Source organism: Megascapheus bottae, chromosome 20 (genome assembly GCF_031878675.1).
Source record: "Megascapheus bottae isolate mThoBot1 chromosome 20, mThoBot2.hap1, whole genome shotgun sequence".
NCBI classification, from domain to species: Eukaryota; Metazoa; Chordata; class Mammalia; order Rodentia; family Geomyidae; genus Megascapheus; species Megascapheus bottae.
The window spans coordinates 14,605,159-14,677,247 of record NC_143528.1 but is presented as its reverse complement, the minus strand read 5'-3'; the positions used below and the strand labels follow the sequence as shown (position 1 = coordinate 14,677,247).

Below are 72,089 nucleotides of genomic sequence, written 5' to 3'. Positions count from 1 at the left end.
ACATGTGAAAGGGTATCAATGTATGGGAATTAATGCACCATCTATCTGGCAAATATCATGTAACCCTTCTATTAATTACAATAAAAAATATATGAAAAAAAGAATTACTCTTTTCAAACAGCCTTTTTCTCAAAAGTGCATGTTGCAAAATGCCCTACTAGTCCATTACAATAGCCTCTACATTGCTTAACTTGCAGGATTTGTTCTCATACACAAAAAAATTAATGGCATCCAGTAAATTTCTACTCATTTGCAAGCCTTTCTAATAATAATAATGTGTTTTCTCTGATTGTAATTTCAAATTGTACCCTTAGAACTCCATAGTAAATACTGTTTTTAGAAGTAATATATTGCAAGCACATATTATGCTAGCCAGGAAAATATTTGCCTTTAAGTAACATAATATACGTTTAAAAACAAAAGTTTGTATTGAAATTTTTGCCTGGTGTCCTTATGTTTCTAGGAAAATGAGTTTTGCTAGAAATCTTTATAATTTACCTCAGAGATACTCTTCTTGATAGAGAAAGGTGCTGCTCCATGTATAATAAATGACTACACAGTCTGTTTTAATTAGGACAGGCCTGATTTTTGCTAGTTGTTTTTGCATAGTTACAATAAGGATCTCAGAAAATTACATTTAGTTCTATATATAACTCTAAGACTGGATCAAGATATGCCACAGACCATGTAAAAAGCCATAGACTCATAAGTGAAGAGATCTTGGGCTTAAAACATATATTTGTCTAGAGTTAGGCATTTCTACTCTTTCCAGAGGGAAAACATCCTTCACAATGATTGTTTTCATATCCATTGTTAAACTGCACATCATTGTAATATTTTGTGAAATAGCATTAAGGTACGATACTCCAGGATGTGGTCATAAAACATTATGTTGAAATATGGATACTGGGTTTAACTGACATCATCCTGGCATCTTGGTGGATGTAGGTGAAACTCTACCCCCTCTGCACCCACATGATGGGAATGCTTGAATTCCAAAGAGGCAGGGGTGGGGACTCAGATAATAGGTTATTGAACCTATGGTACCTGTACCAACAACTCAGGAGATACTTTGAACTCTCTAGCTCCCTGACTGATTCAGGTACCATTTTGCCTCAGCTTGTGCCTCCTGACTCTCCTCAGGTTACCATAGCATCCCTTTTCAACTTTCTGTTAGAGTTGATGTGGTTCGTTGAGATTGTTTTTCTGCTCTTTTTTTCCCTTTATTTCCTTATTGAGACCCATATTGCCTGGACCCCAAATATAGTCCCTTGCACAACAACCTTCAAACCTGACAGAAGGTCTGGCCTCTCACTGGCAAAAACAGTCCTAGACTGTTGATGATGGAGACCAGTTCTGTTCTCCTCCATTCTCTTAACAAAAGCCAAGTCTTTATTCATTTGCTCATTGACTTCACATATTTCACAGGATCATTTTTTCAATGGCCCTAAATGATGCTATGACTTGATATTACTTAAATGTGACCACAAATATTCAGACATTGTAAGCTTGATGCCCCAGTGCTGCTATGTTAAGAGTTACTCTGACTTTTTAGAGAGAGGACTTAGTTCAAGGTCAATAGTTACTTTTGAGATGCCCTGGAAGGGGATTAATGTGGTTAATTAATAAGAAATGAATTTCTTCAAGTCACTTGCTCAATAGAATTTTTGTTATATCAGCCAGAACAGACTAAGATTGAAAGGAAGCAAATAAAATTTTGTTCTTTAAAAATAATTATTTTGTCCAAAGAAGATAGATACTACAGAGAGTAACCCTTCTTAATATTTTATCTTCAATGAAAAAGAAAGCCTTTGAAGAAGTCACTCTAATTCCATTACTACTGATTTATAGAAGTCCAGTTAACTTGTTTTCAGTTCACTATGTGCAAGGAAGAGATGAAAGGATTAAACATACTTTATGAATTAAAAAACATAAGCTCAAGCTAAGAACATCTAGTTTTGAATGTTTGAATGCTGAAGGAAGGATTTATTATTGTGTGGAAGGTTATGCTAGATGACCTTTCTCAACCTTTCCAACTCTAAATTTTGCAATTTAAGAACTTGTCACTGTGTTTAACTGTTTGGTAGGATCCAATTAGCCATCCTGTCAGGACCTTTGTGAACCCAGCAAAAATTATGCAGAATTGTAAGGAGAGTTAAGGAGGAGATGGGTGACTCCCTTTACTGCCATGAGAAAACTCATTTTAATAACACTACAGCAATCCACTTGCCTTAATTGCCTGAGCAGTGTCAGTTAAAGTTATCCGAGTTCATATGAACATACAAGGAATTGGCCAGAAAATAAAGAGGAAGTAAATCCTAGCCTTATCTTATTCACAGTAGACTAAATTTAGATCTTTCATTTCACAAATTTATTGCTAAATTTCTAGTATAACTGTCAAGAAATAAAATGAATGTAAGTATGACCTTAGTCAAGCATGAATCTATAATCTCTATTTCATGCAATCCATATATTTTTTCAGCTATATGTAATTATGTATATAAATATGGAAAAGTCTTATACATGTTGTGCTTGCATGGACATAAAATGTCTTTGACTTGTGGTATACACTTCTACTTATATAGAACATCTGAATAAAGGTTATTACTAATGTCTTAAAAAAAATAGCATCAGCTGGGCGCTGTAATCCTATCTACCAGGAGGCTGAGATCTGAGGATCATGGTTCAAACCAGCCTGGGCACAAAAATCCTCAAGACTCATATCTTCAATTAACCACCAGAAAACCAGAGTGTCATTGTAGCCCAAGTTGTAGGGTTCTAGCTTCGAGCTAAAGAACTTAGGTGCAAAGTGTAGGCCCAGAATTCAAGCCCTACAACTGACAGAAAAAAAGAAAAAGAAAAAGAAAAATAGTATCTAAATTTAGTATTTAGTATCTTAACTGGCTAGTTACCTTGCTGGATTTGGAATAGTGAATTAATATCTTGTCAGCAAGGCTCACACCTATAATCCTATAATCCAGGAAGCTGAGACCTAGAGGACTATGCTTCTCTCAATGGGGGTAGAATAGTCTGAGAGACTCTATCTCCAGTTATCCAGAAAAATGCAGGGTGGGAGAAATGATTCAGATAGTCCCTTTATCAGTCTGAGCAAGAAATTTTCATTTTGCTGAAAGATCTGAGTTCAAACCCCCAGAGTAGCATTGGCACAAAAAAATAAAAATAAAAACCTTGCAAAAGTGTATTAATTGAAAATAAATGTAGAATAAAATATTTCTGATATAGAAGTTTAAATTTCATTTGGAATCAAAAGTAAATATAGAAAGATGAGAGAAAAAATGTTTACTATAGAACTTTATTACCATCATTATCATCATCATTGTTACTTAAAAGAATCAGTAGAAAAGAGGTTTAGTGTACCTTTATGCAGGCAAATTTTGATTATATGATGAAGAAAGCTTTGATGATGATGCTAGTGATATAGGAAATTAAAGACTCAAGGAATGACTACAGATAAAGCTATTGAGGCAAGGTGTATTGGGTGAGTTTATCTTTTGATTGGAACCTCAAATGATAGGTAAAATTTGGATGATCAGACCAACTCTTAGAAATCCCACAAGTGGGCCGGGAGTTTGGCCTAGTGGTTAAAGTGCTTGCCTAGCATGCATGAAGACCCGGGTTCGATTCCTTGGTACCACATACATAGAAAAAAGCCGGAAGTGGTGCTGAGGCTCAAGTTGTAGAGCTCTAGCCTTGAGAAAGTCCAAGGACAGTGCTCAGGCCCTGAGCTCAAGCCCAGGACTGGCAAAAAAAAAAAAAAAAAAAAAAAGAAATCCCACAAGTGTAAATGATTTAAAAGCAACAACAATTTCCTTAGTTTTACTTTATATTAATCCCAAGATGGCGGCTTCCAATATAGGCATTTTCAATATAGGATATTTTCATCCCTCTATTTGTTAAGGTAGGTAAAATTTATCCACCTAATTTTAACCAACTATTTGTCTTACATGGATTTGAACTTTTATTTTGTATCTCATGTCTTTTTGGACCACAATATTGTTATAAAATTTACATTATTTAGAGAATGAGATTATCATTGTGCTTGTGATCACAACTTCTAAAGTTTTGCCAAAACACCTTGGCCAATTAATTAGGCAATTTTATAAATTAAGAGAGGTACAGTTTTGAAAATGAGAGAAGTGAGTCTTGCTCACTCAAGTTGAGCTCAGCAGTTTGGAATGTTGTTTTCATTTCTGTGTGTCAACCTTTGGGTGAACTTTGATAACTCCACAATTGTAGAGGAGATGAGAATGAAGTGGAGAATGCTTTGATTTATAGAAAATGTTCTTTGAAAGCTATACTATAAAGTGGGCAACTTAAAGCCAAAATGAGAGCTGTCTTTGAATATTCCAAGAATGATTTCTTTATAAGAGGCAGAAGAGCTTTTTCTCTATAGTGCCTCAAGGGCAGAACTGGGGCCCACATGAGAGGTCTCCAAAGCTGCTGACAGATTGTGAAACGTGTGAAAAAGTTGCATCATCCAAAAATAGAATAGGCTGCTTCCAGAGATAGTGAAGTGAAGGGATTTAAGTATCAGACTGGGAATTGGATTAGATGTTCTCTAACATTTATTCAAACTCTGAGAATCTGGGTTTCTGTGAAGTGTAAGCCTTGTAGATTATCTCGTACATATGCTATTAATGAAAGGGAATATTGAGGCCAATGGAAGACACAATTTGCTTTATCCGTATCCTCATTAATAAGCTAATAAGGTTATCACATTGTAGTCATGCTACTGTAATTCAGTATGGCTCTACCACTGATAATTAGAATAAAATTTCAAGGCCTAAGTCATAAAAGAAGAGGGCAAGGAGGAAAGGCATGCATAAAAGTTGTTTTGAAGGACAAGGGTGAGACTGTGTGGAAAGGCAGTTGTAATTAAGCCACTTTACAAAGAATGCAAATCTCCTTCATTCTTAGCCTCTTCTTTCTTTCCCTTACTAAAATCTAGTTATATGCCTATTTATTTGGCAATACTGGCATGTGAACTCAGGGCATTATGCTACCATTTGAGCTACACATTCAGCTCTGCATTTTTCCTCGGTTATTTAGGAGATAGAATGTTGAAAACTATTTTGGATCTTCCCCCATCCCACCCCCCGAAGGCTGGCTTTGAACCATGATGTCTGCAATTTAACCAAATGAGTAGCTGAGATGTGTGAGCCACTAGCAGTTGCTTATAGATTTGTCTTTTGCTGTTTTGGAGATGGAATCTAGTAAACGTTTCTTCTTGGAATGGTCTTGAACTCTCAGTCTGTATCGAAGCCTTCTGAGTAGTTAGAATCCCCTATCTTAATATAACCCACTTCAGTTTTCTACCCTCTTCTTTGTTTTTTTTTTTTCTTTTTTTTTTTTTCTCTTTCTTGCTTCTTTTTTCTTTTATGTTGGTTATGGGGCTTGGACTTGGCGTGGGCGCTGTTCCTGAGCTCTTCAGCTCAAGGCTACCACCCTACCCTTGAGCCAAGCCCCACTTCCCATTTTCTAGAGATTAATTGGAGATAAGAGTCTCTGATCCTTTGTGCCCAGGCTGGCTTTGAACCTTGATCCTCAGATCACAGCCTCCTGAGTAGCTAGGATTATAGGCATGAGCCACCACACCCGGCTCCAGGTTTTATTTTTTATTTGACCACTGAGAAGAGAATTTGTTTTTTGTTTGTTTGTTTGTTTGTTTGTTTTTTGCCAGTCCTGGGCTTGAGCTCAGGGACTGAGCATGTCCTTGGTCTTCCTCAAAGCTAGAACTCTACCACTTGACCCAAAGCACCACTTCTGGCTTTTTTCTTTGTATGTGGTACCCAGGAATTGAACCTGGGTCTTCATGCATGCTAGGCAAGCTCTCTACCACTAGGCCAAACTCCTGGTCCTGAGAATTTGTATTTTTAATTAGTGTTTTAAAATATCATACTTCTTTTCTAAGAAATTAAGCTTGGTACTCTCTTGTTGAGTCGTCCCTTTTATTTGTTTTTAGTTTTTTTTAAATATGTATTTATTGTAATTAATAGAAGGGTTACATTATATTCGCCAGATAGAATTACTTAACAAACATTGCTATCCTTCTCATGTTTTTGTCCCCATTTCCCTCCCCTTAGCCCCTCCCATCATCCTGTTTTCCCCTTTACCTATCCTATTTCAAATAAATAAATAACTATATATACAATATATCACATAACAAGGTAAGATATTGTAACAATATGAGATAATCAAGGGACAACAAAAGAGATGAGCAATAACATAGTACATTAAGAACAACAATCCTTAAACTGAATTCATGCATCCTTCTTTATCCCTATCCTGGGAAACCTTCATCTGCACATATCTGTTCCTTAGTTCAGTCACTAACACATCCCAACTTTGCTAAGTTGTTCCTGTCACTATGGTAGCCCCTGGAGGACAAAGAAGACAAAGGCAGATCCATTGTGTATTTCACGGTGGCAAATGACAAGATGCCCGGAGAGCCCCACAAGTTTTCTGTGACTTTCTTAGCAAGTGTGAGGCCTTGAGTTCAATTTCTAGTACCTCAGATTAAAACAAGTCTCATGTGACATAACACATTTCTTATTTACTCAAATTTTTTATTTATTTTATTTTACGTTTTGCCAGTCCTGGGGTTTGAACTCTGGGCCTGAGCTTCTTTTGTTCAAGCCTGGAGCTCTACCACTTGTGTCACAGCGCCACTTCTGGCTTTTTTCTGTGTATGTGGTGCCAAGGAATTGAACCTGGGTCTTTGTGCAGGTTAGGCGAGCACTCTACCACAAAGCCATGCTCCCAGCCCCTCTCATTGAATTCGAATGAAATCAATATCGGATACTGTCAGTACAGAAAAACAAGGCAGCAGGGGTTCCTTTCCTGTAAGATTTGACAACGGGGAAGTTGGCTTTACACTGATTCGCAGATTTGTCAGCTCTTTCTAAAGTGGGCTGTTTATCCTCACTTGTTCTGGCAGATGGCTCAGTCTCTCATCTATTAGCTTATGTGGGTGTTTAAATTCGGTCAGTTGGTATAGATGAGTTAACAGATCGCTAGAATTTGAGGAATTTACCCATGGACAGAATAAGACTGTACAAACAAAGTTAAAGACCTTATCAAACTTAATTAATCATGGAGAATGTGCTAATTTTTCAGATGAGGAATTTGAATAAATGTGGAACTATTCTATTTAGGAAGAAAAGACACCAAACAAGCACAATTCTAGGCATTCCTAACAATTTGCAAATTTGTAACTCAAACACCTAGCAATCATAAAACTGGGAGCACAACTTCAGTGACTAATCACAATTTAAAAAAGACATATAAGAGTTGGGTACAGTGCAATGATGCTGCTGAATTTATATGTAATGTGGTTAGTGACCTTTTTCTATTACATCTTGGGTGTTGCAATGAATAAGGATCATGAAAACCTTGCAATGGTTTGGATTGCATCCACATACAGTTTAGATGAAGTTCTTATCTTTTCATTCTAATTTTCTCAGAGGCTATATTGTATAGCCTTGCAGTTGAGTTCCAAAAGGGTAATTAAAATTCAACTATTGAAAAGAGTAGAAGGAAATTGGGGTGATTTTTTTGAAGAAGGGAAGGCTGAGGAATGGTTAGATTGCTCTTAAGTAGATAATGGCAACAAGGCTGTTTCTATTTCCTCATATTCAGAATAATAAGTGAAAGTCTAATTTGCTTCATAACATTTTTAAAAAGAGTGGTTTGCCTCATGTATTTTCAGAGTTTGATAGGCTGAAGTATATTCAGAATCAAGGGCCATTTGGTAAATTGTCTCTCAATATAGACTCTTTTGATATGAGACCTGGTTATCTTTTTAAAGGTTGCTTTATTTACTATGATATCAAATTTATTTAGTTTTTAAAACCATATTACTTTATAATTAGATCTATCAACACTGACGTTAAATTCTATCACTTTGAAAATATTGGTATGCTAGTTTTCAGAATTTTTCCTGATATCAAATTTCATGTATGACAAGATTATTTAACTGTTTTTTGGTAACTGTTTTTTGGTAACTGTTTTTTGGTAAGACAGAACTTTTCTTATGTTTACAAGTAACTTAAAGACCCCTCCCCCACCTCTCTTCACTGGCTCCAAGCCCAGAAAAGCAGCTGCTGGCGGAGGACAGCCCCACTGCTGCAAAAACCAGCATAGAACTGAAACCCAGCATAGAACTGGAAACCAGCATAGAACGGAACCCAGACACGGAACCAGAACAGCAAGCAGCGGAACCCAGACGCGGAACACGGGCTGCGGCAGAGACCCAAGGGGAGTAGAAGACTCCCCACCACCATGGAGCACCCACAGACAGAACGCAGAGGCCAGAGTAATACAACGCGTCCCAAAACCCATCGGGAAAGCAGAACGGGTGCCAAGCAATAGAACTTAACTCAGACTCCTTCACCCCACCCAAGAAAGACTGGCAGGAGCAGGGGGGCAAGGAATTAAGAATCCTGTCCCTTCCCTCAACAGCCCCCTCCCTCAGGCCATTGACTGGAGATTGACAGGCTGGCTACCTAAGACCCAGCACCCCACCAAGGGAGGCAGAGCTGTCCCAACTCCCACCCTCCCAGCGGGCTTAACTCCCAGCCCTCTGACTGGAGACTGACAAGCACTCTCTCCACTACTCTTTAACATAGTACTAGAATTCCTAGCCAGTGCAATAAGGCAAGAAGCAAGCATAAAGGGGATCCAAGTAGGGAAAGAGGAAATAAAACTATCCCTCTTTGCAGATGACATGATTCTGTATTTAAAGAATCCTATAGACTCTACCCCCAAGATCCTTGAGCTGATTCAAAACTTTGGAAGAGTAGCAGGCTATAAAATTAACCCTCAAAAATCAACTGCCTTCCTTTATGCCAACAGTGAGAGGAACAAGGCAATAATCAGGAAAGCAACTCCTTTCACAATAGCCTCAAAGAAAATAAAGTACCTAGGAATTACCTTAACTAAGAATGTAAAGGACCTTTTTGATGAAAACTTTAAAACCTTAAAAAAGGAAATTAAAGCAGATCTAAGGAAATGGAAAAAACTCCCATGCTCCTGGATTGGAAGAATCAACATTGTGAAAATGACAATCTTACCAAGGGCTATCTACAAATTCAACACAATACCCATCAATATCCCAATGTCATTCTTTAAAGAAATAGAAGAGGCAATCCAAAATTTCATATGGAATAATAAAAGACTCCGTATAGCAAAAACACTTCTTAGCAGAAAGAACAGCGCTGGAGGAATTTCAATTCCAAAGTTTAGACTCTATTACAGCACTATAATTTTCAAAACAGCTTGGTACTGGCACAAGAACAGGCCTGAAGACCAATGGAATAGAAATGAGGACCCAGATATTAAACCACAGACCTATGGCCACCTAATCTTTGACAAGGGAGTCAAAAAAATAAAATGAAAGAAAGATAGCCTCTTCAACAAGTGGTGCTGGCAGAACTGGTTAAGCATCTGCAGAAAACTAAAGTTGGATCCTTCTTTGTCACCCTGCACTAGAATTAACTCCAAATGGATCAAAGACCTGGAGGTAAAAGCTGACACACTGAAAACTTTACAAGAAGGAATAGGAGATACACTAGGCCTCCTTGGCACAGGTCCAAACTTTCTTAATAAGGACCAAGAATCACAACAAATCAGAGAAAGGCTGGATAAGTGGGACTGCATTAAATTGCAGAGCTTTTGTATGGCAAAGGACATAGCTAGTAAATTAATTAGGAAGCCTACAGAGTGGGAGAAGATGTTCACCAATCAAACAACGGACAAAGGCCTCATATCTAAAATATATCAACAACTCAAAAAATTGAATCACTCCAAAACTAAAAGTAACAACCATCCCATTAAAAGATGGGCCAAAGACTTAAAGAGAGTCTTCTCTGAAGAAGAAAGAAAAATGGCCTATAGACACATGAAGAAATGCTCAACATCTCTGGTCATAAAAGAAATGCAAATCAAAAGAACTCTAAGATTCCACCTCACTCCAGTTAGAATGGCCAGGATCAGGAAAATGAATAATAACAGATGCTGGAAGGGATGTGGCCAGGAGGGATCACTACTACACTGTTGGTGGGAGTGCAAACTCGTTCAACCACTGTGTAAAGCTGTATGGCAGTGCCTCAAAAGGCTAAACATAGAACTCCCCTATGACCCAGCAATTCCACTACTTGGCATTTACCCAACCATCCAGAAACAAGGATATACTAAATCCACTAGCACAACAATGTTCATTGCAGTATTATTCACCACAGCAAAGATATGGAACCAACCTAGATGTCCCTCAGTTGATGAGTGGATCAACAAGTTGTGGTATTTGTACACAATGGAATTCTATGCTGCTGTCAGAAAAAATGACATCGACCCATTTGTTAGGAAATGGAAAGACTTAGAAAAAATCATATTAAGTGAAGTAAGCCAGACTCAAGGGAACTTAGGCTCAATGGTTTCCCTCATTCGTCATAATCAGTAGAAACCTTGGGCTCTATTAGCAGAGATCTGCAATAGAGCAAAACCTTGATATATAAGGCCATATAGTATGAAGCTAATTGAAAGGACCTCCAGGATACTGAAACAAAAGCCATATAATGAATGATTGTTGTCCTTAATGTACTATGTTATCTTTCATCTCCTTTACTGTCTCTTGGGTATCTCATATTGGTATAGTATCTCACTTTGTTATCTGATATATTGAATTTATTTGTATTTGGTTATTTGAAATTTGATAGGGAAGGGGGGAAAACCAAGACGGGGGGTGGGTGGTGGGTGGGGGGGAGAGTGATGGGTACCAAGACATGTGAAAGGGTATCAATGTGTGTGAATTAATGCACCTTCTATCTGGCAAATATCATGTAACCCTTTTATTAATTACAATAAAAAATTATTAAAAAATAAATAAAGGAAAAAGAAATTTAAAGAAAGCAAATGTGTTTACATTAATGAAAATTGGAATCCAAAAAAAGTGTGAAATGTAGATTGCAAGTTAATAACGTTTATAAACATAAGATAATAGATTTAAAACAGTGAGTCTCCTTAACAAAAATAATTGTATATGAGAACACTGGGACCTCTTAACTTTTAAGAGTTATTCATTTTATTTGTTAAGCCATAATGAGAAAGCCTAGCCATATGTCACATCATTTTCTTGTTTGCTTTTGAGACAGGGATTTGCTATGCAGCAACTGTAGAGCATAAGGTTGAACTCTAGATTCTTCCTTACTGCCTCCTAAAGGCTGGGATTGAAGGTATACACAATCACACCTGATGTGCTACTTTATTTAAAAGAAGACCACACTACAGTCACCCAACCAGCCATATTTCTTTTCCATAGAAGAAATACTTAAATCCATAATTTTAGAGTTCAATTTTACTGCACCTGTTACAAATTAAAATTCATACATTTTTTGCTGTTTTATTTTTCTTAATAATAGAAAACAGATCATTCAAAAAATGAATGAATGTGCTAAAAGTGGAAACTGTAAGAGAATTTAAAAAGTAGTATCAAATGGATGCTTTTATCTTTTTAGAGGCACCAGCTCTATTATTTACATTTTGTAATAGTTATTTGTTGACATTTTAAATCTTTCTTTTCTTAACTCCTTCCTATACTTGATCTTTCCTTCTTTCTTTCCATATTGAATGATTCTATTTACTATAATTCATAAGTAAAGCTAATCCATAGTGTTAGAATTCAAGATTGCATGAAAGTTGGAGAATTTATAAATTATGTCTATGCTATGACATATTTCTCTGTAATTCTTATTAAGTAAACCTTATTCAATTCTTGAGATAGGTGGAATTTGCAGTAACGGATTTAATTAGTATTTTTTTTTGACAGTCATGGGCCTTGAACTCAGAGTACTCTACTATTTGAGCCACAGTGAGTGCCATTTTCAGTTTTCTGATTGTAAACTGGAGAAGAAAGTCACACAAACTTTCCTGTCTGGGTTGGCTTTGAACCTAGATCCTCATATCTCAGGATCCTGAGTAGTTAGGTTTATAGGCCACTTATACCCATTTAATATTCTTACGTGTATGATGTGACTGTAACTCAATGCATTTTACTTGAGCATTTACCACACATTAAACCAGCCTCTAGATATACAGTATCTCACATGACAGAGTTCTGGTTATTACTATTTAGTGGTCAGTACAGATAACTTATCAAGGAATCACAGGCAATTGAATTTATATGTGTGACAATAAACAAAGCAAAATTTCCACATACAGAAACCAGACAGAATTCAATGAAAACTTTCTGTAGGATGTTAGAGCTTGGAAGACTGGCAAGGGATTTATAGAAATAAAAAAAATGTGATCAGTAGGGAAAATTTCATATACATGATCCCAAATCTGAGAGAGTACATTTGGTCTTTGATCTAACTGAAATTTGTATAGGCATACTGAGAGTTTAACTATTCAAGATATAGAAATACTTTTCCTGGTTCTTTGAAACTGGATTTACCATTCCTTTACTATGAGCTGCACATTGGATAAATAAGCTTTTCTTTTTTAGCTATGTTATTTCTTACCATGCTTAGGACTCAAGGTGTGGCTAGAGAATCTTACTAGAAAGAGTGAGATCCTGGGTCCAAACCGAAGTACCCAAAACAAAAGCTCACACTGATACAGTTATAAAAATACTCCAAAAACCCAGAGTCAAATGTATTTACCTGACATCTAACCTGGAATTTAGTGATCATTTCAGGCAAGGAGGCACATGGTCCTAGAAAATTATGCCATGATTCATATTCTTTTCTTGTTCAAGTTTTTCTCAGTGGTGTGTTTAACACTGAGACAGATTTTATCTCTCTTCTAGTCTACAGTAGAAAGATAGATGAAGATTATAGCAATTTCCTTTTGAGAGAATGATGCAGATGTTTTGAACATATTTTCTAGCTTAGAATGTGCAATTTCTTGTAGAGTGATCCTGTGTCTAGCTAAACTTTTATTATTCCAGAAGTAGAGCACTGGAGATTTGGGGGAAATGTAGTGATCAAACCATTTGTTTTTACAACATTTTTATGATTATGAGTAAATATCTTGAAGCAAAAGTAGAACAGGTTACAGAACAAGAGGGACTTTTCATATCAAGTTTAAATGGGTTTAGTGTTGTTTATGGGGATGGGAAGGGGAATTGCAGAAATGGTTAGACAAAGGCAAAGGGTAAGCCAATGTAACAGGGATACTGATAAAGACATATTGTTGGAAATGAACTTTACCACTTGTTGGGGGAGAGGAGTTGGGAGTAGGGAGGAAAGCTGGAAAATGCAAGGGAGGGGGTCACAGTTTGAAAAGAAATGTACTCATTACCCTACTTTCATAACTGTGACCCCTCTGTACATCACTTTTGCAGTAAAACAAAAACAATAAAATAAAAATGTTTAAACGTGTACAGCTATTTCTGAGTTTTGGCCAGAGGCATGACACAAACACATGTCTCTTGTTACTCTTCCATTATAAGCTAAGTAGGTTTCACTGACTACAATGGAAGCCAAAGCATGAAGAAGAAACAATCACTTAAAAAATATCAAAGACCTTTACATAGCAAAAATAAAGAAAGAAATTTTAAAGGCCTGTTGGATATTGCCCAAAAGGGAAAATAAGCTTCCTTTGCTTTGATACAAGAATTCTCAGATAAGGCTCTCCTATCACCCACAGCCCATGGTTCTCTAATTCTTGCATTCCCAAAGGAAAGACAGGGCTCACTGACTGTGAAGACTCTTCCTGGGGTACAAGTTCTGATATTCCAATTGAAAATAAAACTGTAGTGAAACAGACAGGGACATAATATTAACAGTGATCCTGAAATTGTTCTTCCCAGTCAGTACTCTCTGTCATCATTCTTACTTGAAAGCTGGTCAGGGATGTTTTCTTAACCACTAAGAAGTAATTCTAACTACTTATGCTGAGATGTGAGGATCAACATTCAAATAGAAAAGTCTGTTAGACCCTTACCTCCAATTAACCACCAGAAAACTGCAAGTGGTTCTGTGACTCAAAGTGGTAGAGCACTATCGTTGAACAAAAAGAGCATAGGAGAGGCACTCATGCCCTGAGTTCAAGCTCTGAAACTGATTTAAAAAAAAAAAATCTGTAATCCAGAAGCAGGAGAATAATAATATTCTTCTAACCTCTTTAATACTTTTTTTTTTTTTTTGCCAGTCCTGGGGTTTGAATTCAGAGCCTGAGCACTGTCCTAGGGCTTTCTCAAGGCTAGAGATCTACCACATGAGCCACAGCACCACTTCCAGTTTTTTCTATGTAGGTGGTGCTGAGGAATCAAATTTGTGCATGCTAGGCAAGCACTTTACCACAAGGCCAAATCTGGGCCCCTTCTCTAATACTTTTAAGCTTAAAAAACCTCCACCTTAAATTTTTTTCAGGATTGTGCTAATGCTGTTGTTTCCTTTTTCTATATTCAGATTTATCTAGTATCCTTCAGCCAGTGCCTGAAGGACTTACTTGAACATTTCTTTCAGGGCTGTTTGCAGGTGATGAATCTTTACAGCTCCTGTGTGTCTGAAAATATCTCTCTTACAACTTTATTTTAGGAATATATTTTCACTGGGCTGAGAATTCTGGGCTAACCATCTTCTTTTTCTTTTCAGTATTCTAAAGATGTTGCTGTGACTCTTTTCTTGCTGGTATTGTTTCCAATTAAAAATCCTCTTAGCCTTACTTCTCTGCACATCCTTTGTATTCTTCTTTTGAATACTTTGAAATTTTCCTATGTTCAGAATCTTGATTATGAAGTGGTTGGTATAGTCTTTCTTAGGTTTCTTTTAGGAGGTTTTGTTGATAGTCTCAGATCTGTCGATGTAGGTTAATTTTTACTTTGACTGAGATGTGTGTGTGAAATAAATATCACTTACTATAAATAACGTCATAGTATCTTTGAAGAAATGAAAGTTATTGTGAGGAATGTGAGGATCTCATTGATATTAAGGAATATTAATGTGCAGTTCCACTACTCTTAAGGTTTTGTTATGCTGGCATGAATTTCGTTTTCCTTCCTTCCTTCCTTCCTTCCTTCCTTCCTTCCTTCCTTCCTTTCTCCTTCCTTCTTTTTCTTCCAGAAAAATAAAAGGTGTAAATTTTCCTGGTTGAAAATGAATAAGTAAATCTGTTTTACGTGGAGTTAAGCATACAGACAAGTTTGTAATTGAAAAGGATAAAATTTAAAGAATAAAGAAATATTTCAAATGGCTGTGGTATTAGTATAGATGTATTAGAGCATCTGTTTGGATTGGAATTCAAAACTAGTTTGTTGAGGACACCATTGGTGTCTTACTTAAATGTTCTACTGGAATATGAAAGTGCTATTGAATGAAGGTCTTCTCTATGAGCTAAATGCTGGGCATTCTTAGAGGTGAAATATATGTGTGGGTTAACATAAGCCATGTCTGAGGAGTTGAGTATTTTGACAAGGCATCTATTGTGGATTCAGTCTGTGTAAGAGATACGCTCTGGACATCTGTGAGGTGGGACAGTCCTAGAACTTGCATTTATGTGTGATGCATGTTGTTTTCCCACAAGAGGATCAACTCCTGGACAGTTGCTCAAAAACTGAAATGAATGTAAAGAGGGGCATTCTTTGCTAAGACATTGCATGAAGGGTGGTCACCAGTGTTTTCTTTGAGCTCTGTTACTCATCAGAAACATTTCCAGGGAGGAAGGGAAGTCCTAACCATACTGCCAGGCTCAGTCATTTCCGAAAGTGAGCAGCTCTATCCAAACTCCCTTAATGTACATTGTGGTTTACTCCATTTACCCCAAGAAGATTTTTATGTAGTCAAGGTATCTGAAGGAAAAGGGATGCCTTTAAGTATCTTGGCACTTGGAGAGAAACTAAGAGTAAGGGAAGTTACCTCCTGCAGCTTGGACAACCAACCAGTTTGGTTCCATGCTATCTGAAGAAGGCAATTCTTATGGCTATAGCCAAATGTTTTACTTTATAATTAATAAATAACAAATTTATTTGTCATAAGTCTGGATGTTAGAAAGTTTGTGGACAGATGTGATATTTGGTCTGAGCACTTATCATCCAAGACAGGACCTTGTGCTGGGCTCCACATCTAACTTGGTTCTTGCCTTTAAATTGAGTCTGGCCATTAGGCTGGGATTGATACTTGTTCATTACATAAGGTTTAATGCCCCTTTATGCAATTATTTTACATTAGCTTTTTTGTTTACAGTCACCTACATTAGGAGTCTCTCCCATTTTTGTTTTGTTTTGACTTCTGTTTAGGTGTGTAGCTACCTAAATCCTGATATCTACGAGGAAAGAGGAAGAACTTTGATGCTTCTTGGCAATTGTTCCCAGGATGGCCTCTGCTTGGGAACCTCTTTAAGGATGGTTATTGAGTAACTAAGAGCTCCTGATAAGTGAGTGGTCCATGCTGGGAGGTTGTAATGCCCAGAAACTTGAAGCCCCCCAGAAGGATCACAAGAGACCGAAGATCAATGCAAATTGCAATTAAGTCGTTTATTGACGAGCTCGAGCACGGGTCTCTGAGCACTGATAGTCGAGTGCAGACCAGAGGCCTGCACTCTTTGGTAGGGGGAAGGTCCTGCATTCTTTGGTAGGGGGAAGGTTCCAGCAAGCATTGGCAACAAATCAATTGGCACAATATAAACTGGGAAGAGGGTTGTGACTAATCATTGGTCGGTTTGGTGAGCTGTCCTGCTTTGAACTGATTGGCTAATGGGTGAAGGGAAAGACCCAATATGGGGTCAGTGGAGAAAAACCTGACAAGGGGACAGACACGGACAGGCTAACAGGCTTGTGCCTAGTTCGCTGGTCCTCACAAGTCCGGCCTTGTAACTCATGCTCCAGATCCGGGAGTGTCTGGGGCCCGGGGAGAGTGTGTGGTTGTAGATTAGCCATGAGAACAGCAGTTACATTCCTCAGGGTTTTAGCAAGCAGGTATACAGAAGCAGAAAGGCAAGTTAAGAAAATACAAGTATAAAAATACAAATGGCTAACATAGGTTTATAGAAAATATATAGATATTTTCTACACTCCTCAAGGTCTCCTTATCTGAGAAGTCTTAATCAATCTGGGGGAGTATGGTGTTTATATATGGTAGAGCAATTAGTGGGCTCAAATTTGCTTTCTTTCTTTCTTATTTTCTTATTGGTAATTCAAAAAAGGAAGCATTAGCCTATCAATAGGCAGGATTCCATTGATAAAGCACTTATGTAGCATGTGTAAGAAAAATCTTCAGCATTGAAAAAAGAATTACCTTAGGATTCAGCAATTCTACTTCTAGAATCACAGAATGGAAAGGGTCTGGAAGAGAGATTTGTTCAGTGTTCAGAGACATATTAATCATGGTAGCTAAAATAAGGCAACAATTCAGGTATTCATAGACAGATGAATGGGCTCATGAAATGTGAAATACATATACAACAGAACAGGGATTAGTCTTGTGAAAGAGAGAAATTCTGACATCTGTGACAAGATGGATGAAATTTGAAGAGATTAAGGAAAATAAGCCATTACAATAAATACAACACGGAATGGATTTATTTAGGTACTTAGAATACTGAAAATTCATAGAGACAGAAAGTAGGCTGGTTGTGGGCAGTGGTAAAAGGGTAGTAAAATAAAGAATACTGTCCAATGGCTATAGATTCTCAGTTTTTGAAGATAAAAGAATTTTAGAGATGGATGATAGTGATGGTTACCTTGTGTGAGTACATTTTGTATTACTCAACTGTATTCTTAAATGTTCAGGTGCTAAATTTCATGTGGATTTCACAATTAAAAAGCAATAAGTGAAAATTATAAGCAAACTTTGAATATACTAAACACAATTGTTGGGAACATTCTCCCCCTCCCTGAATTCTTAGCATAAGAATGTGCCTGCATAGTTCCTTGCCCTAAGGGCAACATTTTGTAATTAGGTTACTAAGCAATGCATGCCTGCTTGTGTTGATATGCAAACATCTTATCACCTGACCTCCTACCCTGAGCAGTTTCTTTACCCCAACCCCCTCTTGCCTCCTGAAAAGGTATATAAACCCCTGTGTGAAAAATAAAATTCACAGCTTGATCAGAACGCTTGTCTTGCTGCTTTCTTCATGTCTCCTGTCCCTCTCATTCCTCCCTCTAGGTTCTTGGCCTAGTTGACGTCCCGCTGGACGGGACACACAATCTCTAGAAAGCTGTGATTTTTATTTTAGGGTTTACTCAGTAAAAAATATTTGCAAGCTGTTGTTTCTTGGCGTGCGTATTCCTCCTCTTTTGAAATAGAATCAGTGTGACACAAGTTATTAAGAGGTGAAGTGGGTATCATCAAACAGTCTATGGAAAGAGCTCTTTGAGTTCTGGGAAAGTATCTTCACTTAATAGAAGTGTTAGCACTTTCTGAGCTCATTTGTTGTTTGGGAATGCACTAAAGTTTGTTTCATTCCTATCAGATATCGAGGTCAACTCCATTATTTTCAGTTAAGTCAAATAGAGTTTCATTGCACATTAAATAAAAATCACATTTAGTTAGCTACTGTGCTGATATCAAGGAGCTGGAAAAAGACTCCGCCTTTGCAGAGGTTTATTTTATTGTCTTGATTCTCAAGCTAAGATTTAAAAACTGGAAACCAACTCACACATAAGGTGTGTTCTCTCTTCAATGAATCAGACTCAAGGTCTCCTCCAAAAGAAGTTCTTAAAGGGGGGTTTGAAAGAATCAACTGAAGAAATGCTTACAATATTTAAAATATACCAATGGATAGATAGATAGATAGATAGATAGATAGATAGATTGATTGATTGATGTTTATTTGGATCATCTGGAAAATACTTCCAAAATACTCAAATATTTGGAATAAAACATCAGAAAATAGAATATACTTATAGTATGAGACGTTCATGCTCTTAGTGGATAAACTGCATGACTTGACAACTTTGCCAATGTCTAGCTGTCACTCCTTATATGATTTCTAAATTTACAACAGTGAAAAGTACAATTTCCTGTGATAGTTTTCAAGTATTTTACTCAGTTATAGAGAAATGACTGTGGAAAACCACAATTTTGTAGCAAGAATTTAGAAGGATTTCTAGGTTGTCTAAAACTATCAAAACATATAATCTTCCTTCTCCACAGAATGTGGCAAAACAGAACTATCATTTATTGGAATGGCAGATTTATTGTCTATTGACTAGATTTTTTTCCTTTTTAAACTGAGATTTTTCAGCTGCTTTTTAAAAACAGTTATGTAATCTCATTAATTTTTCTAAAAAAATCCCTGTGAGCTGTGAAACTGATATTATGCTCTTTTAATGTGTTTGAGGCAGAGCCACAGAATGACTAATGATGAAGCAAACAAGAAAATTTGCTTATGCATCTCCAGACAACTGGGGTAGAGACTCTCAATTAACACAACTCAACTTGCTTTTCTTATTCAGAGAGTCCCCTGGTGCCAGGCACTGGTCTGCTTTGAAGGTCTTTGAGACTTTAGAGAAATAAGCAATAACCAGAGATGTAGGTCAACCCAGCAAAATAAAATGTTACAACATTTTTTTCCTATAATTTCAAAGAAGTCTTGTCTTCTAATTTTTAACAACCGAGAATTCACAGCTGAATGTTACAGATCCAGTGGGTGTTTATGGATGGACAGATGAAGATGGATACCAGAAATTGCTATCTAGTTGCAGAAAAGATTACCTTTTTAATATATTTTAGAGATAAGCAACCAAAGCTTAGAGGCTCTGTCACTGAACCCATAGTCCTAAGGCAAGGTGAAGGAAAGAAACTCCACAGTGTCTCCATAGACTAGTAAAAGCAGGAGATACCATATTTAATCTATGTCTCAAAACATAATGGGTGAAATGAAAAGGGTTCATTTAGTTTTTCATTTACTTTTTTTTAAACTGGTATTCACTTTAGCAAACACAGCTTCTTTTCATTAACTACGGTCAGGGACAATTTTAGAAACTTTACTCATATTAATCATACCATCTCATAAATACTACAAGGAGAGTGTTATTATTTCATCCATTTTAAAGAGGAGAAAACATAGGAGAAGTTGCATGGTTTGCCCTGAGGCATCATGGGAAAATAGCTACCCCAGGAGCTGTTTTCTCAAGCTGTGCTTCTTTCTATGTCATATTTCTCTGTAGCAGTCACAATGTCCTCTTTATATCACCATTAATACTGCTCCTAAGGCTTGAGAAGAGACACTAGCAGACAATGATGCTTTCACCCACAACTCACGAGAGAAAATATAGCTTGGCAAAAATCAAAAGTGTGTTTCTGTCTGCTGTTACTGTGGTTAGACTTGACTTCTTCAGATGAGACAAGAAACGAGATCCCAAAGTATTTTTGTCTAAAGATAAATGAGCAGCTGTGGTGAGTGTGTGTGAGTGTGTGTGTGTGTGTATTTGTGTGTGTGTGTGTGTGTGTGTAGATATTAGTTTGTACATGTAGAAAGGTTTATTGTCTATGTGGAATTCTAAATAAGTAAATGATGCACACACACATATATATGTACACACAAGTGTTTATGTATTTATAGATAAGTAAGTTAGATGGACACACAGGCAGAATCATGCATCCATGGTGCTGACACTCATTTGATCACAAGTGACATGACTTGACACCCAGGTCTTTTCTGGAGTGAACATGCTTTATGCTGGCAATTCATTCAGTCCTCTTTCTGAGATTCTGTTCTTAGATATCAACGAATACAGAGCAACTGAGCAAAAGAAGTAAGGTTTAGTGTTTGGGGCCAGTGCCCTTGGAAATGGCAGTGGTATGGAGAAAGTGGGAGCATGATCGATCAAATTGATCTCTTGCTGATGTGTTCAAACTTCCTCCCTGTTACAGTTCTTCATTGCCTAATTGCCAGGCCTCCCTGGAATTGCTTGAACTTCAATTGTCTCTACTTCATGATCCATTTCTTCTATCTTAGGGCTGTTCAATGCACTCCGAACTGCTTTTATAATTGTGATCATTTCTCATGATTACTGATACTCAAAATTTATCAGTATAGACCTATTATAAAACTCTCTTCTGAATATATTCAGGATTTTTTTTCTGAGAAGGGAGATGTTGGTGTGGCTTTACTTTGCTATTTCCGACATGAAAATTGTTTTTTTTCAATATCAAGAAATATTTTTGAAACTCTAACTTTGACATTGTGTTTAGAACATAAATTAGAGTCATTGGAATTGATCAGTATAGACATTGTGTGACCTTCTAATTGGCCACATAGACCTGAAATTAGGTCTGGGTAAAATGCTTTACTAAATAGAGCAAGAACATTTCTGGGAGGGGGGGGGGACAAAAAACACACAAAAAATTTTAACTGGTTTAACCATGAAGCATTGAAACTAATTTTCTTATTAAAGACAGAATTGGTGTCCAAGCTTATCAAAGTCTTTAACTCATTTATTTCTCTTTTTATTCTGTTTATTCAGTAAATATTTTCTGTACCAAATACTTGTTATGTATTCTTTAGGCATTCCCAACATGTTTCCTGAGCATTCTGGAAAAAAAATTACAAATGAAGATTCAAAGCCAAGGGGTCTTCATACATACATAAGCTTTCCATAAAGCTTTTTTCTTTTTGACTGTAAGTAGTACAAGAATGTTTGTTAGCTGTAATATTCTCTCATGACAAGGGAGAATGAAACATTTTTAATAATTCAAGATCACTTCCAAAAGGTAGAATGCAATCATAGTTTCTGACATTGAGAAACATGAAGCATTCATGGTAAAGATACTGAAAGCTTTGACCACATTGACAGGATTATTGCACAAACCTTGGTCTTGGAGGTGATTCAAGTATTATATTGCTTAGCTATCATGATTGCTTGGGTAAGCTGTGATTGTCTCACTCACACGATGTCTTTGCTAGTTTGACTGAAAACTTCAGGGCTTAGACCTCAAAGAGTTTCTGTTTTTATTTCCCATATGGATTAAAATCATGTTTGGGGCTCCAGGAGCCTCGGTAAGTATGAAAACTGAGTTTGCTGCCCTGGTTCCAGAACAGAAGTTATTTGATTGAAGATTCTTACCTTACATTTCAAATATGAAATCTGCAGAGAAAATGCAAAAAAAAAACCGCTTTATTAATTAAAAATAAATATTTATGGGGAACAAGTACAAAATACACTATTCTCTTAAAATTGTCTCATAAATATTGCCACTCCTATTCCAGAAAATGCAGTAAAATAATTGTAAATTTAAATGTACTTTTAGTACATTTATACACACATATGTGATTGCAGATTTAATAAACTATCTCTGATTGTCAAACTTTGTGTTCAAATTTAGAATAAAATTTTGCTTCTTATTTCACCATGATTTGCTGAAGAAATCTACAGAAATTTTTTTTTACAATTGAATTTTTTTAACTTTTACTTTGTTAGTGGATGGCTCACACTTTATAAACTTTTATCTTGATTTAATAAAGTATAACTTATAGAAGATGATAATACATAATTTAACAATGGACTATCTTTTTTTGAAAAAAATGGAAATTAAAGAAATTCGACATTGACAAGTAGAAAATTACAAAAATCCAAAAAATTAAGGTGTTATGTCTTTGATGTACTTTTATAGTTTAAAATGATAATGAGCAGAAAATTTAGACAATGACATTCATTTTCTACTGTGCATTAAGATTCAATAAGTAATTCTTAACCAAAGACATCAAATGTTTTAAGTAAAGCCATTTTAAATATTTGTTTCAATTTAAGTTTGAAGTTAATACTCTACTTCATAATTCTTGGAATCATCTTGTTTCTGAGCTTGGATAGCTTTTAGTTTGCCTATAACATATAAATACTATTGATGATATATGACAAATTGGTACCAGGGACATGTATCTTATTTAAAGCTGAGGTTGGTTGCTAAATTATAACTAAACTTATAGGAAATTTCAAGGGAGAATATGTGACAGATGATTCAGTTTAAGGTTTAAATGATTTTTCCCCCCAGGCTTTTTTGGAGTGTATCAAGATTGAAGAACTTTTAAAAACAAACTTTCTAATTCTCCCATGCAAAATTCCTTTCTACCTATTATGCTACATCCAGGTACTTATGCTTCAGTGGACTAGAATAGCAAGCAACTTTTGTCATTTCAGGTGAATCAGGCTAAGGTGTGACAGGCCAGGGAGAACGTTAACTGGGTGTCTATCTTCTCTTTCTGTTCTACTATGATCACAAAGGATATTTTCATGTTACTTTTTTCTGTTTAGTTAAGGAACTATGCCTTAGAAGGACCCAGTTCTTTAAATTTGATGGCCTCTGTCTTTGGACAGGCTGCATGCTCCATAGCTGGAAATCCACTCCAAATCTGCCCATTTGCCTCGTGCTACTGGACAAGTGACACATGGCATTACAAAAATGCCAAATCAAAGACTACTCTCTAGAGTTGGTGGGTTCGGGGACAAGTAGAAGATGGATGTTGAACATCATCATAGGCCCCATTGAAATCAAACTGGAGGCTGGGATTTGGTGAGGCAAAAATATAAGATGACAAAACATGGGCATTGCAAAAGAATAAATGCCCTATGATATCCAGAAAATGTAGCTGGGTCTTTCAGGGACCATTTAGGGAGCTTGTTGGTTTGATTCCAGATTCCTGAATGGAGACTGAAGACTCTGCTATTCTTCAGTGAACACATTAACTTGAGCTACACCAAGAAAACAATAACCAACGAGGTACTCTCTACTGAATTTCTAACAGAATTTCTCTACTGAATCTTCATAGGTCTTTGTAGGGAGTACATGTTGGAAATGAAGAAGTGGGAGAAAGCAGAAAGGACTTTGCTTTGAACTAAGGTTGAGGTTTTGAAATGAAAGAGCTGACTTTTTCTAAAACAAAAAGGCATCAACAATTTAGGAATCAGACTGATTTGTGTTTAAATAAGTCTATTATCTACTGAATAATGTGAAGGTGATAAAGAGTTAGAAAAAATGAAACTACTGCAAAAAGAAGCACTATGAGAAGAATATGTTTTTCATGACTATTCGTAGTATATGTATGGTAAATATTGAATACATTTATCAAGTTCATTCTTTTTGCTGAATTCAGGTAGAAGGAAGTATCAGGGACATTGGTAGATCATCATTAAAATAGTTCTGTCCCATCAACTTGTTTTTAATGTTTGATGGAAACACTGATTAAATTTTAATTTAAATACTTTTTTTTGCCAGTCCTGGTGCTTGAACTCAGGGCCTGAGCATTGTCCTTGGACTTTCTCAAGGATAGAGGCCTACCACTTGAACTACAGCACCACTTATGGCTTTTTTCTATGTATGTGGTATCGAGGAATAGAACCCGGGTCTTCGTGCATGCTAGGCAAGCACTCTACCAGCAGGCCAAACTCCTGGCCCTTAAATACTCTTTTAAAAGTACTATTGTATTTCATTTTTCTCTAATCTGGGTTTCAACTTAGATCTTGAGTGCTGTCCTTGAACTTCTTTGGCTCAAGACTGTCATTCTACCATTTGAGTCACAGCTAAACTTCTGGCTTTTTAGGTAGTTAATTGGAGATAAGAATTTCATGGGCTTGAATCACTCCAAAACTAATCTCAAAAGAAATAACCATCCCATTAAAAGATGGGTCAAAGACTTGAAGAGAGTCTTCTCTGAAGAAGAATTAAGAATGGCCTATGGGCTGGGAGTTTAGCCTAGTGGTAGAGTGCTTGCCTAGCATGCATGAAGACCTGGGTTCAATTCCTCAGGACCACATACAAAGAAAAAAACCAGAAGTGGTGCTGAGGCTCAGGTGGTAGAGCTCTAGCCTTGAGAAAGTCCAATGACAGTGCTCAAGCCCTGAGCTCAAGCCCAGGACTGGCCAAAAAAAAAAAAAGAAAAAAAAAGAATGGCCTATAGATACATAAAGAAATGCTCGACATCTCTGGCCATAAAAGAAATGCAAATCAAACAATGCTAAGATTCCACCTCACTCCAGTTAGAATGGCCAGGATCAAGAAATCTAATAACAACAGATGCTGGAAGGGAATGTGGCTAAGAGGGATCACTACTACATTTTTGGTAGGAACTCGTTCAACCACTATGGAAAGCAGTATGGCAGTTCCTCAAAAGACTAAACACAGAGCTCCCCTATGACCCAGCAATTCCACTACTTGGCATTTACCCAACCATCCAGAAACAAGGACATACTAAATCCACTAGCACAACGATGTTCATTGCAGCACTATTCACCATAGCAAAGATATGGAAAAAACCCAGATGCCCCTCAGTTGATGAGTGGATCAACAAGATGTGGTACTTATACACAATGGAATTCTATCCTGCTGTCAGAAAGAAAGACATCACCCCATTTGTAAGGAAATTGAAAGACTTAGAAAAAAATCATATTAAATGAAGTTAGCCAGACTCAAAGGAATATAGGCTCAGTGGTTTCCCTTATTTGTCATAATCAGTAGAAACCTTGGGCTCTCCTAGTAGAGATTTACAATAGATCAAAACCTAGATACTTAAGGCCATATAGGATGAGGCTAAATGAAAAGACCTCCAGGATATAGAAATAAAAGCCATATAATGAGTGATTGTTGTCCTTAATGTAAAATGTTATCTCTCATCTCTTTTTGCTCTCCCTTGGTTATCTCATATTGTCACAGTATTTCACTTTGTTATCTTACATATTGCATATATGCTTATTTGGTTATTTGAAATAGGATAGGGAAGGGTGAAAAACAAGATGAGGGGTAGGGGTGGGGGAAGGGAAATGGGGACCAAGACATGAGAAAGGGTATCAATGTATGTGAAGTAAGGCACCTTCTATCTGGTGAATATAATGTAACCCTTTTATTAATTATAATAAAAATATATGGAAAAAAATAATTTCATGGTCTTGATGGATGGGGTACCTCACGCCTGCAATCCTAGCTACTCAGGAGGCTGAGATCTGAGGATTGTGGTTCAAAACCACAATCTGTGAAACTCATCTCCAATTAATCTCTGGAAAAAGGATGTGGGCTGTGGCTCCATGGGTAGGGTGGTAGCCTTGAGCTGAAAAGCTCAGGGACAGTCCCCAGGCCCAGAGTTCAAGCCCTATTACCCACCAAAAAAGAAAATTAAAGAAAAAAAATTCCATGGGCTTTATTGCTTGGGCTGGCTTTGAACTATTGTCCTCTGGTTTCAGCCTCCAGAGTATGTAGAATTATAGGGATGAACAACTAGTGCCTGGCTATTTCTTCTATTTACCTTCTATTTAGCTGTCGGCCTTTTTTCACATCCCTCTCTTTCCACAATCTCTCTGGCCCCTGACAACTACTACCTTATTTGTGAGAGGTATGACATTCACATTTTTAAATTCCTCATCTGAGGGATGAGCTCATCTCAATAGTGGAATTGGATTGTAGCTAAGTAGCAAAGTAGAATGTATTGGGTTGGAATGTAGCTAAGTAGCAAAGTGCTACTAATGCCTAACCAGTACAAAGTCTTGCCAAAATGAATATATATATATATATATAAATATTCCTAGTACCAAAAATGATATATATATATATTCCTTCTGTTTAATCTATGGTATCATAAAGGATATAATTTCAATTTTTTGTTTTGTATTTTTTCTTTTTGTCAAATTATATTCAGTGTATAAACTATTTATGAAAGCTATTCATCAGTTGATGGATAGTTAGATTGATTTCTTTTTTTTTTGATTATTGTGAATAGTGCTTCAGTAAGTATGGAAGAAGAGATATCTTTTCATTATATTCATGTAGTTCTCTTTGGATTTATGCACACTAGTGGGATTTCTGTGTCATATGGTAGTTCTATTTTTAATTTTGTTGAGGAACCTCTCTACTATTTTTTCCATTCGAATGCCTGCCATAAGAACAAAGTTTGTAGAGTATAAATAATCTTTGGAGAAAATACTTTTGGCTTTCCTTGTTATATGTGACACAAAATTTGTGAGGATTATTAAGTTAAATGGAACTTTTATATTATCCTGTTGGTGATGAAATAAGGATGAGAGAGTATAGTGCAACTGAACAGTCTGAAGATATCAGTGAAAATGTTCAGCAAACTAAACCTGTAAGACCCTAGAGATGCTGATGATAAATGATTAATGGATACTTGTCAAGATATTGTACTCTGTACTTTCATTTTAGCAACAAACATGTCTAGAGACACCATAAGAGACTTATATGAACACTGACAATATTGTGTCCAGAAAAACAAATGATGCAATATGTGATGATTTCCTTTACAAACAGTTTCTTGACCCCTAAAAGGCATCTATAATTTTGCAACTTTTAGATCACTGCATACTGTAGGGTCTGCTAAGTGTTCCATCTGTTGACAATAACCTGTGCAGATGTGAATGTGTCATTCTCTTTTGCAATGATGATGATTGCAATTGTAGCAAGGCTTCTATGGTGGGGAGTTAACAATAAAAATGATGCATTTGTTAGGATTGTTACAGATGATAAGGACACCTTTTCAACTATGTTCATCACTGCACTATTCATATTCATAATAGCCAAGCAATGGAAACAATCCAGATGCCCCACTACAGATGAATGGGTACCAAAAATGTGGTACATATATACAGTGGAATTCTACATAGCTAACAGACAAGATATAATAATGGCAATCGCTGGGAAGTGGATGAAACAAGAGCGAATCGTGTTGAGTGGAATAAGTCAAGACCAAAGGAATAAAAGGTGCATGGTCTCCTTTAATTGTGGATATTAGATCCTAATAGTACAAGAGTGATTACTCAGTACTCCGATACTCATTGACATGAACTTGGAGATATAAATATATCTATATGGAATATAAGTCTATGATGGGATGTGTATTCTATAGATATATTGGTATGGTATATAGATCAATATGTGTCTATAACATACAAAGATTCAGCTTAATTTTAATTATGTGCCAATGACTGCATGTAGAGATTCCTTTCTTGAATACTTGTTTGTTAAGCATGGCATTTGAAATATGATGTATAAAATCAGTATAAATAAAAATCTTTTAATATAAAAAGAAAAAATGATTCTGGTGGAACATGTGTTTGGTGCAGTAGTTGAGATAGAAAACAGTTTTATCCTGAATAAGATACATTTAATATTGTTCTGCCACTGTTTCAAATATACATAATGACACACTCAAATACAATTATTTTAATCACTTACTTGATTGATAAATATGGAGTAAGTATACATCAGGCAATGTGTTGGTGTTAGAGATATAGCGATAATAATCAAAGTTTAAAATATAGCATGAGATAAAAATATAAATAAATACATAAAGGGTCAGATACTTACACTGGATATGAAAGTTAATTCTAATTGTCACTTAATGAAATTGAGAAGCTTCTGGTAGTTCTTATATTTATCCATTGTGAATCCTACCAAATACAATAGTTTTCTCACAAATATAGGGATCTCATTGTTTTCTAGTGTCCTACCAATTATCCATTCTCTTACTTGCAGACACAGGCTACTTCTATTTTTCTTGTATCTTGACAACATTTCCTTTCAAACCTTTATAACTGCACATAATTTTTGTTTCAATTCTTCCAAGGTGGAGGTATTCCTTTCTTTGGAACATTTCTAATATGTGTACTTCATATTCCTATTTCTTTCCTTTCTAAATTCTTTCTTTATCATTTTGTATGGAGATGGCTGCCCATTGTTGCAAAAATCTTCTTACCCTAAAACAAGCTACCATTTCTTGTTTCTTTTCTCCATCACACATCAATGTGTTCTCCACTTGCTGACTACTCCAGATTGTCACCGTTTTACCTCTTAATTCTTAGTCCCCTGTGTAAATGAGTCCCCAGTTGCCAGCTCTAATATTTTAATTACCAAGTTTTCCAGGTCTCCTCCTCTTTTACTGGATCACTTTGGTGACCGTTTCTGCTTATATATTTATTTACTTTTTGTGAACTCCCCTTGGTTTTAGAACTTTGACCTGTTTTTCCACTTACTTTAAATTTTCTCTCTTGTGCTTGCTCTTCCTTTTTTCCCCACATTTTTTTCTTAAGCTTATAGAATTTTTCCTGCCTCCTGTCATTACTGTCATGATTGTCCCTGTAGTTGTCCTCATGATGATGACCTTCATCATGGGAACGATTTACTCCTCTCTCTTTTCATAATTTGCTTACTTCTAACATCCCCCTTTCCACTCATCAAACTTATCCTCTACAGTTCCACAGAACTTTCATGAATTCACAGCTATCAGATCTGTATCTTGCTATAAGATTTTTAATAGTACCTTAAATTTCACTGACAGAGAAATGAACTCATTCTAGTTCCTCAAATCCTGTTCTTAATGTTTAAATTGTGTATCATATCTGTCTACATGACATCCAAAGTTTCAGCTTAATTTTAATTATGTTCTAAAATTTATGTGCCAGTGATTACATATAGATTCCCTTCTTGAATTCTTGTATGTTAAACATGACATTTGAAATATGATTTAAAAATCAGTGTTAATAAACTTTTAATATAAATTGTATATCTCCATTACTATGTCCATAGCATTGGGTATGCAAATGTTGAGTCCTCGCTCTTGAACTCTTTGGATCTAATAGTCACATATTAAGGATACTATGAGCCTTTGTTCCTTAGGTCTTGACTTGTCTCACTCAACATGATTCACTATAGATCCATCCACTTCCCTGCGAATGCCATTATTTTATCTTGTCTGTTGGCTATGTAGAATTCCATTGTATATATATATATATATACCACATTTTCTGTATCCATTCATCTGCAGTAGGGCATCTGGATTGTTTCCATTGCCTGGCTATTGTGCATAGTGCACAGATAAACATAGCTGAGCAGGTGTCCTTAGGTTATGATGTTCACGTAGATGCCCAGAAGTGGTAATGGAAAAATAAACATATATAAATATGTTTATAAAAATATAAACATAACTATATAGACATAAAAACCTATGACTCTTTAGACATAATGTTTTATTTCACAAACTAATATGTATCTATGGCATATAAATACTTAGCCTAATTTTGATTAAGTGCTAAAAACTAAGTGCCAGTGATTGTATATAGAGATTCCCTTCTTGAACACTTGTTTGTTAAACTTGTCATTTGGAAGATGATGTAAAAATCAATGTTAATAAATTCTTTAATTAGAAAAAATCTTAAAATAAAAAAATTGTATATCATAATAAAATAATTGTTTCAAACATTCGGTTCCAGAAACTTTCTGAATGATGATTGTTTTCTACTATTGCTCAGAGATCTCCAAGAGCCTATCATCATAATTTATGTCTGAATTCTGTTTTCTCTCTTCTATTCTCTTTGTCAATCTCCAGTTCATGTAGTTTTTAGTTTTCATTGTACATTTCTTCACAAATTGACATTGATGTTTCTGTGGCTTCATCAGGCAATTTATATTTTCATCCCAATTTTCTCCATGGAAATTCCACCTTAATCTTACAAAAAGCATAGATTCAGTCATTCAATTTGGCATTTTATACTAGCTTTCCATTTCCTTAAAGATTAAGATATAAAAACTCAACCCAAAGTATGATTACAGTTTTATTTTTCTTTATAACAATTTCATATTTATTTGTATGTATTTTTACCACATCATATTATTTATAGAATCTCAAGTACTATTTCCTTTACAAAATTTGAATTTCTCAAAGATCTTCTCTCCTTCATGTTTGCCAGCTTGTATTTTGTGAACATTTAAAAATCACCTCTCTCCATGAAGCCGTTTTTTATCTATTTCAGCTTCTGAAATGAAATGTGTTGCATCCATTGTTCAGGCACCTCCATATTAAAAGTAAGACAGCAATTAGTGATATGCTAGCATATAAATTGATGACCAGATGATCCAGAAAGTTAAGTGATAAAATAAAGCTGAATTACTGAATTTTATAACCTTAATTGTTAAAAAAAAACAGAAAAGAAGTAGTTATTTCAGATGCAGTTGGAAAAAAATATAAGCAAGTATTAAATGAAATAATGCAGCAGAAAGTAGGAGCTCATAAGGGGTTTAGTATGATGTTTCAAGGCCACGTTTAACATTTTAAGTATTTCTCAGTTTAATCTACCACATGATGACTGACCCATATCCTTCAGCCTTTCTAGACAATTACCCCATTGCATTTGGTATCTCGCCTTGAATTCTGGTTCAGTGTGTTAGTTTTGTTTCTAAAGTCCTTTCCTTCCTTCTTTTGTTTCCTTACAGAGTCGACAATTCCATACCTCTTTCCATAACAGTGACTTAAGGAATTTTCCATGGTTGTGGCAAGCATGGGTCAGGAGCTCCTTTACTGTGAGACTCATTAAACTCTCAGTGGAAGTCATGCATAAATTTTAAGAGCACCTCAAAAGTCAATCATCACCCATAACTATGGCCTCACCCTCCTCTCTCCCCAAGTTACTCACTGGAGTTCTTTTCTCTGGGCCGGGGTGCTGTCACTGAGCTTGTCAGCTCAAGGCTACCACCCTATCCCTTGAGCCACAGCACCACTTCTGGTTTTCTAATGGTTAATTGGGATAAGAGTCTCACGGATTTTAGTGCCCAGGCTGGCTTTGAACTGTGATCTTAAGATCTCAGCCTCCTGAGTAGCTAGGATTACAGGTGTGAGCCACCGCACCCGCTTGAAGATATTTATTTATTTATTTGTTTGTTTGTTTGTTTTGCCAGTCCTGGGCCCAGCAAGTGAGCACTGTCCTTGGACTTTCTCAAGGCTAGAGCTCTACTACCTGAGCCTCAGCACCATTTTCGGCTTTTTTCTATGTATGTGGTACCAAGGAATCAAACTCGGGTCTTCATGCATGCTAGTCAAGCACTCTACTACTAGGCCAAACTCCCGGCCCCTTGGAGTTATTTTTTTTTTTTAATCAAAATTCTTTGGAGTAAGGTACTAGATAAATGTTTGTTTAGCTCTCAATATAGTGTATAGCACAAACTGAATTTCTCATCTTCTAGAATTGTGGGAAATAACCTTGTTTTTATCATATTACCCAATGCAGTTTGTTAAGATGTTTCCAGTGGACCAGACAGGTCATCAAAAACACTCGTGAAATCTGACACCTTTATGCTGTGTCCATATGCACTTTGATCATGAGCTTAAATTCCTCACATCAGAAGCATAAATACTTACGATGCAGATTTCAAATCTGCATCTCTTCCCAGTTCCTCAAAGTAGCCCACTGCCTTGTTTCATGTTTTTCTGCGAGACAAACTGCATGGATCCCTTATTTCCGAGTAATCCTCATCTTCAGGATGCAGCTCCCAGACTCCAGGGGAGAAATCCCCTGGCCCTCAGGCCTGCTGGCTCTACACTCGCAAATTCCAAAATTCTTTTGGAGCCATGGTTGGGTAGTAGCCTACATCACACTGAAAGCTTGGCCCCATGGGATTCCCAGCAGCTGATTTTGTACGTGGGCCCAAACATCCCCTCCCTTTCATTTGAGTGTTTTTAGAAGTTTGCAACCTTTTCCTTGGGAGTCGTAAGGAAATTCTTTGCTATTTTGTGGGTTTTGGTGGGCTGCTTTTTCTGTCTCTCGAGGGAAAGACTTAACATAAACTCCTCCTGTTCAGGGTTCTCTTAAGTGGCTGTCAATAACTGGACTAAGGTTAGGAGAGCGCACCAATCTATCTTCCAGTTTAAGCAAGTTCCCTGTGACAGGGATACAGGATGGTAGTTTAGGCATTAGGCCCTCCACTGGGATAAAGAAGCACACTGTGAAGACCCAGCCTATCACCTACAGCCATGTCCTTGTGAACTCGGTCAGAAGAGTGCTGAACTTATTTCCACTGTCTAGAAGGAGTCCTCAAAGCCAAGTTAGAGTTTTGATGTGAACACTCAATCGCAAATGTACACACATACAAATACTGTGTAACTAATAAATGTTTCACACATTTGGAATTCACAAAACATAAGTAAGTAAAATGAAAATCATTTTTTGGTGACTGCTGGTACTGAGTTGAACTCAGACTCTCACACTTACTCAACTTCTGTGCTCACAGATGGCATCCTACCACCTGAACCTCAGCTTCTTTGTTTTTTTTTTTTTTCAATTTATTTTGTATTGTTGGGATAATGTATAGAGGGTTTACAGTTACATTTGTCAGATGTTAGGTGCATTACTTCTCACACAATTATACCCCTTCTCATGTCTTTGTCTCCATTTCTGTCCCCCACCCCCTCCCAATCATCTTGTTAAGCCCCTTCCCTTTCCTATTTCAAATAAACAAATAAACCTATATACAATATATTAGGTAACAAAGTCAGATACAGTAAAAATATGAGATTAACCAAAGGGCAACAAAGGAGAAGAAAAATAACATAGTACATTAAGAACAACAATCACTCAAAATAAAGCTCTTGTTCCATATCCTAGAGATCCATTCATTTATTTTCATCTTATATGACCTTTTGTAATCTAAGTTTTGAGCTATTGTAATCCTCTGCTAGGAGAGTCCTAGATGTGTACTAATTATTACAAATGAGGGAAACCATTGAGCCTATGTTCCTTTGGGTCTGGTTTACTTCACTTAATATGATTGTTTCCAAGTCTTTCCATTTCCTCATAAATGGTGCGATGTCATTCTTCTGATGGCGGCATAGAATTCCATTGTGTATAAATGCCACATCGTGTTGATCCACTCATCAACCGAGGGGCAACTGGGTTGGTTCCATATCTTCGCTATGGTAAATAGTGCTGCAGTGCACATTGTTGTGCTAATGGCTTTAGTGTGTCATTGTTTCTGGACTTTGGGGTAAATGCCAAGGAGTGGGATTGCTGGGTAATAGGGGTACATTTTGCTGAGTCTCTAAGATGTTGTTTCACATGAGCCACCATTTCCTGGTGACATCGACATTTCTTAAAGTCCCTGCAATACAAATAAAATGCATGCAAGGATTTTGAAAAAAATTTCAAGCATGAAACCAGGTAAAATTCTCATTATGAAAGTGCTTTGAATCTACTGCCTGACAAATGTAACTGTAACGCCTCCATACATTTTTGTACAGAATCATAAAGTGTGTAGCTTTTGGCAGTTGATTCTTATTACTCATAAAGTCTCTGATATTCATCTAGTATGACTACTAGTATTTCATTCACTTCACTGATGATCCTGCAGTCTGGATGTATCAATTTTATTTTACTTAAGCAAGTGAGGATAATTTCCATTGCTACCAGTTTTGGAACTATAGAAAAAGAAACACTCATGGTTGTTTTTTTGTGTATATATGAGCTATTGTTTTTCTAAAACAAATATATAGGACCTGTATTGCTAATAGGACAAATATGTATATCTAATATAATTCTAGAAACCTATAAAACTTTTCCTAGAGTGCTGTCATGTTCCACTGCCACAAACATGGATCTTTTAGATGTTTCATCTTATTTTTAGCTCTTCATGATGTCTATAGTTTCATTTTATGGTAATAAGTGTGTCATGGAATTTCATCATTTCAATTCATGATGCTGAATGCTTTTCCATGTGTTTATCTGCTTCCCATAAATCCTGTTTTAATGATGCATCTTTTCAACTCTTTGATCCTTTTAATAAGCCAAATTATTTTCTTGCTTTTGAACTTCAAGTACTCTTTATATATTCTAAACACAAATCATTTATCACAATTGTTAATTGCACATGTTCTCTGACAAGATAGTTTCTCTTCTTGGCTTCAGAAAAGCAGTTTTTCATTTCATAAAGTCCAATTTATCAATTTTATTTCTGCCTGAAAACACACTACTTCCTTTAGCAATTCTAGAAAAACAAGCCTAGTGTAAATAAGTTTTATTTGGTTTTCTTTATTTGCAAATATTCTTATTTCATATTCATTTCTGAAGTAGCTTTTGATTGGATATAAGACTGCGCATTGACAGTCTGATTTCCCTAGTAAAGAAATATATTTTATTTCTATAGTTTCTGATAAGAAATCTGGTCATTCAAATTTGTTTCTGCATTGTTAATTCATGCATTCTTCTTGCAGGTTTAACTTTTTGTTTTTAGTTTTTAGAAAATTGATTCTGATGTCTATTAGTGTGAATTTCTTTCAATTTATAGTATTTGGATTTTGTGAGACTTTTTTTTTGTCAATTCTTGGGCTTGAGCTCAGGGCCTTTCTTGGACTTTCTCAAGGCTAGAGCCCTACCACTTTAGCCTCAGCACCTCTTCCGGCTTTTTTTTTTTTTTTTCTATGCACGTGGTACCAAGGAATCAAACCTGGGTCTTCGTGCATGCTAGGCAAGCACTCTCACTAGGCCAAACTCCCAGCCCTTGTGAGACTTTTGAGTCATGAATTTATGTTTCTGTAATTTTCAATGGTCTCGATCTTTTATTTAAAGTTGTTCTTTTTTATTAACAAGCATGAGGACTGGTATGTTTGTTTGTGTGGATGCATGTTCTTATTTGCCTTTTATAATATGCTACTTGTTTTTTGGTTTTTTTTTTTACCAGTCCTGAGGCTTGAACTCAGGGCCGGGGCACTGTTCTTGGGCTTTCTAAAGGCTAGTCCTCTATCCCTTGAGCCACAGCACCACTTCTGGCTTTTTCTGTGTATGTGGTACAGAGGAATCAAACCCAGGACTTCATGCATGCTAGGCTAGCACTCTAACACTAGGCCACACTCCTGGCCCCAGTGTAATCTCCTATTCTTATTCTGATACTCCAGTCCTGACTCTTTCTGATTATCTGAAGATGCAAATGTTAGGATCTTTCTTTGTTGTGTTTTATATATCAGTTTTATTTTTTTCTTATTTTTAGTAGTACAGAGCTAGTGGGGAAGATGTTCTACTATTTGAACACATTCCTTTTGTTCATTTTCATTACTTTTCTGGCAGTCCTGTGTTTTTGTAGTTAAGACTTAACTAGAATCCTCATCTATGCATTGCCTAGGCAGCGATTTGGCTGCAGGCCACTAGTCCAGGCTTGCATTTTGAGATGGAATTTCCTTATTTCTTTTCCCTAAGTTGGCCACAACCAGTATCCTTTCAATCTCTGTTTCCAGAGTAGCTGGGATGCCAGCTGTGAGCCATCACCTCACCTGGTCATTCATTATCTCCTTTTAATTGAAGAAACAAGATATGGATGTGCTTATGCCTTCTTACCCAGAACCACATTCTCAGTTTATATTTTTAAGTTCTACTGTGTCCTGTTAGAGAATTCTTTAACTTTTATAACCCAAGTTTGCAGAAAGATAATTTTCTTTAGTAATCTATTTTTCATCTCATAATACCTAACAGCATAAGACTCATGCCTCAGAAATGTTTAAAATTATTGCTTTAAAATAAAATGATTAGTTTAATAACATTATATAACTATAGATATCTTTTTGGTTTAACTGTTGGGGACTGAAGAACATGGAAATCATGTGAAACTATCATTTTGATCTATAAGTAGGAAACTAATGTTGCCCCAATGTTAGCATTTAATCATTTCAGCCACATGGGTAGACTTGCCTGGGACCCGCATGGCATCTTTTGAGATTAGAACATAAATATTAATATTTTAAATTGTTAATCACTTTAGCTTTGATTTTCATTTAACACTCTTAATGCACAACCTTCACTTGACTCACATAATACTTTGTTTGTGCAACTTTTTACATATAGACACAGAGACAGGGCTCATGCATTTTAACATGAAGGAGGAAAGTGGGATTGCAAAATCTTTCCTTGTGAGTCAATCTATCCAAGACTACTGTACAAACATGTAAACAGTAGATTTTCTAGAAGGTCCAGTATTTTTGTCCATTTTATGAAGTCACACACAGAAAGACATATGAGTAGATATCATCTACCTGAGTAACTCTTCTTTATTTACAGTTTAAAAATTACTGAATGACTTTTCTTGTCCTACTCACCTAAAATAGACCTTGATTTCTTTTAACAAGCCTCACAAACATCTGCACTATTGATTTTGTTTGTAATGATTTTTCTAGAAGAGTCACAGTTTGACTCAGACCAATTTGTGGCTATCAGTGATCATTCCAGAAAAGATGACATAAGGCATTATTGTATGTAATTTTTGTTCACCATGAGGTTTTCTTAGTGCCTATGTATCTGTGAATACAGATGGTCTCACTAGATAACATAGTACCAGGCAATAAAAAAAAATCACAGTTTCTTTCTTAGATTTGCATGTCTGATTTTCAAAGGCCTTTTATTATTCTTTTTCTTTATTAATTTCTTTTGCTCTTTCTTTTTTTTGTTAGTATTGGGCCTGGCACTGTCCCTGAACTCTTCCGCTCAAGGCTAGAGAGCCACTGAGCTGTTTAATTTGGAGAATGTGTTGCCAACATTTCTCCACCTCAGATTTTCTGACTGTAAAAGAAAAATTGTATCAGAACTTACCTCAGAAATGTTTGGTTGCAATTTAAGTGGTTGAAATCTATTGTGTGTGTGTGTGTGTGTGTGTGTGTGTGTGTGTGCTTGTGTTCATTGGAATGCTAGCTATAGAAATCTACCATACTTATGTAACTATAAACCCTCTGTATATCTTTACAATAAAATAAAATTTAGAAAGATAATTTAAAAGAAACTAAAACAAAACCAAAAACTGTACATGGAAAAATTATCTAGAATATTAATTAAAAAGAAAATTACTGTTATTGCTTGTAAGAATCACAACCTTTAGGTGGAATAACTTGTTTGGTCACTAAATTCTTTGTGTTATTTTGGCTTTGCACACTGAAATATTGCTTATTAGACAAAGCCTTTTGAAATTGCCCCATGAGGGAAAATAACTGCACTCAGCTGAAAAGTAATGAGTTAATTTTCAATAGTTGGACAGTAATATGTCACTAAAAAATTATTTCGGAATAGTTGGCATGACTGCAGGGAAGTTTTCATAATCTCATTTGAACTGTGTGATAAGTCTGTCAGATAACTTGGTCATCTGTTACACAAGGTGAATAGGGTTTAAGTGGAATACTGCATTTGTTCGGGCATTATTTTTGCTGCTCATAAATTACAGAAAGACAATCTAGAAAAGAGAGGCCATGGGTGAGAAATAAATCTCATGTTGGCTTTATGCCTAGGACTAATGAAGGGAAAGAAAGTGGGCCAAAATGAACAATAATTCAGAAGGGGCAAATGTATGTCCTTAATTCATTTCATTCATATAGTTCATAACCCTGAGGTAGCAGAACTTGTGACTAAAGTGGTGTTTGTCAAGTTCACAATGAGGTGTCACCTTAGGAACGTGGTACATCAGAAAAACAGGAAGAAACTAAATTACACACAGGTGGGTACCCATAGTCACACAAGCACAAATACGTACACACTGATGCAGAAAGCCCCTTCTTGTTAGTGGTACAGGCTGCTTTAGCTACAGACAATTTGTCTTTTACTAGCATATTGACCCAAGAGTCACCTCACTATTCATGGTGGATCTGATTGCACTTTGCTTTTGTGAGACATGATATTAAAAAATAAATGCACACTGGGGCCAGAAATGTGGCCTAGTGTAGAGTGCTTGCCTATCATGCAAGAATCCCTGGGTTAGATTCTTCAATACCACAAACACAGAAAAAGCCAGAAGCAGTGTTGTGGCTCAAGTGGTAGAGTGCTTGAGAAAGCCCAAGCATAGAGCCCAGGCACTGAGTTCAAGCCCCAGGAGCACATCAGTGAGAATGTTCTCAAGTAAATTTTTCTATGGAGTGAAAAAAATTAAAAGAGCACTAGCAACAAATAGTATTTACCAACTCATTTAATTCACTCAATTTACAGATTTTCCACAAGGCACTGTTTTTCCCCACTGCTAACAGCTTTCACTTGACTGGGAAAATCCCATGGTTTTTCCATAACCCAATGCTTGCAACATTTTGGGAAATAAAATAATCCAAGCGTATATTTGCAAGAATGAAAACCAAGTTAAGAGCTGTAACCATAGTTCTGTGAAAGAAAGTTAATGTAATTTTTACTGAAATAGGAAAGTAAACATTGTAGTAAATAATTTTAGTAGATCATTTTTTTAATTTTCCTTACTCTGTGGAAAATATCTATAATGTTTTACTAGATAGATAGATAGATATCTACCTATCTCTGATCTATCTATCACACTTTATGTTTCCTTTTTTGTAATTTGCATGGACTCATATTCTTGATTAGATATTGTATAATGTCAGGCATCTAGAGGAGTCAGAACATTACATTGAAAATCACACTTTACTAGTATGTGTGTTTGCCAAACATGATCTCTGCTTTCTAACTTCAATTTCCTTACAAAATGAGCAATAAATAATTCACATTGTTCAATAACAAATATATTCATTACCTTACATATGTAACTATAACCCCTTATATATCACCTTGACAATTAAATAACATTAAACTTAAATAAATAAATAATCCTTGTCTTTCCTCTTGTACAGATACAATGAAATTATGCTGAGTTTTATCCTCATCCTGGTTATTATCTTTGTATCCTCCATGGATTCATGGCTGCCAAAATACCTCCTTAATGGATACTGATTTTTCTTTTCAGAGTTTATTCCTAGGCAAATTTCCCATTTTCTACACTATCCTTTTAAATTTAGATTTGTGTTACTTTATCAGTATGCAAAGTTTTACAATATCTACTGCTGTTTTCTCCACATCACCTGTTATACTTTGTACATCAAAAATTGTCATTTTTGGAAGTGGTGCTGTGGCTCAAGGGGTAGAGTGGTAGCCTTGAGCTGAAGAGCTCAGGGGCAGTGCCCAGCCCAAGTTCAAGCCCCATGACTGACAAAAAATAATTGTCATTTTCAGGCAAACTTTAGTGTATAGGTAGACAAACAAGTGAGAGATGGGTATCTATTGCCTAGTCAAAGCCTTTGTTAGTAATTTAAATTTCAGTGGAGTGGTAGAAGGCCTTGGAATAAGAGCATCATACCTCAAGTTGTTAATTTCTTGATTCGTTAACCTTGGGAAACTGACCTTCCCTGCTCTGCATTTCTCTATGGTTGCCTATTAGATGGGTTGCTACCCACAGCTACTTCTTAAGTATTGCAAAATTGAAAAGATGCCAATTAAAACACTGGTAGGAACTTGGTAAGGTCTTAATCAGTTACCCATTGCTGCTGTTAATTGGACACAAGTGAAGATCTCGAGTTGCGTGTTGAATGCTTTGTCCACTCCTTGCATCATATGGACTATTCTATAACTGCAGTGCTCCAAAACTTTTCCACACACACTCTTCAGTCCAACTATACCTGCTTTTATTGAACTCATATTTCATGCAAAGTGGACTACTTTCTGGAGGCATTTATTCTTGTTTTCCCTTCAGTAATCTACATAATCCCCTAGAATGGTCTTTCTACTTCTTAATTCTAGTTTGCCATTCATAGCTAGTATAACCTGAACTGTCACTTTCTGAGAGTGTCTTCTCGATCTGAAAAAAAAATGGCACGTGGGGGGCACAAATCACCAGCATAATTTTCTTGACTTCTTTCTTCAGAACATTTGTCACAATCAATATGAAATAATCATCCTTTGTTGTTTACTAACTTTCTGAGGTATTTAAATTTATACACTTCTAGCACTTAACACAGTGTCCCAATAAATAAATATGTATGATAGATAAAAAGGATAAATAGCCAAACCATTTGATTGTCTCCAACATTAAATTTTAATTTGATAAAATGTAGCATTTCAAAATGTCAAAGGACCATGCTTAGAATACATTAATTACAAATGCCAAAAGAGATAATATGTGACAAAGCACCTTTTTATATCTGGTTACACTATGCACATTTAAAACATTGTGTCTATTAGGATCCAATTAGTTTTATTTGGGATCTTTAAAAATTCCTGTAAAATGCAGACCCCCTCAAAAAACATGAAATCTGAAGATAAGCTCCCAAAAAGCTGTCTGCATGCATGTTTATTTTTAGAATATATGCTAATTGTTCGGAATGTTTTCCTAACACATCTTATGGGAAGTTTATTGGCTAACTGTTAAATAATTTGTCTGTAGTCTAAATTAATCTAGAATAAAATGATCCATCTTATTCTAGGCATAGCTTTGAACAGGTTTTCATTAACATCTGGTTATCTCCCAACTCAGCTTTCTCATTATCAAAGCCAGTAAATGCTGAGGTTGAGATTATTCTCTAAGGGTCTTTATGAGAAAGTTGACCAGGTCTGCTGATTGCATCGCTTTCCAAATGTTGCCCCAATATCCTTTGGCAATCGATGCATGACTAACATTCAAGATCCTATTAAGAGCATAGAATTTGGAATCTGTTATAGGCTGTGCCTCACTCCTAGTGGAATCTTGTTAATTAATTTGCTAAGAAACCTTTTATGTAAGGGACCTATTTAAAATATTCATTCTTCCTTGGAATTCAGTATAAGTAAAAAAGTGTCTTTGCATATAAACTTGTATATTTCCTCTGATTAGTCATGAAGTCTGTAAAGTTTTTTCCATTTATTCTTTTATCTTTAGTTATAATTTTAAGGATTATAAAATATGTCCTAATTTTCCATAGATATTTCTTTTGGTAAGTCACAACTTTTTAGCTTATTTCTCTTTTTTATCTTTTACTTTGGGTTACCCACAAGGTTATTCCTATTTCTTAGCTGTATATTACTCAACCTAACATGTAGCAAAAGACATTACAGAGCCATTCTGACACAGTAGATGGGGGCATGATCTTTCCCTTAAATTTCTTGCTAATTAAGGGAAGGAGAAGTGGCATCTTGTAAGTACAGGAGCTCTAGTCTAATCTAAAGCCAGGCAGTGGTGACTGCATCCTAAATGATTCTACTAAGTACCCCGAAGGTGGCTTAGCTATTTGTCTGTGCCTCTGAATCTTTCCATATTAAATTTCTGAAATGCTGCTGTGGGTATTATGTGAAATCCCGTATATGAACAACCAGCAGGAGAGATCTTTCAAAGATGGATTATTAGTAATAGTGTTTTTGCTTTTAGCAAACACATCAGTAGACTCTGCATACCATCTCTCCTTAGTAAAAAAAAATGGGTAATTTTGCTCCTTCAAGAACACACTGTGTAAAATTAAAATCTAATTCAAAGGAACCAATAAACAAACAGAGCTCTAGAATCTTTTCTCTTATATGTACTCTATGTGAAGCATTTAAATATAAGCATGGAATAGTCTGACTAACCAAGTCTGGTGAAGGAGAAAAATGTGATATAAATTTTTACTTTGTAGCATAATATTTCCTTTTAGGCTCCTCCAAGCAGTGCCCACACTGTGCCATGGATGGGAAGAGTCTTCCTTTATACTCCTCCCACTGAGTTGTCCCTGGACTTTCCTTGAGGTGGGCTTCTGTGATGTTCCTCTGCCATCCATTCTTTCTCCACAGGTTCCCTCTTTGCTGAGCCGACCTCTTCATTTTTAATATAATATACACACCGGTTTCTCAGTGACAAAATCATTTTCCAAGGTTTCAATACCTTTGAATGGGAACTTCTGCCAGTAAGATGAGTGATGTTTTGGAATAAGGGTTATTTTATGTTTCATTGTGTTACTGTTCACTTTCTAAATTGAATTCTTAGTATAAGAGATGTAAGTAGAAAACTATGACCTCCAAATTAATTTATGAAGACATAATGTTAAAATTAAGCAGATTTAGCTACTATAGTACTGTCCAAAATGCTTAACAAGCAATGTACAAGGAGGTGCTAGATTATGCTAAATTACTAATTCAACAACTATTTTTTGAGGACTCGTTACGTTAGAGGCATGGCTCTATGTCACATTATTTTGGCATTGAGTAAGACACATAAAGTTGACAATTTTATGTCTTGGCTTGTGGTATTAATGATGAAGAGGAAGGATTAGAAAATAAATATATAACCTACTATATACAATAAATAAATTGAAATACTATTAATGATGAAAAATGAAAATAAAAAATGATATAGTATTTATGGAAAGTTCTTTTGCTGAGAAGACAGAAGCTTTCAAGTACTCGAGGCAGAATGATAGAGAAATTGAAGATCAGGTGAGAAGAACAAGAGGGGAAGGGCTTGGCACACTCACATTGCTAGTCAGCAATCATCAGAGTGAGAAAATACACAAACATAAGGAGGAAGATTTATTTGGGCTCATGATTTCAGTCTGTAGTTGCCTGGTTTTACTGCTTTGATTCTGTGGCACCACAATACATCATGGTGGGAACATGTGGGAGAGAAAGTAGGTTCACCTGATGGTAGCTAATATCAAAGATAATGAAGAGAAGGAGTGCTTAGGATCTCACTACCCTTTTACCATACCATCTGATGACCTAACTTTCTGTTCTGAGGTAGCACCTTGTAGTTTCATCACTTCCAATAGCCCCAGAAGCTGTAACTAGAATCTCTGAAGGAAAATTAATATCCAAACCAGAGTCATTATCATTATATTGCCTGAAATCTATTTCCCTAAACTTTGCAAAAAAGGTATTGTTTTAAGAATATTTGTGCTATACTGTATAGCTTTACTTAGTTCTGTATGTCTGTCTCTCAGTCCCTCCCTGGTTTCTTCCATCCCCTGTGAGGTTCATGACAGTCCCTATTAGGTAAGGTCCCTATTACCAAGGTTCTTAAGAAAAAACCAAATGAAATATGGGGTAAATGTAATACTCCATAGCTGCTGATTTCTATTCACTTTCTCATATGGATACTCATTGTAGGAACGATGGTGCAAAGACCTAGTGTCAAGGTGAATGTTTGCATTTCTTCCCACGCTTAGTTGCCCTCAGGCATATCTCTAATTTGTTTGGGTTGTAATCACTTAATGTGTTTATTTATAGCAGATTTTATATTACTAATAGCAGAGAAAAAGATATGCAAAACTTATGAACGCATAAGCAAGTATCGTAATAACTGTGTTAGTAAATACAAAGGATATCCGCTATAACAAAATAACCACAGAACACAAAACCACTATCAATTATTAACATAGACATTAAACAAAATCCCAGGTTATTTGACTTGGATGTGTTTTGTTGTTAATTTTATTTTTTTACTGAGTATTAGTGGTAGGCCAGGTATTGTAGCTCCTGCCAAAATTGTAGGCAGAGATTTGATGGCATGCATTTCCAGTCCATCCTGGGTTAAAAAAAATAGTGAAACTTCTTCTCCAAAAACAAATCTAGGTGCTGGTGGCTAATGCCTGCAATCCTAGTTAACTAGGAGGTTGAGATCTGAGGACAATGATTTGAAGACAGTTGGGGCAAGAAAATCCATGAGAAATTTACCTCCAATTAACTACCAAAAAATCAATAGTGCCATTGTGGCTCAAAGTGGGAGAGTATAAGCCTTGAACAAAACTGCTCAGGGACAATGCTCAAGTCCTTAGTACTAGCTCCAAAATTGACCAAAAACAGAAAACAAAACATAACAAAAACAAACAAAAAAACAGAAAACAGTACTCAAGCCTTGAGCTGTGGTGCTATACTTTTGTAATACAAACCATGTATGCAGAAAAGGTATAAGGATTTTGATTGCATCTGCTCCAGGTAAAAAGATCTAGAGCTTATGGGATAAACAACTGGGTATTGTTCAAGTGGATGAGTGTGTTTGCAGAGGAGATACAATGCTCTGAGTTCAAACTTCAGTTCTGTCAGGAAAAAAAAGTATTAATTTTCCAATTTGTTCTGGAGGAAAATGTTAAGTGAACTTTTCTTAGTGACTCATTCCCCACAATTTCAAAGACTTAAAGTTAAAAATGAGTATATTTTAGATGTGACAGAAAATTATCTGTCAAAACAAATACTTTCATGTAACTTATAAAGAACCTCTTTAGAAGATTTCTGTCTAGAAAATGTAAGCTTAAATGTGCAGTGGTAACAAGTCTCACATTTTTTGTTTCTATTCTTATAGGTAACTATAGGTTAAATAAGATTAGGCTTAAGTAATTTGTTTTCATCCTTAACTGCCACAGAATTCATAGGGGGATTTTGACAGGAAAATTAGTCAAATAGAAGATAAGTGAACAAAATGGAAATTGAATGGCCAGTGTTAAAAAGAAAAATTGTAAAATGACTAAGCATTTTTAAGAGAATGCATGTTTACCATTATGAAGCAACATTGTATAGAAGAATAGTCCTTCCCAAAATCATTCATGTATATCTAAGTCATAAACTGAATGCTCCCAAATTTGACATGAAGCTGAATATTGCAAATGTTTTGTACACAAGTATACATATTACTAAATATAATAGTTTTCACTGTCCTTGACAATGTTTTAGTTTATTTTGTAAAACATTTCTGGGAGACACAGAGCCTGATTTCTCTTGATGTTATATGTCTTCCATTGAATGGATTTATGGTTGTGTATTTGGTTCATTTCCAATTAAATAGTAAATAGATAATTACACAAACAATGCCATCCTGAAATTGTATATACAAGTTCTCTCCTATTGCTTGCTGCTTACATTTTGCCTCTAATGTTATCTGTCCCAATCTGTGTAGAAGGAAGCTAAGGGAAGCACAGAACTGGATAGGAAACGCTGAATTCCTTTGGGTTATTGTAACCAAATACCACAGATTGAATGGTCTAAAAACAACAACACATGTTCTTTATAGTCCTAGAGACTGGAGAGCCCATGAGCAAATTGCCAGTGTATTCAGTATCTGGTAAAGTGTTCACTTTCTGATTCAAGGCATTGCAATGTATCATTTTCTGGCTTAAAATTATGAAGTACTTCATCTATGTCTTCTACATAATCTGTGTGTGTGTGTGTGTGTGTGTGTGTGTGTGTGTGTGTGTGTGTATGGATGGATGTGTGCCCCAGCTTAAATTCAGATTCTGGGTGCTGTCTTCTTTTGCTCAAGACTAGTTCTCTACCACTTGGGCCCTGTCGTGTTTTGTGATTAATTGGAAATAAATGTCCCACAGACTTTCCTGCCTAGGCTGGGTTCAAATGGCAATTCTTAGATCTCAGTTCCCTGAGTAGTTAAGATTATAGGTGTGATTCACTGGTCCCCACTTTTTTTCTTTTTTCTTTTTTTCTCTCTTATGTGTCAGCACATTTGAACTCAGAGACTAGAAATCTAGTTTCGTCTCTTTGCTCATGGCAGGTACTCTATCACTTGAACCATACCTCTATTCTAGCATTTCAGAAGTTAGTAGAACATGAAGTCTCACAGACATTTCTGCTTGGACTGGTTTTGACTCTTGATTCTCCAGATCTCAATTTCTTCAGTTCTTAGGATTACAGGCATGTATCAGTGGTACCTGGTAAAAACATAGTTTATGTGTTGTACCATGAAAGTCATTTACCATATTTTTTAGCCACTTCCCCTCCCCACAGAGGTTCTCCACCACACAAAAAATGAATTTCTCTTTGGAGCTTTATTGTCTCTCCTTTTGTGAGTAATAGTCAGCTTTCAACACTTTATAGGATTTCCCCCATATCATAAACATTTTAGCTTAACTATCATTGCATAACAGAGATCTTAATCTCACAGTCTTCACCATATAATTTTAATTGTATGGTATTGCTCACTTTATAAATTTTTTACTTTAATGGAAAACACTCTATGTTACTATGTTGCATTCTTTTGCATTACATCTGGACTGTCATCTTTATTCTATCCCACAGGCTTTATCTCCTAAATAATTTCATTTAACTGTTCTTCTTGTGTGATTGTTGAATCAACCTTAGAGCATTGAGCATACAGGGAAAGCATTTTATGTCTGACCTGTCTCCCAATTCTAGGTGTCTTTGAAAACAGAAAATAACACTCTGTATTTTCTTTTTCCTTTCAGGGGATGTGAAGATGTAAATCATCCTTCTGTGATTTTCTAATGCATCATGCTACTGTCTGTGCTTTCTTTTCTTTGTCCTCATATTTTCTGGTTGAATTGTAAAGTATATCTGTATTGACTTCTGCAATGGTTCAGGTTTTGAAGGAATTTCTATTCCTTTAGTAATATCTCTCAATGTAGTAAACATTTAGCCATGCAAATTATTATTAAAAGCAACAAATATTCACCATGTATGCCTCTTTCCAAACCACTAAAAGGGTCTGTAGGGTATTTTAATCCCTTTCTATGTACAACCCCCACCCCATCATCTACTTATTATCCTACCATTTAACTTGTCTCCCCCCCATTTCTAGCTAGTCTTTTTTCTAGAAGTTTTCAGCTGGAACACTTGATATTTTAGTTCTATATTGTCTGTATGCTTGCATTATTAAACATTATTTGAGCACTGTGAGGGACAATCAACGGTAGAGTCTGGGTGGGGCCTCAGGTCAATTCTTAGCGAGCATATAAAATGAACTCCTCTGGATTGAAAAGTGCTTGGTCTGTGCATGTATGAAATATCTTTACTTTGGCTTTGCTCTAGAATGATTTTTTAGATGAATTTAACATTGCATTCTTTTTCCTCCATACCTTGAAAATATTGTTGCATTTATGTTTTAGTTTTATTATTGCCATTGAGAAGTCAGCTTCAGGCTAATTTGCAATCCTTTGTAGGTAATCTGTCTTTCCCTTCTGGTAAATTTTAAGAATTAAAAAAAAATCTATGATGACTTGCAGTGTACAATGTTTGCTGAAGTTTTTATTTATATTTATGTGCCATTCAGTTCTTGGAGGAAACATTTGATTTGAGAGCTGTATTTTTTTTCTATTCTGAAAAACCCAGTTCTGTTCTTGTTAAGTACAAATCCCCTGCTATTTTCTCTCCTCTCATTGAAGAGAAGTAACCATTCACTCATTTACCATATATCACAACTGAACTTTTCACAGGTTTGTACCTTTACCTGTTTATTGATTTGGGGTGCATACATAATTACTATATTTCTTCTATCTTCAATTGGGGCTAGTTTGGAACTTATTTTTTTAACTACTTTATTAAATGATTACTATTGATATTTCATATTCCTAAGCAAATATGTATTTCTTCTTAAGATATATTTTTATTATCTCATATAGCACTCAATATGCTACTTCATAAATACAATGTATCTCAATCCATATCATCCCTTTTATGTTTCTCCTCCATTCCCTTCAACCCCATTATAATCCCCTCAATTATCTTAGTATCATAGAATATTCATCAGACATTATGAGTGCACTAAACTCCACTTCTTTGCTTCATTTTTCTGGCCCTATCCCTTGACCTCTCTGCCACACCTCAAGTATTAGCTTTCTAGCATTCATTTGGATAGACTGCCAGTTAATTGTTCTAAGGCATTACATGAGATGTATCCTCCCCTAAATAAATACATACAGTGAATGTGTGCATGCCTGCACGTGTGTGTGTGTGTGTGTGTGTGTGTGTGTGTGTGTGCTTCTTGACTTACATCAGGGTTGTATCCCAGCAAACCTATCATAAATTGAAACTATTGTGGGTGGAAAAAAAGAAGAGATTAAACTACTGAAGTTTATTTTCTCATACTTCCCAGCCTTAAGACTCAGAGATCCGGGCATAAGGTGTTTTTCTGAGGTGTCCTTACAGCCCATTTTGGCTAAATGCAACATTTTCTTTTTTGGTTTATTGGTTATTGGCTACAAATACTATTAGAGAAGAAGCCAGACTATAGCCCAGGAAAAAGAGGCAACATGGAAAACTGGAGCTTTGCTTCAGAGAAGACCATAATGGAAAGTCAGTGGGTAATGGGGAGAATCAATGTGTCCCTCAGCACTTCTGTGTGGATTATCCATCTTGGGCCTACGTCTCCTGGCAACAAATGGGACCCTTGTGAAAAGAAAGAGTTAATGTAGCTTTAGAAAACACCCAATTTATTTGCAGGGACTGTTTTATCACTTACAGATTTTGGTGAACCACAGCACATACTTTTGACAATAGTACCAACAATAAAAAAAATACTCCCTAATTTCTCTTTTCTGTAGTTTGCTATCATAACTTGTTATTTTTCTATAGTTCATATATTAAGTTCTTTTGATGAAGAAACTCTTATTTGTGGAGGAGAATGGCAATTGTAAGTCTCTTTACACACTGTGAGTGTATTGGGTGAGTGAATCTTTATGGAAGTTCACAAACTTGACTGATGTAAGTAAGCAGAGAAAAATAGGCCAGCTTGAATCCAAGATTTTTTTTTCTTTTTTGTTTCAATCCAGGGGTTGAAGTCAGGGCTTGACCACTCTCCTTGGGCTTTCCTCAAGGCTAGTACTCTACCACTTGAGCCACAGCACCACTTCCAGCTTTTTTCTATGTATATGGTACTGAGGAATCGAACCCAGGTATTAGTGCAAGCTAGGCAAGCACTTTACCACTAGGCCAAACTCCTGACCCTGAATCCAAAATGTTTATTGACAATGACATACACACAGATGCCTTTATAGAATTAAGATAAAATTATTGTCGAATTGTGGAACCCTATTTGATCTTACTATACAATTTAGACTGACCTTGAACTTGAAATTATCCCACTTTAAACTTCCAAATGCTGGGACCACAGGCACTTACCACCAAAGGCATTTGTATAGTTTTAAGAAATAAATGTCATCTATTGATTCCTAGGCCAAAAACTCCTACGTGATTTTTTAAAATCAGAAAATATTAAAATACTGATTTGAAGTGTTTCTAGACTTTGAGCATATTGAGATGGCATAGTAAATTTTCAGGTAACTGTATTTTTCAGGTTTTAGGTTCTGCTTCCGCTTAGTGAATAACACAAAAATATCAATGAATTTCACCTTTCTTGATAACCCCCAATTCTGCATTTTTTTCCAGTCCTGGAGCTTGATCTCAGGACCTGGGCATTGTCCCTGAACTTCTTTTGCTCAAGTCTAGTGCTCTGCTACTTGAGCTACAGCAATACTTCTGGCTTTTTAATTTCTCTTTTATTAGTATTTTTATTGTAATTAATAAAAGGGTTACATAATACTTGCCAGATAGAAGGTGCATTACTTCACAAACTTTGATACCACTTCTCATGTTTTTGTCCCCATTTGCCTCCCCCCACCCCTTCCCCTCATCTTGTTTTCCCCCTTCCCAATCCTATTTCAAATAAACAAATAAACATATATACAATATACTAGATAACAAGTTAAGATATCTGTAACAATATGAGATAACCAAGGGACAACAAAAGAGATGAGAAATAACAGTACATTAAGAACAACAATCACACATTATATGGCTCTTGTTTTGATATTCTGGAGGTCCTTTCATTTAGTATCATCCTATATGGCCTTTTGTATCTAGGTTTTGAGCTACTGTAATCCTCTGCTAGGATAGTCCAAGGTTTATACTAATTATGACAAGTGAGGGAAACCATTGAGCCTATGTTTTTTGAGTGTGGCTTACTTCACTTAAAATAAGTTTTTTCCAAGTCTTTCCATTTCCTTACAAATGGGGTGATCTCATTTTTTCTGATAGCAGCATAGAATCCCATTGTGTATAAATACCACATCTTGTTGATCCACTCATCAACTGAGGGGCATCTGGGTTGGTTCCATATCTTTGCTATGGTAAATAGTGCTGCAGTGAACATCAATGTGCTAGTGGATTTAGTATGTTCTTGTTTCTGGACTATTGGGTAAATGCCAAGTAGTGGAATTGCTGGGTCACAGGGGAGCTCTATGTTTAATTTATAGTGGTTGAACGAGTTTGCACTCCAATCAGCAGTGTAGTAGTGCTCCCTTCTGGCCACATCCCCACCATTCATTTCATTTATGGCCAGAGATGTTGAACATTTCTTCATGTGTCTATAGGCCATTCTTATTTATTCTTCAGAGAAGACTCCCTTTAAGTCTTTGGCCCATCTTTTAATGGGATGGTTGTTTCTTTGGAGATTAGTTGTGGAGTAATTCAATTTTTTGAGCTGTTGATATACTTTAGATATGAGGCCTTTGTCTGTTGTATGGTTAGTGAAGATCTTCCTCACTCTGTGGCCTTTCTATTTAGCTTGCTAGCTATGTCCTTTGCCATACAGAAGCTCTGCTGCTTAAGGCAGTCCCATTTGTCTAAACTTTCTTTGATTTTTTGTTCATTTTTTTTATTTTGAAAACATTTTATTTCATATAAATTCTATATATGGTACAAATGTATTTTGAGTTTAAGCTTATCTACCAAACAGAAGGTTCTTAAGCTCTTCAAGCCCTCTCCCTTCAGAGGTAAATAAATAAGACACAAGTCATACAAGTCAGTGTATGTAGCACATACACAGAAAATGTGACAAGAACCACAATATTTGAGGTTTTGTAATTCAGTTTGTGTCAACTAAATCTCACTGCTCAGAGGAACACTATTATACTTACAAAAGAGCCCAAGGGGCAGCAGAGCAGCAGATACTTCAACCTTTAAGGACATAATGTCTAACTTTTTCCTGCATTTTTTTTTTTTGCCAGTCCTGGGTTTGGGCTCAGGGCCTGAGCCCTGTCCCTGGATTTTCTCAAGGCTAGAGCTCTACCACTTGAGCCTCAGCACTACTTCTGGCTTTTTGCTATGTATGTGGTACCGAGGAATCGAACCCGGGTCTTGGTGCATGATAGGCAGGCACTCTACCACTAGGCCAAACTCCCGGCTCCTTTTCCTGTATTTTTTGAAGAAGATATTCCATTTGTAAATTCAAGTTTGGTTTGCCCTTTTTTTCTTTTTGCTCAATATTTTGAACATTTCCATTTTTTCTTTTTGTACAAACTTTGGGCTTCTCTCTCTTGTTTTCTCTCAAATTCTTGTTTTTTAGCAGCATGCTTGGCTTGTATCTGTTCATGTTCTTCTTTTGCTTTTTGATTTGAGGTTTTCTTTTTACTTTTCTATGGAACAGTCACAGAATTTACTGTTTGGCTATCTTGCTCTGCTGGGGGAAGCTGACCAACTCATCCGTCCTCAGGCAAAGTCTGGTCAGTGTTAGAGTGTTCTTCAGGCAAAGGCTGATCAGCTGCTTCTTTTGACAAATGCTGGCCAACTCTTCTTCGTTGCTTCCTGAGCCTTTCTTCTTCAACTAGATAAAGATGCTTCAGATGACCTGGGTAGTGGTTTGTGATCTGGGATTACTGGGATGTTTCACCCTTCTTTTCTTTCCACTGCAATTTCCTGTAGTATTTCCGAATCTTCATTTTTCTTCTAAATGCAAAGCCTTGTCCCTCGACCATGCTCCCGACGAAGGCGGGCTAGTAGTTAGGCATCCAAGTCTTCTGCTTCCCATTCTCATTCTTGGTTCCCTCGCCATCTAGATGCCGCCCCAAGCCCTCAGTTTGGCACTTTCCCCCCAGACCTCTTGGTGCCATCCTACAACTTCCTAGACTGTCCGTTTCTGGGTTTTTATTAAATAAGTTTTGACCTGTGTCAAGGAGACCTAGTGTATCTACTAATCCTTCTTTTAAAGTTTTCAGACTATCTGCTTTTACCTCAAGGTCTTTGATCCATTTGGAGTTAAATCAGGTGCAGGGTGATGTTGGCTTTCTTCAGGTGCTTAACCAGTTCTGCCAGCACCACTTGTTGAAGAGGCTGTCTTTCTTCCATTCTATTTTTTTTTTTTGCCTTCCTTATCAAAGATTAGGTGGCCATAGGTCTGTGGGTTGATTTCTGAGTCTTCAGTTTTATTCCGCTGGTCCTCAGGCCTGTTCTTGTGCCAGTACCAAGCTGGTTTTGTTACTATCACTTCTGGCTTTTTCTGTGTATGTAGTATGGAGGAATCAAACCCTGAGATTGATGCATGCTAGGCAAGCACTCTACTATTAGGCCCCACTTCCAGCCCCAATTCTGCATATTTTTTAAAAAATAAATTCTTCCAAACTAAAATTAAAATAGCTGAAATTAAGCCTCTTTTAAACTGCATGCATCTTATTACTTTTTCATTCTGTAAAGGAATAGAGAGTAATATACAGGCATTTTCCACAGAATGCTATCCCATGCATGCATTTCTTGCCCATTATTCCTTACCAACGTGGTTCACTTTGTTATATTTGCTAACTATCGACACATGGTAAAATCATGGCTACTCCACAGTTCACATCAGCGAAGCTTCTTGGTAAGTGTTTGGCCAGATGTAGAATGATATATTTCCAATCAGGGTCCGATGCAGTGTTCAGTGTCACTCAATCTTCTATGCTCTAACCGTTCACCAAGTCTCTAACCACTTCATCACCATACTCAAAAACTCTTGTTAATATTTCTTCTCATCACAGTTTTCTTGCAAAGTTGATGTGTTATACCTTTTTGTATTCCCACAAACATTTGGTGTTGTCAGTGTTCTGGACTGTGAGTAATCTAATAAATGTTCAGTTATGTTTCATTGTTTGAATAACACAGACAATGCAAGATTTGGCACCTAGTTTCTTGTGCTTAACACCTCTGTGTCTTCTCTAATAAGGTACCTGTTAAGGCATAATTTTCAATAGTTCTTTGGTTGTTAGTCTTGAATTAAAAATTGGGAGGACATATTTTGGAAAGAGTCTTTTATTGGTTGGATTTTTATAAACACTTTCTTGCAGATTGGATTGACTCATTTTCTTGGCATTTTGGATAAAGAAATTTTTTAATTTAATGAGTTGACATTCATCTGTTATTTATTGTGTAGATAGTGTCTTGGATGTTATATCTTCAAATGAAATGGCAGATGGAAGACAAACTAGACTTTGTCCTCAATTACCTTCTAGGAGTTTTATAGTTTTGCATTTTAAATTTAGGTCTATCATCTATTCTAGTTTCATTTAGATGAAATATATAAGGTCTGTGTATAAGCTTATATTTTTTTCACATAAATGTCCAGTTCTTTGTTCCAGAAGCATTTGTTGAAAATATAATTGCTGAATTGTCTTTCCTATTATTCATATTCAAATATCATTTAGTCTATTTATGTAGGCTATATTACCATTTTATATTTTGTTCTATTGACCTATTATTTCATTCTTTCACTAATTACTAATAATCAGAATAACTGTAGTTTCCTTATGATACTCAGACTCAGATAGGATCCACCAACTTTGTTTTATTTCTTCAATACTGTGTTCCCTATCACTTTCATTTCCATTTCCACATATTTAGAATCAGTTTTTCAATATGTACAAAATGGTTTTCAGAGGTTGAGATTGTATGACATATAAAACCTGAAAAGAATTAGCATCTTGAGATTTCTTAATCTTACTTTCATAGAACACACTTATGATTCTCCATTTACATTTTGCTTTATTTATTAAACTAGAATTTTGCAACTTTTATCACAAAGTACTTGTGTATATTCTTGTAACTAAGTAACTTTTATTATTTTATGACAATAGAATATTAAATTTCAATTTCAAATTCCATTTGCTCATTGTATATAGGAAAACAATTTACTTTTGCATATTAACTTTGTACCTTGTAGTTTTGTTGAAACTGCTTCTTCATTTTTTGCAGATATATTTTTTGCCAACTTTTTTAGAATGCATGCATAAATGACACTTTCATCTGTAGAAAAAAAGACAGTGTTATTTCTTCTTTCCCAATTATGATTAAAAATATTTTTTTCTTATCTTATTGCTGGCTAGGGCTCTCAATCACTAAGCTGTCATAAAGGATTGGCAAGAGGGAGTATCTTTATCTTGTGCCTGTTCTTAGAGAGTAAGATTGTAGTTCTCTTGTTTATATTTCTCTTGTTTATATTTTCTGTCAATTCCTCTGTATTCTTCATTAAATCAAATAAATTTCCTTTCATGACTAGCTTATTTAATTTTGGCCACAAATAGGTGCTGGATTTTGTTAAATTCCTTTTCTATATCTCGCGACAAAATTTTGTGATTTTTTTTAAAGGGACTATGTGTAGAATCCATATGATTTTGAATGTTAAAGTAGCCTAAATACAGTGTTTAATCCCTTATAATTGTAGGGCATATTCCGCTAGTTGCCATATTCTTTTAGTAAGAGAGAGAGAGATTGTGTGTGGAGGGAGGGGGATGTTTATGAAAATTTCTGGTTTGGAACTCTTTTCCATAATAGCTTTGTTTTCTTTTAATTTGAGGGTATTACTGACCTCATTAAATAAATCAAAATTTTCCTACCTTTGCAAAGAGATTGTAGCAAGCTGCTTTTAGTTATTTATTTTTCTGAAAGTTTTTAATTGTGAAAAAATGGTAGTCTGTATTCTGTTTTACAAGAATACTCGCTATTAATGACAACTATTGATTAATGTGAGCCTTTCCAGATTGTTTATTTTTAATATAAACTTTCACAGAGTTATGTCTTTCATGAAACTGATTCATTAGATGTAGATTATAAAATTTGTGGGCTTTTAGTTGTTCATATCATTTTTTCATGTTTCTCTTAATTCTTATAACAACGCCCCTTTTCTCATTTCTGATATTAGTAATTTTTGCTATCTTTTTCATCAGTTGGCTTGTTTAGTATTATCAGTTTTATCAGATTTTTTCATAGAATCAGATTTCAGTTTCACTGATATTTTTCCTCCATTGATTTTTCTGTTTCATTTTTTATTGATTTCTTCTCAAATGCTTATTATTTCTTTTTTTCTGCTTACTATAGCCTTAACTTGGTCTTCTATTTCTAAAGTGGAACAGAATATTGACTTTTCATTTTTCTCCTTTTCTAATATGAACATTCATTGGTTTAAACTGTATTTTCAAGGAGTTCTAATTTTCATACACCATGTTTTAATTTTGTTAAAAAAGAGTTAAACATTTCTATGGCATATGTTATTTTGACAGGCATTAAGCTCCATGAATCTGTGGATTTTTCCCCTTTTATTGACTTTGTTGACTAACAGTGGATATTGCATAATAATCATTCATTAAGGTTTAAGAAGTACCTTTTATGCAATTATGCCATACCTCTATGTGTGTTATTTGTGAACTAGAAGAGAGTATATGTTCTGATGTTATTAGAAAAACTAGTCTATAAATATAATTTACATACAATTTGTTGATGGTGATTTTGAACCAACCATGGCATTAGTCTTTTTCTGCCTTTTGGATTTTTTCTTTTTCTTTTTCTTAAATTGTATTTTATTGTTAGGGTATTGTATAAAGGGGTTACAGTGACAGGTAGTGGATACATTACTCCTTTTTATTTTTCTTTTTTTAGTGGGTCATGGGGCTTGAACTTGGTCTAGGTGCTGTGCCTGAGCTCTACAGCTCAAGACTACCACCCAACTCTTGAGCCAACCCCCACTTCCCATTTTCTAGAGGTTTATTGGAGATAAGAGTCTCAGGTTCTTTTGTGACCAGGTTGGCTTTTTGAACCTTGATCCTCAGATCTCATCCTCCTGAGTAGCTAGGATTACAAGCCTGATCCACTGAGCCCAGTGTTACATTACTTCTTCTTTTTTTTTTTTCTGCTGTTCTCCAGGTTTATTCAGATTTGGACAATTAGGACAATTAAACATAAAACAGAGACAGTTCTATAGAGGGAGCTACAACAAAGCAGCATAATTGTGTGAAGGTTTATCAAATTAACATAAAAAGATTAAAAAGCTGATTTACATTTTAAAAACAAGATCAGGCAATATCTAAAATAGATAACACAACCCACTGAGAAAAGCTCTTTTCATCAATAAAAGAGTTACATTACTTCTTGAACACTGATACCCCTTCCCATGTTTTTGTCCCCCTTTCCCTCCCCTCACTCCTTCCCAATCATCGTGCTTTTCCATTCCCTTCCCTATTTCAAATAAACAAATAAATTTATATTCAATATATCAGGTAACAAAGTCAGATACATTAACACTAAAAACTATATGGGGAAAGAAAGAGAAAAGAAATAACTTCACAAAGAGGTAGAAGGGTGTTAAATTCTCCAAATATAATATTAATGTGTTTTCTATTGTAATTCCTTAACTTCTTTTTTCTGATGGAGTTTAGCATTCGGATATTAGGCACATGCTCACACTGTTTCTACATTTTGGTTCTCAAGGAGATTTTTATGATCAGATTTGTTCACATGGAGACTGCAGCAATCCATTAATTGTAGTTGAAATTTCTTACTGTGGCTCTGGTTCCTTGGACAGTTTCTACTTTCTACTTATGAGTCTCTGTTCTACGAGACTCAACATTTCCTTCCATACTTTTTTTAGTCTATGTGCATTGATTTATCCTGGGCTTTCTACTCTTCCACCAATCCAAGGAGAGTTATTGAGTTTTCAGTCTGATTACTTTGTTATATGTCATTAGGAAACCATGGTGAATTTCATATCCCTAAACACAGAACCAGACAATGATAACTCATACATTCTATTAATGATAAATCTGGCAGCAGTAGGATTTAACTCACAACTCTGATAAGACTGAAGGCTTAATCTAGCACCTAGGACTATTCAGACATGCTACCATACTAACTGAAAACTACAATAGGAAGAAAGAGAGAAAGTAATAAAATTTATTGGCATAGGCAAAAACTACATTAGTAGAATTCTAAGAGATCAGCAAAAAGGAGGGAAAACTGACAAATGGAGTTTCATCAAGTAAGAGAAATTACATATATCAAAGAGCATATTTACTTAACTAACATGACAGCCTATATAGAGAAGTACTTTGCTGGCTATGTATCTGACAAGGGCTTAATAACCAGAATATACAAGGAGCTCAAAAAATGAAAAAAATCAATAATTCAGTTAATAAATAGATAGTTAATTACTTTTCAGAAGAATAAGTAAAATGATTTTTAAAATACATGAAGAAATACTCAGTATTCCTAATCATAAAATAAACATTAATCAAATGTACGCTGAGATTCTCTCTTACCCCATCAAGAATAAAAATAACAAATTCAAGCAAGGAATCAGAGAAAAAGAAATTTATTATGTATTTGTGGGAATGTAAATTTGTAAAACTACTATGGAAGACAGCATGGTGATGCCTCCAAAACCTGAAAATAGGGGCTAGGATTTTAGCCTAGTGGTAGAATGCTTGCATAGTGTGCACAAAGACCTGGGTTAGATTCCTCTTTACCACATATGCAGAAAAACCTGTAAGTGGTGCAGTGGTTCAAGTGGTAGGGATCTAACCTTGATTAAGTCCAAGCACAGTGCTCAGGCCCTGAGTTTAAGCCCCGAGATTGGGAAAAAAAAAAACTAACTGAAAATATAAACAGGAATACTACTGTGGTTACTATTGAGCACTTATCCAAAAAGTTGTTCATGTCAGGCTGCAATAAAGATAACCATATTTGTGTTCACTACTAAATTATCTACCATATCCAAGTTATAGAAATTATCCAGATAAACTGGACAAAAACCTGAAATATATCTCCATATTTACATATGTATGTATGTATCTCTTTATCTATGTATGTAGAAAGAGAGCTGGCGATAGAGAATAGAATTTTATCCATTCATCAGGAAAAAATCAAACTATGTCATTTGCAGGGAAATGGACAGACCTGGAAAAATGTTGAATGAAATAAGTTAAACTCTGAGAGGCAAATTATATTTACTTTCATATGTGAAATGATACAACTTTTGTATATGAAAGTTGGATAGAAAATGTAAGCAGATAAAAACAGTGCTATATGAATATCTACGTGGGATGGGGGGGAGGGTAATGGGGACCAAGACATGTGGAAGGGTACCAATGTATGTGAATTAATGCACCTTCTATCTGGCAAATATCATGTAACCCTTTTATTAAATACAATAAAAAATATTAAAAAAAATAAATTTTAAAAAAGGAAGCACAATATGACTAGCATTTTGGCAATGTACATTAAAATTAGTTGTAATTTACGCAAGTATTTATGTTGTATATTGGGGGGCAAGCATCTTCTAAAATTAATATGTAAAAAATAAATTTTTTAAGTTGTTAAAAAAATGAATATCGACGTGATGAAACTCAATGAAGTATGGTATGCACAAGGATAGATTCCCAAAGTAAGATCCCTTTAATCAATCAACAGACAGTTAACAAAATAAATATCAGGAAGCTGAAGTATGTTTTGTGTGAGGAGGGCCCGATTTAGGGGGAGAGGGGAATATGACTGAAGGGAGGTATGACAGGCAAATATACCCATGATAATCAATTTATGTATGTGGAAATGAAACTAGAGAAATTAAGAGGATTTATGGGATTGGGATGGATTAAAGAGAGACAGAATGATGGTAGGTATGACACTGAACCAGGTACAGTTTGCTCATATATTGACATGTGAAATTGAAACTAGTTTGTACAGCTATTAGAAAAAAATAAATTAACCAGAAAAATGAAAGTGTGCATGACATTTTTTTTTTTTTTGCCAGTCCTGGGCTTGAGCTCAGGGCCTGAGCACTGTCCTTGGGCTTGCTCAAGGCTAGAGCTCTACCACTTGGGCCTCAGCACCACTTCTGGCTTTTTTCTATGCATGTGGTGCCGAGGAATCGAACCAAGGTCTTCGTGCATGCTAGGCAAGCACTTTAACCACTAGGCCAAACTCCCGGCCGTGCATGACATTTTGAAACCAAGGTAGTTTTATTTAAGCATAAACAGCAGGTTGTATTATGTTTAGGAATTATGTTGTTTATTAATGGTTTAAATTTATTTGAATAGCAAGTTTAGTGCCATATGGGATGATATGAAATAAAATTTTCATTTTAGTAAGTTGAACAAATAATTATTTTACAATTTTTAGTGCTACAATATTTGGATGCTAGCTTCCCGTATATCTATTCCGTTATGACTTTTAATTGCTTTGCTAGAAGCCAACAAAAGTCCTTTTTTGATGTTAGTATTGAGGATCAAATTCAGAATTTCACACTTGCTAGTCAGGCGCTCTACATTTGAACTTCAGACTTCTTTTCTGGTGGTTATTTTTGAGGTATGGTCTCACTTCAGTACCAGATTGGTCTGGGCTGCAGTCCCGCCTGAGTTTCTCTTTGCTGCTGGGGTTGACAGGCACCTACACTTTATCAAATAATTGTTTTTCCCATTAAAGTTGGGCTACCGTGCTCTTACTACTTTGCGCAGCCATTGGTTGAGATCAGTCTCCCAAACTTATTTCTTTGCAGAGGCTAGCCTCTAACCATTATCCTCAGATCTCTGCTCTCAAGTAGCTACTATTACAGGAATGACTTTACACAGGTGAGAACTTCGTGAGTTTTTAACTAAAGAAAACAAATTTCATTTTTAATGTGACCATTGAAGGCCAATTGTAGTTGAAGTTATTTTCCTTTCCATATGGTATTGTCACATTTTAGAATTTCAAGCAATGCTATAAATTGGACACATACTATGTCTTGGCATTAGATTGTTTGCTGGCTGCCTATAACTTTTGAATTTAATTTCACATGCTTGGAAACTCTTTTTTTCCCCCTTACCTTCCTATGGTGGAAGCCAGGAAATTTGATTCACAATTTTCTTTGTGGCACAACCAGGTATCTTAATAGAAGGGTCTTAGTAGGAATGATTTAATGTGCTGATGAGAGTTTTGTGAGGAGGATAGCAGCAGCATCCGGCTTGGCTGGTGGTAGCAGATGTTTGATTTGGGCTCTAGAACAGGAGTAGTTGTTTGGCTGGTGCCAGGAGAAGGTTCCTCATATAAATTAAACAGTATCTACCAGCTGTGATGGAGTGCCATGGAGAGAGCTTTTTCTCATTAGTTCTTTCTGTCATTTGGTTTCGAATGCTGTTTTCTCAAGTTTCCACCTAACCCTGTTTTCCCAGACCAGTTATTTAGCATTCTACCAATAAATTCCCATTTTCCTTGACCACCTTCAGTTAGTCTCTGTGGTTTTCACATACAGAATCCTGTCAGAGGAACTAAATGAAAGGATCTCTAGAATATGGAAATGGGCTTCATCTTGAGTGATTGTAGTTCTTAATGTACTTTGTTATTTCTCTTCTCCTTTGTTGATCTTTGGTTAATCTCATATTGTTATTGTATCTGACTTTGTTACCTGGTATAGTGTATACACATTTATTTGTTTATTTGAAATAGGAAAGGGGAGGGGGGGAAACAAGATGTTTGGGAGGGAGTGAAGGGAAGAAAATGGGGACAAAAACATATGAAGGGGTATCAATGTGTGAGAAGTAATGCACCTACTATCTGGTGAATGTAACTGTAGCCCCCTATACATTACTGAGATAATAAAAAATAAAATGAGAAAAAAAGAATCCTGTCAGATTATTTCTCCTGGCTTTTTGGCTTTTTTGCTTGATTTGCTTTGGTGTTAGATACAGACTATGAATGTCTGCTATTAGCATACCGACATATAAATTATACTGCTTTTCTCACCTAGTAGGGGGTTTAAATGCAAGGTTCCATTCCTGCCAAGTTTCTTTGTTTAAATGTTTCATTACCACTTGACTCATGCTTCTAAGTCTGGTTGTTGGGTTTTTTTGTTTGTTTTCTTTTTTTTTTTGCTATTTATTTTGGAAATGGTGGATTTTTCAGTGTAAAGCACCATCTCAGTAAAAAACTTGCCCTTTACAACTGTTTCAGTTTCAATGAATTACGACTGTAACTCATTGTGATTACCTTGGAGCTTCATATCTAATCAGGATAACAAATTTGAGATTTACCAGAAATGGTGAATGTTGTTTGATTAACCATTAATCTTTCAATCTTTCCCATGTTTTTCTGGATACAGTCTTAATGTTTGTTGCTCCAATAGTATAGTTTTTTTTCCTCTCAAGAGATAGAAAAAAATAAGGGAGAGTAAACAGGAAATAAATATCCTTCTGGATAAAATAAGGTCCTGGTATATTGTTTACATATGAGGAATAGAGTTTTATGAAGAACATAGGGCACATTTTATAATGATTACTCACTTCTTCCTCTGCCAGAGTCAAGGGAAAATCTTGCTTTTTCAACACAAGATTCTGATGGTATTCATAGAAGCTAGATTATGTTTATTTAAATGTATACGTTTCCCTCCTCATTCCAAGGGGGGAATGGGAATGGGAATTTCTCATTTCCATTCTATTTTGCCTTTAGCCTCCAGACATTTCATAAAATTATCAGTTAAGTGTTCCTGGTATTGAGTAGGTCCTGTGGATTTTGCTCCAGGTAAGCAGACATAGGATGTTTTTCTCTGGATATATCTTTAACTCTAGATAAAGGGATAGCTTCTTTTATCCTCTACAATTATACCTCTCTGATGAATCCATTACAATTTACTGATGTTTAGTGTGTTATAGTTTTTCTTGCTATATAGATAGAAGCTATAACTATCAAACTCCTGACACTGTAACTCAAACACACACATACACACACACACACACACACACACACACACACACACTCCCTTGTACACATTTTTTAAAAAGGGAAAGAATAATGTCCTGTAAGAATGCATGGAAGAAAATCTATCTAATGAGTATCTAACTGATGTGTCAAATAAATGTGTTTATATCAGGGGGAGAAATTGGATTACATTTCAGATTCGACACCTAATAGAAGGCTTCTCTAATCATTGAACACGTTTTCTTCATTTGCTGTTAAGTTTTGGTTGCTCACCTAAGGTAGAGAGGTCACTTGAAGCAATGCAAGGGAATTAGCTGAAACTGCTATTTCTCCCTTCTCGCAAATTAGGTGTTTTCCCAGGGCACAGTTTCACTAAAAGGATTGTAAAGGGCTATCCACACCATTGAAGCTTTCCAGTGGTATCAAGTACTCCAAGTCAGAGAAGGGAAACTGGGGCCTCATGGTCTCCTTCAAAGTTGTTTCCCAGACTACAGCATGACTCCTTGCTAATTCATCATGGATCGCAATCTCATTTTCAAGAATTACCTCCTTAGTTCACACTTGAATAAAGTAGTTTTAAAATTGTGGTTTCTGTTGGACTTGATTCTTCTTAGAGAGCTTGATAAGCATTTCATTCTGCTTTAGCTTTCCCACCATTAGGGACATTTTCATTTCTCAAGTAAGCTTAAATAACTGTGAGCAGCATGCTGCAACATCAGAAATGTTATCACTGGCTACCTGGGAAGCCAGTGCAGTCAGAAAGGTTGTTGGCTTTATTTGACCAATTCAAATTTAGAGACATATAAAAGATATCCAACATGAAATATCTAGTGTACTTTTAAAGAGGAGCTAGTCCTAGACACAGCAAGCTGACAGTTTATGAAGCCATCAGTTACTTTTTCTCTCTTATTGTGGTGAATCATATTTCAAGACCACTTCTTTCTTAAGAAGAATTTTATTGCTTTTTCTCTGAAAGTTTTATCCGAGTAAAAGCCAACAAGCTCATAATACTCTGAAATGCCTGTTAGGCCTGATTTTACTTAGCACTTACTTCTCTTTCCTTGGAACCTTCTGGTAGCCATTACTTTCTTACCATTTATTAAATACATTATATATCTTACAAGAAGATGTGAGGCTCTGCTTTCTGTCAGAATTTGTATATTACTAACATTTAGTGTGTGACTTTCACTCTTTCTTCACTAACATTTATTTGGACAGAGCTTGCCTTGACTACTACTACCTCATTTCATTTCTTTCTTTTTTTTTTTTTTTTTGGCCAGTCCTGGGCTTGAGCTCAGGGCCTGACCACTGGACTTTTCTTAAGGATAGAGCTCTGCTACTTGAGCCTCACCTCCAGCTTCTTTTTGAGCTATCACGTCTGGCTTTTTTCTATGTACCAAAGAATTGAACCCAGGTCTTCGTGCATGCTAGGCAAGCACCCTACCACTAGGCCAAACTCCCGGCCCTCATTTCATTTCTAATATGCCTTCCCATGCTTGTCTTCAACCTTATAAATCTTATTTCTTTTCTGTTGCTTATTTCCTAGCATGATAAGAAAGTCTTTACTTCATTCTCTTGTTATCTGTCATTTATTGTTCCTTAGTAGCATGTAAGTTTCAGAAAGGGGCCATCTTTCCAAGTTGTTAACTATGATTTAGAACCTGTACAATAGTGCTTATAGCACAGGCTGTGCTCATTAGATTATTATTGTATGAATAAGCAAGCAATATTTATCCTGTGCCCTTTCTGTATACCAGGCCTTCCATCTGCGAGGGAAGTGGATGATCAATAAGTCATAGATCTTGTCTGCTTAAACAGACCAACCACTACTAATGGAAAGAACGTGGTTTCAGTGATGTTTCTGAATTAGAGTTACCCCCAAATAGAAAATATTCAAGGATAAATATGAGAAGTCCCAGGGGAAAAAATCCCAAGAGTCCTTAGCAAATAACTCAATGATGGAGCATGAAAGAGAAATATACAACATCAACTCCAATATTTATGAAGTGAAACTTCAAATGAGAAAAAATAAATTTAGGCAATGAATATATTGATTTCTTTCTGAATTTGTTGAATCTCAGTTACTGTTGCAATGGGCAGAAATGAATTTAAAATAAAATTTTATACATACAAGGACATAGAGAAAATGCAGGAACTATAACTCAAATATCAATATAATGATTGTTATATAATACTTAAAATTTTATGGTTTGGTTGAGGTTTTGTTCAGAGAGAAACAGAGAACCAAGAGGAGTGGGAAAGAGCAGGGAGAACAGCATTTAAAAATGTGAATGCACTTTAGGAAGTTATACACAAGGGTTTCAATTCAGCATATTATATTTTTACCCTTTCATTGGAGAACAGAATTTTTGAAAGGCTAACACTGATAGGAAGCATCTACAAAGGAGAATAAGGACATGAATCAGGAAATCAGGAAAAAAAAATCAGAAATAAATGTCAGAGAAAAGAGCAATAATGATAAAGATTGTAGAGATGTGTGCATACAAGGAAGGATACAATTAGATAAAAATGAATCTAAAAGTAGCAATTTAGGACTAATAAACCTGAGTTTGAAAATAGCTTTGTTTGAATAATATGGATGTTTATGAGTTAAGGGAAAATATTTTGATAATACACATAACTGTAGTTCAGAATGGTTAGTCATGAATGTTCATGTCCTCTCCACTGTACTGTAGAAGGGATAGATTTTTCAGGTGCTGTCAAGCAATTTACAAAGTACAAAAAGTGAATTTCTCGACTTTTTCTGACATGTTATAAAGACAGGACTAGAATAAAACTCGTCAGTGGCAGCAGGGTAGGACAGGATCATGGTTTGTAATATGTTAGTGAAAGGTGTATCGGTGGAACATAAAAGACAGCCAACAGAAAATTTTATGGGAATGGCTACTCAAGTCACATGTGACTGCATACAGGAGGGGTCCCCAGGTCCTAGTATTTTTCAGATGATATGCAGCATCCCCAAAGTTCACGTTTTAAAGGTTTGATTGCCAGCAAGGGGTGTCATTGGAAGTAGGTGGGACTTTCAACTAGGTGGGTCCTAGTTGAATCGAGCTAGGTCCTGTGGGCTAGGTCCTGGCCCTTGAAGGAATCTCTAGACTTTCTTCTATCTCTTTAGTTTCTCAATCACCATGAAGTAACAGCCTTCACTGCCATGTGTTTTTGGCTATAATGCACGGTGCAACTGCAGATAGTCCACAGGGCTAAGCAACTATGTACTGAAACCAGTAACACCAAGCCAAAATAATACCGTTCTTCCTTTTAAGCAGAGTATACCAGACATCCGATTAACAATATGGCTGTGAAATGGTGAGGTTTTAAGTAAAAATGGGACATCCTGGGATAGTCAAGAATATTTCAGATGAAGCAACATGGACATGAAGGCTGAAAGTGAAAAGTCTTGATATTTTGGAAAGTTGCATATTCTTTCTAAAGAAAATTGTGAATTTGTTATAAAGTAGAATTTAAAGTTGAAGGACTGGACCTTGTAGGACATATAGACAATTTTAACTTAAAACACAGACTTGTGTTAGATTTATCTTGTGGAGAAAGTTCTGGCATTGACGTGGACAAATCACCTTTCAAGAGAACAGAAGTAGTTGAACTTATTAAAATAATGGAAGGGATCATCAAGACTGAAAAGGCAAAGGAAATGTTATTACAGTCAGTGTGCGAGAGCTAAGGATATTCAATTAAATTTTTAATTTAACTTTGAATACAATTAAAAGTTAAGGGTGCATCAATAAGTCCCTCAAAGTGGCCACTATATGTATGAACCATTTATTGTTGGATTTTTTGCTTCCCCTGTGGAAGGCAGGAGCCTTATAAATAAGATTGAAAAGGAAGGAGAAATAGGCAGATGGTAGAAGCAAGTTTACAAGTTCTTTCCAAGAGCTTGGTGGGAGGAGAACATAGACACAGAAGAATTACATGGCTTAGAAAACCATCTATGTTCAAAGGGACACATTTGCATGATTGGTAGAAATAGAGTTTAAGAATACAGAAAAAGAGAGCAAGAAGAATCACCTTGCAAAGAAAGAACCCAGAACACACGTAAAGCAAATTATTGTGAGAGCAGGAGGAACATCGCACTCCATGGCAAGAGGAGGAAAGGGAATTTCAGTGGCTAAAGGAGTAAGTTAATATGTAGGTGGGGTGAAAAAGTACAATGTGGGACACCAGTGTCTCTGGGGGTCAAGCAATGGTCAATGGCTTTATTTTTAAATAACACTAAAATTACTAGTGGATGAATGGCAGATATATAAACTAAGGACGTGATATGAGTGTGGGAATTTGTAATTTAATCACTAAGATAACATTTGCAGGGCAAGAGGATAACTTACAGAGTACTTTATTTCCTTCATTGAATAAATAAATAGATACTGGAAAAAACCGAATATTTCTTTTCTGATTTTTTTCCTTCTCAAAAATTGTCATCGTTACTAACCATACAACAAAGGCCTCATATCTAAAATATATCAACAGCCCCCAAAATTGAATCACTCCAAAACTAATCTCCAAAGAAACAACCATCCCATTTAAAGATGGGCCAAAGACTTAATAAGAGTCTTGCTGAAGAAGAAATAAGAATGGCGTACAGACCCATGAAGAAATGCTCGACATCTCTGGCCATAAGAGAAATGCAAATCAGAACAACTCTAAGATTCCACCGCACTCCAGTTAGAATGGCCAGGATCAGGAAAACGAATAATAGCAGATGCTGGAAGGGGATGTGGCCAGGACTGATCACTACTACACTGTTGGTGGGAATGCAAACTCATTCAACCACTGGAAGGCAGTAAGGCAGTTCCTCAAAAGACTAAATATAGAGCTCCCCTATGACCCAGCAATTCCACTACTTGGCATTTACCCACTTGTCCAGAAAGAAGAACATACTAAATTCACTAGAATAACGATGTTCATTGAAGCACTATTTACCATAACAAAAATATGGAACCAACCCAGATGCTCCTCAGTTGATGAGTTGATCAACAAGATGTGGAAATTATACACAATGGAATTCTGTGCTACTGTCAGAAAGAACGACATAGCCCTATTTGTAAGGAAATGGAAAGACTTAGGAAAAAAATCATATTAAGTGAAGTTAGCCAGACTCAAAGGAACATAGGCTCAATGGTTTCTCTCATTTGTCATAATCAGTAGAAACCTTCGCCTCTCCTAGCAGAGATTTACAATAGAACAAAACCTAGATACATAAGGCCTTATAGGATGATGCTAAAGTAAAGGACCTCCAGGATATAGAAACAAAAGCCATATAATGAGTGATTGTTGTCCTTAAGGTAGTATGTTATCTTTCATCTCTTTTGTTGTCCCTTGGTTATCTCATATTGTTACAGTATTTTACTTTGTTATCTGATATATTGTGTATATGTTTATTTGGGAATTTGAAATAGGATAGGGAAGAGGGGAAACAAGATGAGGAACCGGGGTGGGGGGAGGAAAATGGGGACCGAGATATGAGAAAGGGGGAAGTAATGCACCTTCTATCTGGTGAATATAATGTAACCCTTCTATTAATTACAATAAAAATATATGGAAAAAATTGTCACAGGTCATCGTTCCTAAAACTTCTGTGTTTTTTAATTTCCTTACAGTATCGCATCATGCTACTGCCATTTATTTAAGAAAAGATGGGATTGCTGTTTTGCAGTGTTTAATATCGTTGAATACATCGAGAAATAGTCACCAGCCCATTGATAACTGTAAAGTATCGACACAGATAGCCACAACCGCATAGGATGGTTTAGAAACATTGGCTAGAAAAAATGCCTTACACATGAGTATCTCTCAATAAATGTTTGGGGAGTGCAATTATTTGCTGGAAGCCAGGGAAATGAAGCTTCTGTCCCTGGCACAGACCTGCTCCTCTGTGCCTGTGCTGTGTTCTGAAGGCGTCAGCACTCCCCTCACCACTGTGGACAGAGAAGCCTCCGGGCAGGTATTAGCTGCCAGCCATTGGCAACAGCAGCTTTGGCCCTGGCAGTGACTGTGCATTGCAGAGGCACCTTGGGGAGGGCTCAGTGGTGATTCCAATGCAGGGCACTGGAAGCCAGGCTCCTGACACTGGTACAGAAGACACTGCTGGGAGGCACAAAGGGCAAATGACAGATACCACGTTATTATCGGGGAACCCATCTGTGGGGACCAGTGAGATATGTCCATGACCTTCCCGGAGGAATTAGGGGTGAAAACGAGCTGAAAGAGTTTTAAGTTTTCAAAAAAAAAAATCGAGATAAATACTGACTGGTATTAACTTCCTTGTTTTAGTCACTAAGTGAAAAGGATAGAAAATCAAGAATCTCATTTTTACAAGTCTTATGTCCCTCCTTGTTTCCTTACAGCTACTAAATTCTTACTGTTCCTTAGTGTGTTAACTTGTATTATGAATAGTGTGTATTTTTATATCATGTAATAAACAACACAATTTTATGAATAATTATGTTAACGATTGCCTATTCTGTAGTATATTATGCAATTATCAGATCATTACATATATAATTATTATAAATATAAAACATGTACATCCCAGGTAATACATACTATATAAATAATATAAGCAAATATATGATTGCTATAAATTATTATTCAATTTCTACTTATTTTTTCTCCCCTCTGGATTAAAATGATAAAAAACTATGACACTCATATATATTACAACCTACTTCCCTAGTGCATAGTGTACTTCAGTTGTCGATACTTTTATCTGAATAATCTTATTTCCATCTCAAAAAGCTAAGCTCATAATAGCTTTGTTTTAAAGAGTGAGGAAACTTAAAGAGATGACTGTCAATAGCCACATCCATACAACATGAGGAGCCAGGACTTAACACTGTGCTCCACTCTTATTGTTGAAATAACTTTCACCCCTTCCTGTAGCTCTAACCTGAAGTCCCATGACTCTCCTTACTCTTTTGTGGAGCAAACTTCAATGTGGTAGTGACAAAGAAGTCCCAGGTGGGCAAATAATACTGTCAGAGAAGAACACCTTTGTATTTTAATCCTTGAATAAGAAAAATTGCTTAGCCTACTTAAATAGCTTACCTTGTATTAGAAACATTATATTTGTGGCTGTACAAAGTAACTCATTGTAACAGGAGCTGCAATTATAGTGCTATAGAATGTTTCATTATTTTGACTTGAATATATCATTCAAAAATAAGCCATCTTTTTAAAGATTATCGAACTGTAAATAAAACTCCAAAGGTTTAAGCTTATACATTGGGTTATTTGTAGTGTAATCTTACTACTTTTACTAAAGTTAACATTCACTATTTATTATGTTTTCTATTCTTTTAGGAAAGTTAGGTGTAAAATTGAGTAACTTTTCAGCACTTGCTCATATGAAAATTGTGATATAAGTTATTTCTTATACTGTGAGTTAAGACTGCTACACATAGGAACAAATGTTACGGATGTAGTTAATAAAGAAAATCAAGTAAATATTTGTTTTATTTTAATTAAAAATTATTCTCTTTGGCTATCACTATGGATTACATATTTTAAGTTTAATGAATAAGAATTAGTTAAGTCATAGTTATGTCACCATCATCATCTAGTTTTCCCATTGGATGAGTTGTATGAATATTACAGTATAATTTATTTTCCTAAAAGAAGTATGGTTTTCTCATTGTTATCAAAACTTTGAGGGAAATATGAATGCAATGTCCTTTTTGAAAAATATTTTAATTTTATTTTTCTAGTAAGCAAGGTAACTGAAGTACTACTTTTCTGCATCATTTTATAAAAAGAAAAGCCAGATTTTCATGGGAAGATTGGTTGACCAACAGAGAGATACATAAACAACAGCAGAAGTGAATGTACATTAAAATACTTTGTGACATTGTCAGAAACAAAATTAAAATTCATTTGAATAAAATCTTCAAATTAATAGATACTTAAGGTAAGGTTACCAGTCAGGTGAGAAAGTGTCAAGTTACAAATACTAAAAGGGACAGCAACCATTAGTTGCTAAATCTAAAGTTTGTCTAATGACCACTCCTTAACACTCACACCCTACCCTCCACTGATCATCTATTTTAGTCCTATTTAGAACTAAATATCTAGCCAACCTAGCTCCTGGATTCACCTATAACTACAGGATTTGAGATGATGATGATGACGACGATGATGACGACGATGATGATGATGATAAACACTGGCCCATATTCATTTAGTTCTTGATTCTAGCTCTGATTCTATGAACTTAGACTGTGTTAACAATTTTAATTTTCATGACACCTTTAAGTTATAAAACAGCAAATTGTGATACAATAGAGAATTCCAATCTAATTCCCTATTTCTAGGAGCTTTTAAAAAATTGTATTTTATTGTTGGGGTGATGTAAATAGGGGTTACAATAACATTTGTCATGTAGTGGGTACATTACTTCTTGAACAGTTACCCCTTCCTCTTTTTTTCCCCCTTTCCCTTTCCCCACACTCTTCCAGACACATTGTTTTTCCACTTCCTTGTTTCAAATGAACAAATAAATGTATATACAATGTACCAGGTTGCAGAGTAAGATATAGTACATGAAATAAACCAAAAGGGGAAAAAAGAGAAAAGAAATAACTTCACATAGTACATTAAAAACAACAATCATAAAGATAAACCTCTTGTTTCCATATCCTGGAGTTCATTTCACTTAGCCTCTTCCTATATGGCCATATGAACATAGCTTTTGAGCTATTGTGATCCTCTGCGAGGAGAATCCTAGACATATACTAATTGTTACAAATGAGGGAAACTACAGAGCCTATGTTTATTTGGGTCTGGCTTACTTGAATTAGTATGATTTTTTCCACGTCTTTCTATTTCTTACAAATGGGGCATTGTCATTCTTTGTGATGACAGCATTGAATTCCATTGTATATAAGTACCACGTCTTCTTAATTTATTCATATCCTGAGGGGCATCTGGGTTGGTTCCATATATTAGCTATGGTGAATAATACTGCAATGAACATGGTTGTGCTGGTAGGTCTAATATGACCTCGTTTCTGGACATTTGAGAGGGATTGCTGGATTCAAGGGGAGCTCTATGTTTAGTCTTCTGAGAACTTCCACACTACTTTCCAGAGTGGTTGAGCATGTTTATATTCCCACCAACAGTGTAGTAGACTTCTCTCTGGCCACATCCCCACGAGCAGCCAGAGATGTTGAATATTTCTTCATGTGTCTTTTGATCATTCTTATTTCCTCTTCAGAGAAGTCTCTATTTAAGTCCTTAGCCAATCTTTTAATGGGATAGTTGTTTCTTTGAGGATTTGGTTTTGAGGGATTCAATTTTTTGAGCTGTAGGCATAGTTTAGATAAGAGGCTCTCGTTCGTTGTATGGTTAGTGAAGATCTCCCACTCTGTGGGCTTTCTATTTAACGTGTAGCTATGTCCTTTGCCAGGGACAATGCTCAGGCCCTGAGTTCAGTCCCCAGGACTGACAAAAAAATAAGTTTCGACCTGTGCCAAGGATCCCTAGAGTATTGCCTAGTTTTTCATGTAAAATTTTCAGGGTATCTGCTTGAATCTCGAGGTCTTTGATTCATTTGGAATTAATTGTGGTGCAGGGTGACATATAAGGATCCAATTTTAATTTTCTACAGGTCCTTAACCAATTTCATCAGCACTATTTGTTGAAGAGTCTGTCTTTCTTCTATCCTATATTTATTTATTTATTTATTTATTTATTTATTTATTTATTTATTTATTTATTTATTTATTGGCTCCTTATTGAAGATTAGGTGGTCATAGGTCTGTGGGTTAATTTCTGTGATTTTAGTTATATTCCATTGATCCTCAGGCCTGTTCTTGTGACAGTACCAAGCTGTTTCTATTATTATAGTTCTGTAATAGAGTCTGAAGTTTGATATTAATCTTCCTCCAGTGTTATTCTTTCTGCTAAGAATTGTTTTTTTGTTATACGGGGTCTTTATTATTCCAGATGAATTCTTGGATTGCTTCCTCTATTTCATTAAAGAATGAAGTTGAGGGGCCGAGAGTTTGGCCTAGTGGTACAGTGTTTGCCTAGCATGTACAATGCTCTGGGTTTGATTCCTTGGCACCTCACATACTGAAAAAAGCCAGAAGTGGTGCTGTGGCTCAAGTGG

At 35.8% G+C, this 72,089-nt stretch overlaps 1 pseudogene; it reads right to left on the bottom strand.

Moving 5' to 3' along the window:
* Positions 1 to 32,527: 32,527 nt before the first annotated feature.
* Positions 32,528 to 52,092, bottom strand: LOC150049198 (thyroid transcription factor 1-associated protein 26 pseudogene; annotated as a pseudogene).
* Between the last annotated feature and the right edge of the window lie 19,997 nt (positions 52,093 to 72,089).